Below are 70,080 nucleotides of genomic sequence, written 5' to 3'. Positions count from 1 at the left end.
AAAAAATGTGCACATGTGGGTGTGTTTGTACATACGTTTCAGCCTGTTTACAAGTTACATGTTTAGATATAACTATAGACCACAACAACAGTCAAGAAAAAAAAAAACATATTCTCATGTTAAATCTGAAAAAGATGCCAGAATCAGGCCAATCCCAGCATGAGCTAATGGCTTATTAATGCACAGAGACCTGGTACCCAACATATTCAGATTGTGCATTTAGCTTTTTGCCCCATTACGGGCAATATTAAGCCGAAAAGTGCAGGGCCATTTCCAAAGAGCCAGCCTGTAATGAGAGATCAGAGGCAAGGTTTTATCATAGGCAATAAAACATGAGAACTGCGTGTCTGTTAATAAGACCCCAAGAGGATTGGAGAGAGGGGGTGAAAGGCGTGGGATCCTAGGATCAAAGAAATGTCTGCCTGGAGAGGAGAGGAGAGGAACGAGTGAGAATTTGCAGAGAAGCGAGTGGACAAAAGGTGGAATGAATTGTACTTGGATCCAATAGAAAACCAAAAAGTAATGACAGATTGTAAAAATTAAAATGGTAAATGGGCCTGTATTTGTATAGCGCTTTAAAGATCTTTTTCTAGTCATCCTTACATTTATGTGTTTTATTCCATCAGCTTTTCTTATCTGTTACAGCAGCAGCATTGGTTCAGATTAATAGGAGTGCTGATTCCTTTAGATGATTGCCATTCCTTTGTTATCCCTACAAAGTCCACTGACATGCCTTTTTCATGCAGATGTTTTTCCTGCACATATTTAGCTTCAACTGCAATTAAAATAATTCAGTTAATACGATTTTCTCAAGCTGCCTTTACACCTTGCATTACACTGGACTTGGATATAACAAATTTCCACCTGAACATAATACTAATCTAATGCATACTGGAATACTTAAATTGTTTTTCTTCTCTTTATCATAAACTGTCACTCATTGCTTGTTATAAGATGTTTGAAAGTTTATTTTGAATGCTGGACTACATTTTAAATGCACCTTTTTAAAATAATGTAAAACAAGATGTGAGCTGTAATGTGTGTTTTCGTTATATCATGTTATCGTATAACGTGTTGGGTAGATTAATAGCATATAGGAATGCATTTTTTATATGGTGATAACAGGTTTTTGTATGAAATAACCTTTATAGTAACTATAGCTTTAAAAAGTCTGCCTAAAATATTGCATGGACACATAAATTGCCAAAAAGGTGTAGCACCACTTTAGTGAGCGGAGGCCCTCCATAAAGTCTTTTTTCATAAATCTTCGGGGAGGTCAGAAATGAAAACATGACTTTGGAGCAGCTGCACTTGATGTGACAGGAGCCTTCCCAATTTATTTTGATTGGCCTTGCTTTATGCAAGCCTCGGGTAGATTTCCCATGGGCAACTATATGTTCTCGCTAAGACTGGGAAATTCAAAATGTGTGATGCCTACAAGCCGAAACTACAAATGAAAGCAAAAGTATCATCCAAGCGGATGTGTCTATTAGTTTCAGCCGAAACGTGTTTTGAAACGCTAACTGTGTTGTGTTCGTTTTAAATACTGATAGCAAGAAAGTGACATTGTCTTTACATTTTAATATTTACTGTTTTAGTACTTACTGTGTACATGAACATACAGATGAGGGGGAAAATCACCATGGCAACCATATTTATGCATCTACTCTGAGTGTCAATTAATGCGTTTCTCACCAGCTGATTGATTTTAGTGCTTGTTTTAAAATGGAGGGCAATTAGCCTGGTGAGAACTTAATTAAAGATCTTTAAAAATTATTCAGCAGAAGCTAATTCCAAGTGTAAGACGGGCTAATCAGTCTGACTGGATTTATAATTGACTTCAGCCCACATGCTATATATTGTGCGGAGGTGTGGACCTCAGTTTGATCCTCATTTGCAGCTTCACCGCCACCCTGCTGTCTTTGTCAAGCATCCCAGCTCGTGTTGCGTAGAATCCACATAAAAAGGCACAAAACCATCTGATCAGTATGAACTGTGCATAGATGCAGATGTATAATTAACTGACAGTAAAAACTGTGGTTTCCCTAGAACCGCCAAATCACTTTCAAGCCAAATACACTGCGACAGTTTATGATTTCTCAGCAGTGTCTCTGATCAAATAAAAAACTACAGATATATAAGCAGTTAATGTTGAAAATTCAAAGAGCAGATGGTTCTGTGCTGTTTTTAGATATACTGTTTAGTCTTGATTTCCTTTCTGAGGGAAGCAATTGTTTGAGAGGAAACCTACAGGAATGCCCGTACTGGTCCAATGATTAGAGAAACCATCCTTTTGCAGGGAATGTGTCTTCATTACTAATGCCTAGACCTTTATACCAAACTGGGTCTCAGAGTAATATAATTTCTTTTAAAAAAAAAAAAAAGCAGAAGGAAATCTAGCTCTCTTCCACCCACAGTGACCATGAATCACACAAACAAATCTGAGCACAAATAATCAGCTTGCTTCTTATAAACAAGTTAAGAAGAAGAAAAAAAAAGAATTAAAACAGTACCAGATTCATTACTCTGTGCAGTAACACCTAATTGTGTCAGATCAGGTCTGGCTGTTGTATCGCCCCGAGGCCATAGCTGGCCCTTTGGTTGTTCCTGGCTGGCCCACATGATCAGGCAGTAATGTACTTACTAAAAGAGTCATTTATTCATGGAGGTAACTGCATGCTTGGGCTGAAATAAGATAAACTTGCTGGTGCTGGAACCAATAGCAAAGTGACCAAAGATAAAGTGACTAAAACGAATCCAAAACTAAAATTGGTATTTTTACATTGTATTATATACCAGGCTAAAAGTGCTGTTTTTACAGTACCAAAAATTTTCCTTTTGGTTGATGTTGTAGCTAAAATAGTTAACTTGATTGGGACAAGAGCACTGAGTCACAGGCAGTCTTTTGCACTTATGAGGTGGATGAGATAAACATGGGCTAACACACTGTTGTCAGGTGCTAAAAAAAACACTAGAGGACCTAAAGGGCAGAAATAGAAGAGGGGCTTTTTAGAAGAAAGGCAACGGCATCCGAGTTCTCAGATGCAGAATGGATGGCGGACATTCGTTGCTGATGTGATGGCACTAAATTATGAATCGTTATTTTAAATATTCTTACTCACATGTCAGCACTGAATATGTTGGTTCTGTTTGGATCTGTTTTAATTTGTGATCAAAAAAAAGAGTTCAACAAATCCAGATACAGATTGTCTGACCTGTTCATTGTACTATGCATTTCCATCTCATTGAACCTCACTTTAATGTACTCATTCAAGCCCAAAACCAACTAAAATTCTCTCAAAGTAGAAGAAAAGAACCAAAAACTTGCAGATGAAGCGATAAAACTTCATTAAGTTACTTGTATAAGTTAGTCTTTAAAATTTAGCAAAAACTTGCACATTTTCTTTCACAATTGTTTTTGCAATTATTGATAAAATAGTGATAAAATACTGGCATTTCTACTATGTCTGCTTCACATTTTCATTGCCTAACTATGACATCTACTCTTAAAATTAGCAGTTTATAAAGAGATTAAAAAAATATTGAGCGGGATTTAGTTCAGCTGAAGGTGTGGCACAACTACCCTCCGCTGTTTTAGATAGCGATCGGAATCAAAATCCATGACGCTGGTCTGAATAAAGAACCAGGAATTCTTCAGTAAATAACGTCCCCCCGGCTGTAGCACAGCCTGGATGTCTCAGTTGAGGAGATCCTGTAAATTCATCATGTCTGTGGATTGATGAGCCAAACATCCTTGACTGTATGCTTTTCTTGAATTTTTATTTTTACTTTTTGCTTTAGGCCACACTACCATGCATGTTGGGTTGGTCAAGGTGGCACAAAAAAGTCCATAGCCTTCACTCAGAATACTTAATATATTGAATATATTATTCTATTTTAGAGATATCTAGTCCAGATTTTCCACTCCGGCTAAGTAAATATAGTTGACAGAATTGACAGACTCTGTCGGTATTGAAGTTATTAGATTAAAATGTTTCCCTTTGGAGTAGACTTCACAGTCAGATATAAAAATAAAGTTGAAGTTCGACCATTTCCTTCTGCTGATATTTGCGCATGCACTGACATACACAGAAGCACAGATGCATGATTCATTAACATTTTCATTAGCAAGAATTGTGGTCACTTTATTCGAATCCCCTCCCTTATTTCCTTATTCAGTACCTCAATTTAGTATTTAACTTTAAAAAGCTTTGAATCAGCAGCTAAGTTAAGGTCTTATTTATGATTTGCTTTTCTACATGGACTTTCCTTCAGAGGGAATTGGAAATTCATAAACAGGGCTGATTCGTCTGCCCACATCAGTCTGAAAGGCATATTCTGTGCTGGTTTCACTTCCTATTCTCCATGTCCTTAATGAAGCAGGATTGATAGCATGCCAGTGGAAAGAGATCTCACCTCATCAGCGACCAGCCAGGGGAGGGACGCCCTCCAATAAATAGTGCAGTAAACACACAATTAAGGGCCCACATATCACTGCTCCGTTATTACATCCTACCAATTAAGCGTCGGGGGCAACCTCCTCATTTGTATCGCTTTAAGCCTGTAATCAGTAATTTAGTAATGATGTGCTGAGTCTCAGCTGTAGGCTCAATAACCAGTCAAAGGTTGAAAGTGGGTGGTGGTGGAGATGGTGGAGCATTTGTCTGCATAAAATGCAGCAACATTTAGGTGAACAGTTTAGGTTGTTGTGTATTAGGTCTTACTGTTGGCTTTTTAAAAAAAACAAAAACAAAAAAACAACAATAAAATGAAAGTTTCTATATGCTAAAGTGTATGAAATTTTATCCCTTTTTTCAAAATTATCCACAACCTCATTATTCATTCTGAACAGCCAGGGGGTATTAATACATTTAACTGATGTGCTGCTATATAGGCCAACAAAAGCACACTCACTTTAATATTGATCATGTTTCGAGCTACAGGGCTGATTTTTAATCAAGTCGAGCTCCGGGGCTGAACGCGGTGTGAAAATAAAAGGTAGACTGGAGGGAATGAGCGCATATTCATAATCTGGTTTTTTAGCAACATGTCTGGCACAAAAGAGATGTGGCGTCTTCACAAGAAGCAGTTCCCATCGATGGATCTGGGCAAGCCTAGCGTCAGCTGCTCAGTCCAGTAGCTTTTAAATGTTTATGTTTGTCTGCCACCTAGTGCAGGAGACTGGCATTTGTCATTATCAGATATGTGTATATGTGTCATCTGATGTTGGTTCTATCGCTTTAAAATACTTGAGTTTTTGCATGTAGATCGCTGATGCACCTTATGTCCTTCCCAGTTTATCTTGCTGGTACAAGCTTTCATAATCACTGAATAAACATTTTCCAGTCTGTTACCAGAATAATCCAAGTCAGCAGATATTCCTTGTTTGCAGAGCCTTGACAGAAAACAGTGCAACGTCTTACCTGCACCTCCTCAAACCTATTAAGTGATCTCTTGTGGATAACATGAGAATATACTGGATGTATGCTAATGTGAGTGGGTATGAAGGAAGATTTAAAAAAAACTAAAGCGTAATATTACCATCCACGATAAATTTGAAAAGTATTCAGATAATGTTAATGATTTCTCTTGATCTCAGTCCTGCTTAATGCCACAAGAACGTCCAAAAAACACCCACCCGTACACCCTCAGCCATTACTCTGATAAATGCATGATAAGATTAAACACTGACACAACAGTTTTCCAAGTGAGTAAAGTTTCTTTTTACCAGCGCTGATGGCATTTAATAATCAAATGTGTAGAAGTTTTCACAGACAGCAGGGGGCTTTTATTATGCTTTAGGGATTAGAATTTTTCTCCAAGAGAAATATTATCACCCATGAATATGAGTTATGTAAGATAATGCAACTCCGTATAGACCCCCGTGGGTGTTCTGTGCAAAGTTAGCATATTTAGGTTGTCTTCTACTGTATATGCTCATCCCATTGCTATAATGTTTCCTCTGCTTGTGCTGGTTGAAAGGTGACTGTTAAAGCGTGATTCAGTAGGTCCACAGTACCTTTATGGATGCGGTATATTGGTGTTTGTATTACAGAAAAAGGGTTATTGGCTTTTGGCTGGCAACCTGTCTGGGGTACACTCTGCCCCTCACACTATGACATCACATCAAATTCTGAACCCCGCAGTTAAGAAAATTGAAGGATGGATGGATGGATTTTATCAGCTTCCCAAAATCTAATTCAAAGGAATCAACTTATCTTCTACTTCTTAGTAATTTTAGTTGTACTTGTTATTCTTGGTAATCCTCTGAGTCAGCTCTCTTAGACTGAACCATAAATTGCTGGAGGAAAAAGATTCTAGGGGGCCAATGTCTTTTTGTTTTATTAAAAAATCCAAGGTCGAAATTATTACTGGTCCTCAGTCACAGTTTGATCTCCACACAATAATAAATATCACACAGTCTCTCTATCAAATTTGATTAGTCTGGATGCAGCCACCTTTATTACAGTTGTCTTTGAAGCAATAAAAAATGATTAAAATATCTCAAATCTGTTGCTTTAATTAACTATAACAACTGTATACAGTTACCATATTAGAGCTAGAAGACGTGTACATTACTGTTAGGCAGATTGGGTTGTGTGTCTTGGCTGTAGTTTCATTGTCTCAATCTCAGCTTCCCCCCTGACTCTGTTGTCTACTGTCCCATCTATATGTTAATGTAGGACTTTTAAGATTTAAAGTTCCTTGAGGATTTTCTTTTAGTAAGTTCCTCAAATTAACTAACATTTTCTCACGTGTTCTTGCTATTATTTTATCCCTGAAAAAGGCAGAGCTTCTGTAATATACTTTGGCTTTCCATTGTACATTTTGATTCAAATACAGCCAGTTTCAGAACATCCAGATATCTATGATGGCTTTTTGTCACAGATTTATATAGCAGGGGGGGCGGAGTATACTTTCCATAGGTGATATGAGTTAAATAACCACCTTTCAGTGCAATGTTTACATTATTACTGCCAAAGTTTTGGGGGGGGGGGTTTTAAGTTATAAAACACAGTTTGAGTGGCTAACTTTTTCATCATCCATCCATTCTGTAGCTGATAATGCTCATGGGAATACAAACAAACAGCAGCTGTCATCGGGTTCATGGCTGAATAATCTGACAAGAATGAAACCTCTGCACATCAGTAAAGTGGCAGAATGACAGCTCCGGTTAACAATTAACTGAGCAAATGTAGACCTCAGAGTCATCTGCCCTTAATAACATTTTTTAAATCACAAGTAGTTTAAACAGGTGATGGCATCAGCGATAATTGGATTGATGGATGGATGGTGTCTGATATTTTAGATAATTGAAAAACCTTGCCCACAGATTAAAAGATACATACATAAATACTGTATTTCAGCCTCTCTTTTCATCTCATTTTTAATTTAGCCACAAATGTCACAACAAAATTCTCTTGCTCCATCTAAAGCCCAGCCCAGAGGAGGGATAGAAAACCATTAGAGCAGCCTTGTGGTGGATCTCTGCTTGATAGCAGTGACCCTTCAGATGTGCACGAGTGGTTTTTAGATACACAGCATTACTAATGGACATAATTTTTTTAATAATTCTCTTCTTATCTAGTTGCCCCTTTAACATCCATCATTGCAGGTAAAAAAAAGATGTATATCTCTAAAGAGCAGGTGCCTGTCAAAAGTGGGATGTGCTGTCATGAATGTCAATCTCTTTGGGGCAATGGCACTGGGTGATGTCTGTGTTAAAGGATGTATTTATGCATACTTGTGAATGTGAGTAACAAACTGTAATGAAGGAGAATTTAAACTTAATTTGTGTTACAATTATTACTTTGTTGCTTTTAAAATAAGCATACACCAAACATCAGGTTGATGTTGTAGCAGTGCTTAATGTTACTAGATGCCCTTCTAACCTCTGAGGATGTTCTTCAGGATAAACAGTTTTTCAGACAAATTTATTTCATAATTTCCAATTTTTAGCTTCAGGGCATGGATGATAGAGAGAGGAGGAAATCTACATTGGAGATTGAATGTAGATTTGAGGAAGCGAACTGGAACCAGACATTGATAAAAAGAAAGAAAACACTAAGAGAAATTGCAGGTTGATGGAATCAGATTTGTGGTGATATTGTACCATTTAATAGGATTCCAGGCTGATTTGAAGTTACACCATTGTCTTAAAATGTTTTTAAAAAATATTAAATAACATTAAATTTAAAATGCATGATAGCTGAGATAGGTTCAGGCAGCCAACGGGGCACCTTGGGTTATTTTGGGGCAGCTCCACACTTTCCAATGGACTGGCAGATCCCATACCCTAACTCTGAACATACACTTTTCCTTAATCCTCTCTTTCTTCAGAGTCAAACTTTTGAATGTCATACGAGTACATATAATGTCTAAGGTCAAACTTTTATCTTATACATATATATATATATATACTGTCAGATCAGTGTGCTCTCCTGCAGTGATCACTTTATTCCCTTTGCCGGGGTGAACTACGAGCTGCTTTTGGTGCAAACCCTACGAGAAAAGGGTTTTGCTTATATTATTAAAAATAATCAGCTCCGAAATTTGTGTGATCTTTTGAAGTTTCTCGCATCCTCTCACCTCTTTACTTTGGAGTCATACTTTAAATGACTCACCAGCGCATTCGCTGGCTAATGTTGGCTGATCCACCCACAGTCCTTGAGTTTTCTTATATTCACTCATCCAATAAATGTTCTGATGATGAAAAGAAAGCGCTATCCAGATTTTTAACCATTAATGAGTTTACTTCAGCATGGAATCATTTCTGACAAATAAAAGCACATTATATTCTGTTTTGTATGCAAAGGTAGAGCTCCTCGGCTGACAGAGATTTAAATACAAGTTTTAATCTAAGACAACTGAGTGACACTGGAATCTCAAAGCGTTTGCAGTGTCACTCTGTTGCGTAAAGGTATAATTATTTTTTAATATATTTGTTGTTTGTTTAAGTCTGTCTTATTGGCTTGCAACTTATGCTAGCATCATTAGGCTCTGCAACGACGTAGACAGATGGCTGCTAATGGTCTCCACTGAAATGACAGTGGCTCACATTTAATTAGACAGTGATGAATTATGTGATGACTATGACCTGAAAAGGAGTTTTAAAGGTCACAAGACAGCTTATGCTGTGGTCTTACTATTAGCCCATAACCTGTAACTGGAAGTTGAGTGAATAGACTAATATTGAAAATGTATGTTTTGCAGTCCTTTGCTAACTTTTACAGTTAATAAAGTTAAAGGGAGGTAAAGTCCTCCCACTGATTTTGTGTCCATCCCAGCGGGTGAGATATACAGCAAGTATTGTGTTTGCACAATTCCAGTAATGTCTTCATACACTTTTCACACGACGGCCGTAAATCAAAGCTTTTAGTTCATGGCTAATGCGACCTGCTGAATTTCATTCTGAGCACAAAAATGAAGAGGAGAGGTGATTTAAGTAAAACTGGTTCCAGACGGGTTGGCCTTGATGATGACAGAGGTCAGATAGGAGGGCAACTAACTCATATATACCCAAGGTGTGCAGAAGAAGATCTTTGAACACACATGCTGAAGCTTGAAGTAGATAAGCTACAGGAACAGAAGGACCACATCAGCCGCCCCTCCCCTCCTGTCAGCAAAGAACAGGAAACTAAGGCTACAGTTCACACAGGCTCATCAAAACCTGAACAAAAGCATCGGATCCATCCTGCTTGTCTTGGTAGTTCTGGTGGTATGTCTGCTGGTGGTGACATAATAGTGTGGGCATCATTTAAACATCACAGCCTAAATCAGTTTTGTTGCTGACCATGTCCATCCTGATATTAGAAGTTCAAACGAATTTCTTGAAATTGAGAGTGAGTTCCCTGTACTCACATTTTTTGGGATGTGGTGGAATAAGAGATTTCCAGTACCTTGTTGAATCTGTGCAATGAAGAATTAAGTCAGATCTGAAGGCTAAAGTGGGCACAACTCGCTGCTACCTGGGTGTGCTTAATGAACTGGCCGGTGAGTGTATGTGTGACTCAAAGAGATCAATCAGCTAAATCAGTTTACATATCTTAAAAGAATTAAGGATTAGAATCATAAGTCTTTACGTTTATAACTATGAATTGATTCACTGTGGCTCAAAAAGTTATTTTATTACTTTGCACATGGTTTATGATGTTATTAATGAATTATTAATACAAAAAGGACCCATTAGATGTATTAAGTCAACTGACTTCTGATTGATTACCTTAAACTACTAAGAACACACAAGTTTCACATGTATATTAAATTTAATTAAATTCACATTAAAGTTATCAAAGCATAACATATCAAAGACCACCAGGAATCAAGATCAGGAGTAATTCTATATTTTTAAAAACCTCAACCAAAGAAACATACTTTTATTTTTTTCATACTGTGTGATGCGTTTCTTTGTTGTGTTGAAACACATGGCAGTGTAGTTTATATGGAAGAACCTACATCAGTACATCAGAGGGACGGCTCAGGCTGAGCAGTTTGGAGACAAAATCAGAGAGACGAGGCTGAGATGGTTTGGACGTGCAGAGGAAGGATAGTGGACATATATGTAGCAGTGAGGAGGGAAAGAGAACGACCACAGAGAAGATTCATGGATCGTGAAGGAGGACACACAGACGGTTGGTGTGACAGAGGAGGATATGCAGTTCCCATTACATGCACAACTACAATCATTAACATATACAAAAACAGAAATTTTCTGACTTTTCCAGTATAAAAATACTGACCAATACGCTATCCTTATTATGTAAGTTTCATACTAAAAGAAAGTGTTTCTTTCTTTCTTACTCCTGCTCTGCCGCCCCCCCTAGCCACCGCTATGTATTGCCAGAGGAATCTGGCATGGCTTCTGATTTGTGCCTGAAGCAACCAAATATCAAAGAACCCCTGTCACCAGGATGCCTGCACCACAGGGAAATCATCACACAGGGAGACACTGGCGCTAGCTGTTTATTTTCATTAAATGCTGATAAAGATTTTTTAAGCGGAAGCTGAGAGAAGATGATGCATGCGCATGGAAAATGTTTTAACTGGGAGTGCATGTAAGGGACTTTCTTCAAAGACTCTTCTTCAAGGTGTATGTGTGACTGTGGAGGAGCAGCAGTGGGGAGCACATCTGTCCTTGCACCTGATAAGAAATAACTTTTGGTTACACCACCCATGCTGACCAGCAGTGCTGCAAAGCTAGGATACATTATTCAGACACACAAACATATGCACTTATAGAAAAACCGCACACGCATACAAGCCTTTGTTGACTGGTGAGATCTCATCTCCCTCTGATCTGTGAAGAAAGTGTTGTCCCCACCCACGGACCAGACAGTAAACAAAAAAATCCCAAAATGCTGCAACGTCTGACAACAACAAACAGATGCCAGATCTGAGATGCCAAACAAACATCTACAGATTATCCACGCGTTCTGTTCTTTATCAGATCTCATTATCAGTCACTGCTGATGTAACTATTAACAAGGTGTGCATGGTGGAGGGGGAAGAGGTTGAAAATAATAAAAGACTGAAGGACCTGCTTGCTTTTTAACTAATTTTTAGACTGACCATTTTCAGATACACTTTTTTCAACTATTAACATTGACCGTATAACACCAAACTCAAGGGATGAACCAGTGCTGTGTATATGCATAACAGACAGCTTAGCAAAAAATTGAATTTAAACTGTATCTTTGGGCACTTTCTTACCAGCAAAAATCATTTCTTCCCATTTCTTCAGTGGATGAAGAATGGCAACGATAACACAGTTTGGCAGACAGAAATTAATATTTGTGCACCAATAACGTGATTCTCAAAGAGCTGTTAGACAAAAACCTGGCATATTTCAGGATGGTGTGCAATGTATCCTTAAAACATCCGAAGATAATGGACAAATGGAGGACAAAGGAAGATGTGGGGGGGGGGTTATGTTCTTAAGAAATAAATCACACAAAGTTTGATCTGGCCTTTGAGGTAATCCATCTGCTTAAAACCTAATAAGAAAAAAAACGGAAAGGAAGGAAGGAAAATATGGAGAAAAGGCCAAGGTTTCGTGAATAACCAAAAATCTGTAAGAAAAGGTCTCGTGGAGGGATTAATCTAAATGTTAAAATTTTGGTTCATATTATCATCAGTATGTACAGAGCAGGTCAGGAGAGCGGTACAACAGCGAGTGTCTGCCGCCACCTGTGAAACACAGTGAAGGCTCTGTCTTGGTTTGGAGGTGGATTTCAGCCAGTGCTGTTGGGAATGTTCTCAAAATTAATGGAATTAGAAACTCAGCAAAATACTCTCAGATACTAATCCACAATGAAATATCATGTGGAAAGTTCATCAACAAGAAATTCATTTTTTGTCGTGACATGATCCCAAACACACTGACATCACAGTAAAATCATACCTAGATTATTAGTCATTAGCCAGTTCGGACACATTCAAAGAATAGCTTTAAAGGCCCTCCAATAAGCAGTGAGCAGAAGCTCGTAGACTACATCTCGGACTACGTCTTCATCTTAACTCATTAATTTCACAAATCTAAATATTTCCTTTACAGTGGCACTGGGGGTGCTCCTCTGTGACTTCTGCGCTTCGCAAAACGACCGCTAAGCGACGCTGTTTCCTCTTTTCCGTTTCTCCACGCATCTGTCGGCCAGCTCCTTCGGGATCACGTGACGCATGTGACCGAGAAGTATGGCGGACATGCATGTGGAGCCTCAAAACAAATTGTACCGTTTATTCAGCTAACCCCGCCGCGAGGAAACATCGATACCGCGCGCGAAGTCGGGCCGGCGGTGGCCGAATGGTCAGCAGGATGGACGAGGAGAACAAACTTCAGTTTCCGTCTCTGCCCGATACCAAGGAGGACCTTCTGGTGAGATCCTGTATTAGCCAACATGTCCACTGTGTCTCTGACCAGCTAATTTGAGCTAGCCTCCACTCTAGTTTTACTTTCTGGCAGGGAACAATGTAGAGGGCGATATGTGTGTGTGTATGTCGTTTTTGGGAAAGTGACGTGTCAATGTAATGTGTGATAATGTGAGAGCCTTTCTCAAAATTGTCTTTTAATGAGTCTTTTGCGGCGTTTCGGCACTGAGTAGCCTACTAGCATTAGCAATCAACGTGCATAAAGTAAACTAGCATTCACCTGTCGTTTAATGGTAGGAACACCTGCCACATCTTTTAACCTTGGTTTCAAATTCCCATTTTTTTTCCAGGATTGGGCGTATCCGATGAGACGAGATATGCAGGTGTGTAAGGATGAGTCTGTTGTTTATAGTGGCAAGTTTAATCTTGACAGTTGATAGTATATTCCTATGGTAAATGCGGCTTTAAAGTTATTAAAACATTAATCTGGAGACAGAACAATGCAGCTAATTGTATTTTGAATCATTATAGTTACCGTTTAAACTTTAATACAACTTTGTTTGGCTGTCGTAGTACTACTTTGATGATGTGTGTACATTTTATGACCAGAAGTTTACATACACGCCTCATGGGTGCATACATCTGTAATGACTTGAGTGAACAGGTTCCTTCATCGAGTTCACTTCTTATTTAGGTTCCTTAACGATTCTCATTTGGTGCTCATCAGCACTAATGTCAGCATTAATACCATCAATAAGCAGCATATCAAAAACATTATATTTGTGCAAATCAATTGTATGCTCTGGGTCAAATGTTTGTGCATTTTGGAGGTATTTCCCCTCATCGTTGTGATCGGTGCTGGGGTCGTTTACCAGCGCAAAGAGACTTTAAAGCGATCGCCCAAGTGATTCTCCTGTATGACCTGAGGCTCCAGTCTGACTGCTCATCGCTGCTTTTGCCTGAACGGTCACCCTAAAATGAGAGATAATTGGTTAGGATGTTCAGGATTAACCCAGGAACCATCAAGGCTCAAGCCTGCCATGAACTGGACTGAACAATTTGTCGCTGCCAACATGGACAAGCCAAACGCCCCCTGGAGGAAGGTTTTATTGACAGACAAAGATTTAGCTATCTGGCCACAATAGCAGGAGGTGTGTTTGCAGAAGTAAAGCAGAGGCTTTCAAACCTAAGAAAACTGCACCAGCTGTCAAACACTGTTGTTGTAGCATCATGCTTTGAGGCTGTTTTGCTACCAGTAGTACTGTTAGTGGATGGAGTAATCGAAGAGGAGTACCACCCTCAGAATCATCAACAGCTAGCTGGTTAAAACTTCAACGCCGTTGGGTGTTCCAGCAGGACGGTGATCTCAAACAACATCAGGGCTGTTAAATGTATAAAGATAGCTAACATTAAGCTTCTGGAATTGCGTTTCCAAAGCCTCAAATTCAACCTAATGTAAAATTAAGTGCTTAAAAGTAGAGTTCGTGCCAGGAAATTTAAATGAACTCTATGCATTCTGCCAAGAAGTGCAGCCAAATATCCAGGAAAAAATTTACCAGAAGCTTGATGATGGCTACCAAAAGCATCCAGTCAAGGTATACTTTGATAAGGGACATTTAACCAAAGATTAGTTGGGTGTATGTATATTTTTGACTTTGTGTGGAATAGTGGAAAATCCAAAATTATAATTAATTCTTGTTCACTTAATTCTTTTTGTTTGTTTTTTTTAACCATCCCAAGAACTCATTAAAAGCTCATAATTACCATGATTCATGCCCTTGATGAGTGTGTGTAAACTTCTAGTGATCACAGTAAAATGTTAGTGTCCAGATATAAAATCCTTTGTTAAAGATGAAGAAATGTTGGTGCCTGTGTTGTGTTAATGTTTGCTGTATTTTTCTATTCAGGAGATTTTACCAGGACTGTTTTTAGGTCCCTACTCTTCTGCGATGAAAAGCAAGGTAGTTGCTGGAGGACTGATTTCATTGATTTCTCTTGGATACGGAGACACAAATAAAATGAATTCATTCAACCCTCATTTTACTTATTCCTCTATGTCTAGCTGCCAATTCTCGAAAGACACGGCATAACGCACATTGTGTGCGTCCGCCAAGACATTGAAGCCAATTTTATCAAACCTAATTTCCCTCACATGTTTAGGTAAGTAAGGGCTTCTGTGACCTTTGCGCAACATTGGTACATTTCTGAAACAGGGAGTTTTATTTCATCATGCATTTTCTTGCAGATACCTTGTGTTAGATATTGCTGACAATCCAGTGGAAAATATAATCCGCTTTTTTCCTATGGTGAGTGAAGAGGTGGGGCGTGTTGTCTGGGAAAGCGCTCTTTCGTTGAAAGGTGTGGCGTTTACAATAAAATTTAATTTTCCTTTTTACAGACTAAAGAATTCATTGATGGCTGCTTAGCAACAGAAGGTAAAGACGCATGCCATTCCCGTTTGTATTGCCTAGAGTGTAAGGCATTTTATTAACACTCTTCTGTTTCCTTGCTCTTTCAGGAAAGGTACTGGTTCATGGTAATGCAGGGATATCAAGAAGGTGAGCCTACATTTGTTCTGTATGCTGTAATTTCACCTCGTGCATTAAAGCGCATCATGTACTGTACTGCCAAAGCTGTGAAATTCTAAAATATGATTGGATCATGTACTGTTTTTGTTTAGGCGAGTGTTATTTGTGATATTTTTTCAGTTCACAGAGCAAATTGCATGTAAGATAAAGTTTTGCGAAAGTCTTGAGCAACCCTTCATTTCGTCATATTTTGCTTCCACTGATCTTGACTTCTTTTTTTGTTTGATTTGAGAAATAGTTATCATAGTCTCTGAAACTTCCTCTTTGGCAACTGGCTGCTTTTCTTCACTCCTTTTTAGTCCAGCTCATCAACCTCATCAATTTCAGAGGAATTTCTTTTTGTTTTGTTTTTTGTTTAAGGCAATTTTTAAGAGAGAAAAATTACACAAGAACTGGACTGAAAATCAGTGTCAGCAGGTCCAATTTTGAACAAATTCTGGAGGTGGTCAGATGAGCAATGCAAAAGCGAGTGTCTACAGCCATTTCTGAAACACAGTGAAGGCTCTGTAATGGTTTGGGGTTGTATTTCAGCCAGTGGTCTCGAGGACCCTGGTGGGATTATGAACACAGAAAAATACTGTCAGATTTTGATCTGTCATGCAGTACCATCTAGCAGTGGTTGTATAGTGTAGTGGGTTACACAAAAGGTCAGCAGTTCAATTCCAGCCAGAGACACACATTCCCTTTCGTATTGTGACAGGAAGGAAGGAATATTGTGTAAAACTGTCAAATCCAGTATGTGGTGTTACCCACAGCTGATATTTGCTGTCATGCAATACCATCTGGAAAGCTTCTGATTTGTAGCATCTTCATTTTTTTTAGTATGTCAATGATTCCAAACACATTGTCAGTGCAGTAAAAAATATACCTGGACAGAAAAAAAAAATCGCACAGTGGAAAAATATCAGTCATGGATCGGCCTTCTCCAAAGCCCGGAGCTCAGTTTTATTGAGGCAGTGTAAGATCATCTTGATGGAACCCAACAGAAGGTAGTTAACATCCAACAAAGAGCTTTGGCACGTCCTTCAAGAAGCCCAAAGATTTTTCCATTATTCTGTCAAAATATAAAGAAGGGTGACTCAAGACATTTCACTGTACTATACATCTATGTTGCCTTGACATCATGACATGCCTTTAAAAGTTAAATAATGCTCTTCCTGAGTGTCCATGCAAGTCCTATTATTAATGGACAACCTTAGCATGACTTAGCCTGGATCTTGCCCAAAGTTAACTTATGTGGGCTCCAGTTCTGCCACAATTTCATTAGTCCATTATTTCTTTGTCTAACTCTCTAACGTGGCTTAAAGGAAACACATTACATGAACTGATGCACCTTTTGTACCACTTAAGTAACCAAGTTTATTTTTATTTGTTCTTTCAGTGCTGCCTTAGTGATTGCATATCTTATGGAAACATTCGGTATGAAATACAGGTGAGTGTTTTTTCCTCACAACAATGTATTGCTTACAATTTCTGCACATTGTAAAACTAAGCTGACTTTATTACACAGATGTAAGTGGACTGCAGCATAATTGTTATAATATATAAATATACTGGATAGAAGCACAGAAAGCAGTTGCTGGTAGAGATACAGTTGCTTGCAGAGGTTTCATGTTTTTCCTATTTCACTCTGTAGGGAAGCATTCAGCCATGTTCAGGAGAGGAGGTTTTGCATTAATCCCAATGTGGGCTTTGTGCATCAGCTACAGGTAAGCTCATATTTTAACCTTTTAGAATAGCCCAATACCTAATAATCATACTGTCTGTACATGACTGTAATTGGTCTGTATTAATAATATTGCTACTACAGCAGATTCACTGTGCCCCCTTCATTTTCCTTTTAAAGAAAGGCAAAATTTATATGATGGTATTGGATAAAAAGTTGCTTACACAGAAGAAATACAGAATCACTACAGCCTGTGTTGTTATACTGGTTCATTTTGCTGTTTTTGCTTTCTTGTGTTTTCTCATTCGAGGCTGCAGAAATGATTTTCCCATGTTTACTACCATATATCATCTCTCTTTAGTCTGCCTTGGCTGGCCACACAAGTGGCTTGCTAACTTAGTTGGCATGTGTACTTGTTGTGTTTTCAAATTAAAGTAAATGTGTTATCACACAGTTATTTTTTTATTCCATTAACTCAAAACAGAAATTGTGGCATGGGCTCACGAATACTGCCACTGTAAAGTCTTTGAGCTTCATTAAGTAATTAACTGAGCATGTAAGAAGTCAGCCAAGAGACAAGCAGTCGGAGCTTCAGGCACGACTGTGTAGCTGTCGTCATTCCTGTGATTTTTACAGCTGTATTTAAATTTGATTTGCTTTTAAAGGAATATGAAGCAATCTACCTAGCCAAACTGACCATTAAAAGGATGTCGGTGCAGTTGGACAGGCCGTTCTCACTACAAGCTGGGATGCCAGGTTTGTATTTAACATACCCAGTTTTGGAAAGAGAGACACGTCCCATTATTTCTTGTTATTACTGAACCAATGCAGGTAAAGCATTTGGTTACAGCTTTAGCGCAGCGGAAATAATAAAAAAATATTTCATGTTAAAGAGAATTCAAAGCAGTGTCGATGGGAACATTGTGCCATTTTGGCATCCATTATCAGACTTTCTCAGGATCATTAACTTGTAATGTGGCAATGGTGGGTTACTCATTTGTAAAACGCTGCTTGATATGATGTTTGACTTTAAAGAAGGCTTTCATTAGGGGAAAAAAAAGCTAGCTCCATTGTGACTGATTCTCAACTCATAGCATTCATATTTTCTTTGGGACTTTATTACTATTAAACAGATAACATTCAGGCATGTGTAGCTCTAGGACTGACTCATAATTTCCCTCAGTTATAAGGTATTGGTCTGAATCCCAGCGATTTCACTTTCCACAGGCGACAGTGTTCACGTTTGGAGATTATGGGCGACGGACTTTGAGTTGCTGTTTTGTGATCGTTCATTTTCTTTTCTGTAATAGGAAGCCGCAAACGCAGCCTGGAGGAAGATGAAGATTTTGGAGGGATGCAGGTCACAGCTGCACAGAACGGATGAGCTTTCCTGATAATGTTTGCTGTGTGGCAGAGTGCACTCGATTCTTCTTTTTGTTTTTTTCCATTTTTAATGGGATTAAAAATGTAAATATTTGAACTTTTTCTAAGGGGAAGGGATCGGGCCAGGACAGGAACTACTCATGTCTGAGACATGGAGTGCTAAAGGGGACTGGGAACAATTTGATAACTCATTTCTTTCTTTCTTATTTCTTGAGCTGTATGCACTGATGGGGGACTTTTTTTTTTCTTTTTTGCAGTTTTATAGTATTTAAAGCATTTTGCATTTGCAGCGGGACAGTATTGCAATAATGCACTTTCGATACTTGAATTTGTGTAGACAAACAGGTGGGGAAAGTTGGCAAAAGGGAAAGTAGCCAAGATATTTCCCAGTTAAGGACATAAGAGAAATAGCTACGCCTTTATTTCGGGAGTAATAGGGTTATGGACTAATATCAGACTTAATATGGGATAGTAAGGAATAGAAAACTCACTGCTTAATAAAGTCCTGAGTCCTGTTCAGCTGTGTCCTCATTTCTGCTATCCTTCACTGCGTTTATTAGATTGCCAATAAGTCACATTTAAGATTCTGCAACAATAGTTACTGTAGGTCACTCTATAGTGATGCTCAATAATTAAACATCAGTAATGTTGAAACAATATTGCGTTAAGAGCATGATGGAAGCATTTTAGTATCATTTCCTCTGATTGACTAGACCTGATACTCTTCTCACTTGAGATTAATGTATGGGCTGTTTCTTCATGATACAAAATCAGTTTTAACTGAGGATATAAACTGATTTCATTTATCCCAGCTGACTGGGTGAGAAATGCACCTTTGGACAGGTTGCCACTCCAACACTGGACTAACAGTGGGACAGTACCACACCTGCAACCAATTTCAGCATCTTGCCCAAAGTCACTTCACTTCAAGACACTGGGGAATTGGACACCACCTCAACCACAGCATACCAACGTTTTTGAATTCCACCACCATCCTGACCTCCAAAAAAAACACTCAAAATATCTCAAATCAAGTCTTAAGTTAAAACATTTTTGTAGAAATTAAAAAAAAAAAAGACCTCAGGCCAAAGATGATTTTATTTGACTACATGTTTTGAAATAAATTACATTAAATATGTGCCCCCTCTCTCCAGGATAAAAGAATAATTATAAAACTTAACTATAAAAGCTTAAATAAGAGTTAATTTAGAAAAATCATCTTTACCCGCTTCCCATTACAAAAACCGTTAAATGCTAATCCCATTTGGCAACTTAAGTCAAAACTTAACAGCATGTTAACAACTTACCAGTACCTCACAAAATATTTTTCCTCACTTAATGTGAAACTTTATAACAGTCTTCATCGTAGTTCTTGTAATTTAAATTTGATTAGTTACCCAGCTACACATAATCTATATGACACTGCATCTTGTACCAAGTAGGATTAAACAAAAAAAAAAAAGTAAAACAAATCTTTTGTTCTAAACAAGTTTAGTTTTCTGGCAGCCGTCTGTCAGTTCAATCACAATCTACAATTAATTCTTAAAGCATATTTGGTTTTGAAGTTACCTTGTAGAGTTGTCTGTTACCTGTAGATTGTTTTACTTACATAATAAGTAATATAACTTCATTTGGTATCATCCTGATCTCCCACATAGCTTCAATTACTTACAGTTGCATGGAAGTCACATATATAAACTGTTCATTCACTGGTACATGGAAAAGAAAAACTTTAAGCAATTTAAAGAAAGAAAATAGTATTTTTTCTTTCTTTTCTAGATGATGAGATGTCAGGTCCACCCTGGTGAGGTAGCCACGGTTACCAAAAGGACAAGGGATTGTGTTGCACTGTCTTGAACATTTGTAAATGTTTACTCGAGTGTGCTGAAATCATGATGAGTGTTCATGGATGACTCAGCTGTGACACAACAGCAACCTCATCCACGGGAAGCTCCAGTTCTTAAGACATTCTGCAAGTTCTGATTATCACTGGGCGTGCAAAGATACAGTCCGTTTTTCCCAAAACAGATTTTTGTTGTTGTTGTTTTTTTTAAACTTCCATTCTCAGTCAAAAAATCGACACTGCATGTAGGTCTCGTCTGACGCAGAGTAGCCAAACTTCTGGTAAAAAGCCACGTTTTTGGGTGCACATTCAAGAGTGATTTTATAGCAATTCAGTTTTTTGCTGAGAAGAGTAAGAGTCGAGACTAATCTGTTGGGATAAAGAAGAGAAGTGAAAAGTTTTAAAAGCAGAAATCACAAGATATAAACTATTCAAAATATAGAACTGTCTTTTGCTATGTTGGGCAATATGTGAAATATTAAAGACAAGCCAAAGCCGTGTCTTGACTCACAATTTGCCCAGCTGCTTCCCTCGGCACACATCGCTGACGACGACCTCCTCCACCCGGCCTCTCTACAAATAAATACGATTTTAATTTACAAATTGTCAAGATTAATAAACATATATAACCAGTTTATGACCATATACTGGGTTAATAATTAAATAGTCTTGTAATTACTACATTACTACATTAATCAGTAACTTTTTTATGTAACTGGTGATAAGGAAAACACAGGGAGAAAAAAAAAAAAACAGCTGTGTACTTAAATATACACAAATTTGTGTAGTGTATACTGTACTTTGGCACAAGAGTGGATGAATTTGTGTTCAGTGATCAGTGTTGCCGTGGCCACAATCTGACTCAGATTTGTGTCCTCCACCACGATGACATAGTAATCTCCAGTCTTCTTCATGTGCTCAAAATTCTCTGTCAAAAAATAAACAAAATGTGTGTTTATAAATCATCACTCATACTTTAATTAGTTTTTCTAGGATATTTCTTTAAATATATATGACCTGCTGTCTAAGACACAACAATAGTTGTGTTAAATTGAAAATTAGTGATTCAAAATGACACTCAGTTAACAGTTTATGTTCCAAACTAAATTATCTCACTTTTAGAATATTTATAAGGCAGGTATGACTTACTAGCGAAATGCTCTGGTGTGACATCGCCTGTCTTGGTGAGCTGAGATAAAACCTTGAAAAATCCTGGAATGAAAAAGAATAAAGAGTTAGTGAAAATTTCTGAATTTTAACCCATCTCCTGGGAATTTCTGAGATGTTTCATATTATACCCCAAGAAAAAAAAACATACTGGTGTGGTTTATGCTGTACAGACTCACCTCTGTTGAAATCTGCCGTACAGAGTGGCCTCAGCACCAGGCCTTCCCCTGGATTGCATGGTGAGATTGGGGGAGAGAATGGGGCAGTGTTGCTGCTCCAGTCTAGCTCCCGAAGCAGAGAGGGCTCAAAAAGTGGAGTCTCGTCCAGCAGCATACCAAAATCTCTGAATGGAAAACACGTACAAAGAGATGAGTTCAGGGACACAAACCCAAAAAAGTGTTGGGCAGTAAGCCTAGTTGGGCAGTACCCAACTTATTTGGCTAATGAATTGATACAAATCATAAAAATCAGCCTGGACTGAAAGAGCGTGTGCTCTGGTCATACAGAACTTTGACCTGACAGTTTCACTTGTTAAAACGTTTCCTCGGGGTTCACAGGTATGCTTCGGAGGTTGACAAACCAGCTGACACACCCGCGTACAGATAATGATACGTTTCCTTTAGTGTTCATTCATGATCTGTTCTCCAGGACAGGACCCGGGGCCTGACCAGGATATATAATATGAAAGGGCTTTACAGAGCAAGGGAAGAAGGTAACACTGTCGCTGTTGCTGATGGGAGTCACTTTCTGCGACAGAGTTTCCTACTTCTACCACAAGCGTCCTAAATCTTGTTTCCATGGCGGCACCATAAAACATTACACTTTTACAAGCGTAATCGTTTCCCGGTTGAGCACGGCAAAGAAATGAGGGCAAACTGCCCACGTTCACTAAGACAAATTACAGTACAGCGACCACAATGCTTTAGCTAACTAATGTGACGTTAGCTAGCCAAACAAAACTTGGGTTATTGAAACCTACTTTGCCAACTAAGCCGGCAAAATACAGGCGTATGTAAACAGTGTTTCCCCTATACTGTCAAACGTCTACACGAGGCTACCTTCATGTAAGCAAACTTATACAGCCGAGTTAGCGTCGGAGCTGTATCCTCACATTTCATACCAAATGATAAATTTAGCGTTAGCTAAGCAGTTAGCCACCTGGCAGCTACTTACCAAGTAAAAGCCAACACAGCTAGAGATGGTCCCTCGGAATACCCACAGTGAAATAACCTGCAATGGGCTTCTCTACTATAGTTTTGAATGAGGCTGAGCTACATCATTGAGCTGAACACTGTGGCTGCCTTCAGCATTCATTTCCGCTTGGCACTAGCCCTTGTGTATGACGTGGCAAAGATTCAGAGGTAATTGGCGCAACCCACTGACGTCAATTGATTAAAAGAAATCCAGATGCCAATAGTTTTCCACAATACATCATGCATCCATGCTTTGTGATGGGCTTGTATACTCTCATGAGAGTTTTGTACAGAAATACAGTTGTTTTCTGTCAAAAGGAGCACAAAAAACATACTGATGTGGTTAATGCTGTACATGTACTGCCCACTGGCAATAGGTTTACCAGCTGTAGTTCAGATCCATGTGACTGCATCGCTGCACTCTAAGAACAATAATGTTAGTTGAACAAAAATGGATGAAACAAGCTCTTGATGGCAGAAGTACTTTTTAACTCTTCCCTATACTACCAGTATGTGTTGTTTAATACAACTGAAGCACTGTTACTCATAATTATACATAAATATTATCCAGTAAGCTACAGTTGTGATCAGAAGTTAACATGTAATCATTATAGATATCTGACCACTCTTTCTGGCAGAATTTGTAAAGTTTATTTAAATGGGTTGATCACCTGGCACAGACCTGGCTTTTAAGTGTGGTCCACAAGTTTTCAGTAGGATTGGGGTCAGTGCTTTGGGAAGGCCATTCCAGAAAGTTGGTGTTAGCCTGCTTTATCTGTTCCAAAACCAGTTTTGATGTGTGCTTGTCATTATTGTCCAAGTTTCAACCATCTTGCTGTTGATTTGAGGTGAAGCTGATCATTCTGGAGGTAGTCCTTATTATTCCATCCACTTTTTACAACCACTGTACCACTTCCACTGATAGCAAAACAGACCAATTAAGGAAAACGTTTCTCTATTTAACAATCTCAACCTCACTTGTTGAACTTGGGAATTGAAAGGACTGGAGGTTTACATCTGCAAAGTAAAGCCAGAAATCCATGTTGTCTCAATAAACAGAAGAAAAAGAAAACCCAGTAAACAAAGGATACAAACCATCATTTGTTAAAAAGCTGTAGAAGCTGTTTATTGAGTCTTTTATATTAACATATTTTACAAAAACTAGATTTACAGAAATTATCCATAACTGAACCATCTTGATTCAGGCACAAAAATACCAGAAAGCTCAGTCCAAAAAAATATTTAAATTCTGATTCCATAGTTAATGATTATGAAAGGTAATCCATGCATAGGAAAATATATCATGGATTTTAAAGGTTGCTAAGTAACTGAATGAAAAAAAATGAAAACCAAACTGTCCAGTTTTAGGTTGTTTTTTTTGTTGTTGTTGTTTTGTTTTTTAACATGTTGACTAATTAAAATCTTTAAACTAAAATCCTATGCTGTATCTTCTTACAACACTCAAAAAAAAAAAAAAAAAGTCTGAGCAATAAAATGAGCACACAAAGATAACAACACTTCAGCTTTAGTGGAAGTTTGTGGGCTGTTCTTTGGGATAAAGTTGAAGAAAACATAATCACTTTTATAGATTCATGCATATCTCACCCCAAACTGCCTTTTTGCACTGTAATGATAGAATTCAAACACACTTCATCATTATATCTGTCGATATGCATCAACCAGCTACAGATTCAGTGAAATATACCAATACTCAAAACGCTTCTAGGGCTACATTCAGTTTGCACAGTTGTACATTTTCAATTTTTTTTATTTTTTTATTTTTTATTTTTAAACCAGCAGGTGATTATGTTCCCCCGCTGGTGTAATTTCTTAACTAGTATTCAATGTAAGTAGACAAAGGCCAATCAAATAAAAAACCCAAAAAGTTTATTCATGAAGATTCTCAGTCAATCGGGTCGCAGAATATTTAAACAAGGAGAAAACCAGTTATTTGCTAAGAATTTCATTGGTTTTGCTACATATGCAAGAGGCACCACTATTTCTAGCAAAAGAAGAAAGGGTTCACCGATAAAACTGACGAAGCCTCTTGAATTGGTGGCAAAACAAGCAAGTTAAAATGCACCACAGAAACTCCATCTGTTGCAGACTTGACAATTTCTGCCTTTCTCAACAGATAAAGATGACCGACACACCCATTAATCAACAGAATAAGAGATATTTTCACCACGCAGAGGTTCCTTTAGGAAAGACACCACATGTAACACTCATTGATCATAATGTAATACATCCCTATTTTCTGCATATGCATCGCAAAGGGACCGGTTTTGAAAAAAAGATTTACAGGCCCATTTCCCCATCTTGTTAAATAACAAAATGCAAACTGTTTGCAACAGGTGATATTACACACTAAATAGAAAACAACCCATGAGGGTTGAAAAAGAAGAAAAAAAAATAAACAACTTTGTTTGCAGCATTTCTTTCTGATAGAAACATTCATATTTGACAGAAAGGCTGAACAATACTAAAGTGACATTCTCTTGCGCCTATGTAAGAAATAAGAATGTGTTATTTTGCCTACACTTAATTCACAGTTGAAACTCATAAAATAACACACAGACACATCAGATGAGTTCCTCCATCCGGAATACAGAATTTTCTGCCATGGGCTTAATATGTGAAAGGAAAACCAAGACCCATATAACAGCTTTATCTACCAATGACACCTTCAAACCCTTCTCATAAACATCTTCTTGTAATAGTCTTCTGAACGCAAAGCATGCTCGTTTTTTGACAGCCAGTCTGAATCATGACAGCTGCTGGCTGTCTATTGAAGCTGGTGGTTGCATTGTGTGGCACATGTATAGAGGGCAATGCAACCTTGCACCAATCAATATATAGATCATATTCCAAATACTAGGCTGAATTCAGTGATACAGAGGCTATTTACAATAGTCTCACCCTTTTAGGCAGCCTCAAAACCGCTCCAAGGCCATGTCTGCAATGGTTTTTTATTTTTTTGTGTTTTTTGTTTTATAGGTGATGACCATTGACTACACCAAATGGGGGAAAGTTGAAATAGCTCTTGTCAGTGCCTCTTAGGGTAACAATGTACTACACCCTTCTGCTGAAGCTAGAATCAGGGCGCAGGGTCCTGTAGGTTTTGTAGACGTCTCTCTGCAGCTGCTGCCATGGTTCTACGTCTCAGCACAGTTGAGTCCAATTCTGGGCCATCATCCTCCTCCAGTCCAGGCAAATCTTCATCCTGATCCTCCGAATTTTTGTTCAGATATTTCCTACAGGGATGCAGAAACCATGTAAGGCTATAATAACAACAAGAACTGAAAACCCAAAAGAACAGGGAGGAAACAGAACCAGTAATCCTTACTATTAGTTATCACAATGTTTCTCCTAGAATTAGATACTTTAAAAAAAATAAATAATAATTTACCACAAATGGTAAGGTCCACAACTGCAAATATATGAGATCTTAGGGGGTTTTTTTGTTTGTTTTTTTAAAAACACAGAAATAAGTCAATACTACATTTCCAGTGCCAGAAAGTCAATTCTGTTTATCTGGATATAGTGTTTTCAGTGACTTTATTGCCCCACGACTTGACTTGGACTGCAGCTTGTAATTGTAGCCCTTGGTCTGCTTTGTAGGATGACAGTGTGCAACAGTGAGCTGAAGCTCCATTTCCATAAGAACTAGCACCACACTTGCTACACTAAGTCAACTAACACAACAGAGGAGATTAAAGACTAGGGCTGCCAGGATTAGTCGACTAGTCACGATTACGTCGACGACTAATTTAATAGTCGACGCGTTGTTTGAAGCTTTGGAGGATCCCAAAAGACGCAGGAATAAGTAGTAGGATTTAAGAGTGTAATAACGGACTGAAACAGAAGATGGCAGCACTGCATGTACAAGGATGCCAGCTGCCATTAAACTTCGAAGAAGAAGAAGCAGTCTCCGATACCCGTGTCCAAATTCAGGAACCGCATCCTCCTGTGCCCGCATTTGTAGGCCGATTACGTTACAGCGACACGACAAAGATTGTCCAAATTCGAAGACTCCGACAAATGCGGCCGACAAACGCGCCCTTCATTTCCCCAGATTTGAAGGATGGGTCTGGTGTATACTTCATGGCCCAACCTATCCCAGAATTCATAGCGCAGCCCTACTCAGTTTCCAACAATGGCGGCAGCTAGTTAGTTTTAATATTACTCTTATTATTCTTTCTGGGTCACAAAATAAAAGTTTAACATATTTTCAGGTGAGAATGTAGCTGTGTAAATTTCAAATATCTGCTCGGTTTATCAAGACACCACATATTTTCAAAAGCGCGCTGATGTTTTCGGAGACGTCTGTTACCCACTAGCTCGATAGCTAGCCGGGGTTCAAGGCTCACTAGAGCCGGTGAGAACACCGGACTCCCGGCAAATCGTTTTCAAACCCACCGCCTTCTTTCGCTACTCAGGTTAAACATGATATATAAGTCACTTAGATAACTTAAAAATGTTATTGTTTGGCTTTTTTCAGTATTTTATTTGTTCCTGAGTAAATCTGTTTGGCTGAGATTAAAGTTATAGTTTTTACACAGCTGAATAAACGTCAAGCAGGCAACTGATGTATGACGTGTGAGATGCTCTTGAATATACTCCAGTGTCCTGTTATATTTTAGAGAGCAAGGAGCAGACGGCTGAGTTTATTAAACTCCACCGAAACAATCTGCAAATTTCATTAAAATTTAATAAACTATCATCTTGTTTTTATTTTTAGTTAGCACATACCTTAAACACTTAAAGCTGTAAGCTAATGATAGTTATATAAGAGCAGATGCTGCTGTTGCAATAAGCTGTACGTTTTACGTCCAACGGATGCATGATCTGATTAGTTGACTAATCGCAAAAATAATCGGTGACTAGTCGACTATCAAAATAATCGTTTGTGGCAGCCCTATTAAAGACACCATAAAAATACACCTGTGATTAGACGGCCAGCAAACAATCGACAGCTGCAGCACAAAACAGTGGTTTAAGAGCCTGTCTGGGGAAGCAGTTGAATGAACTGACTGTCACCACAACGGCAAAGCAGCCAAGCTGTAGGAAAGGAAACTTAAATTTTTCTAAATTTAGACTTAGAAAGTGACATTTTAACATCCAATTTATTCCATCTTGGTTGAAAGAGAGATATAAACTCATCTCAAAACCCAGTATTGAACAGGCACAGAAGTAAAATGACATAGACAGCAGTATAGATAAGCTCTGAAATAATCGGTTATACACTTGATACTGCAGAAGAGATCCTTTATACCCATCCAGAAGAGAGATTGAGAGGCTGTTCTAATAAATGGTGGAGAAAACTGATCAAAATGTAAAACAAGTGTTTTGTATGTGAGGGAAGAAACATGAGCAGTCTGTTTAAACATGTGCATCTATGTGTATTCAAGCTGGGTGTGACAGCTTGAATGTGTTACATACAAGTGTAAAGATGAACAGTCTGACTGCTTAACCTGGAACACAGTTAATTAAATTATAAGAACTTGAGTTAAAGACTAAATATAGTCAACCACATTCACAAAAACATTTTGAATATAAAATGTGGAAATCTCCAATTTGTAGAGGAACAACCTGCGTGCTTGCTGAAGCATCTCTTCTTTCCTCTGCTTTAACATCTTCTGCCTCTCCTCTGCAGACTTAGAGAAGCGGCCTCCTCTAACCTCCAAGTTGTCAGATTCACCCTGCTCAGCTGCTCCACTGGGCCCAGGCTGCTCATCTGGTGCAGGATTAACCTGTAAAGGGGCTCGCTCTATGGCCTAAGAGAGGGCGACAAACATAATTTTGAGTTATTAATTTTAAGAAACACACAAAACAAAATAAGAAGGAAAACTAAGAGCAAGGCATGTCTGCAGAAATCAAATGATAAATAAAAACTGCACTTAACATTTAACCCCAAGTTGACTGACCTGTGTAGGGAAAGGCACCTGGATACGTCCCTCCAGGATGTTGTCAGTAGTAACTTCCACAGAGCGGGTTAACTGTAAGTCTTGCAGTACCAGGTAGGAGGGCACCTGAGGAAACATCTCTTGAATCTGATGGGCCTGATGAGCACAAGTACATAAAAAGCAGAGTGAGATGGAGAACACTGGTATAAGTTACAGTATATGTTACATTAAATTTAGTTGTTTTTAAGCCCAAGCAATATTTGAAGTCATAGACACTGACTAAGACATGGAGTGAAGGCTACAATAATAAGAAGGCAGCAGTGATTTTATGTAAATAAAGTTGTTATAGCCCTAGCAGGGCTAGGGCTATAACAACAATTGACCTCGTGTGGGTGTGTCCTGGCATCTCTCCTGCCTTAGGTGCCACCCTTTTTGTGCAGCTCACTCTAGTCAGCATTAAGAGTACAATGAGGTGAGAGAAAGGTGAGCTCTCGTGCCGGAGATCCTTTTTCTTTTTTAACGTCTCAGTTTGGTGATCAACTCTTGGGTTTTGTTGTTTTCCTTCTTTAAAAGACTATTTCAGCATCTGTCCCTCTCTGTTAGTTTAATTACTAATAGAAACATTAATGAAACCCTTTAATTTAACAATGCTGCTTTCCCGTCTCCTTTTTTCAACCCAGAAACCTTTTGTTACTTTGCCCACATCCCCTGGACCTTTTAGGAGAACGTAACAAAAGTGTTAAGGTCATCAACTGTCTACAAAGATCTTACAAGTTTAAATATTAGCCTCAACTTGCAGTCTGTGTATCCTTTCTCTTAAAGACAACAAATTTCATTAGACGGTAAACTCGAACTCACCATAGCCATAAGCTGGGAGTTATTTGCTTGAGCAATGCCCAAGATGTTAGTAGTATGCATTACTTCTACTGAGAAACTGGGCAGCCAGCTGGCAATACGAGATCCTGTAAGACAAATGCATGGATTTTTAATTTTAGCTGTGAAACAGAGCCCATCAGTTTTAGGTCACGTGTCCAGCACCCTTACCATCAAAGTGGAAGAAGTGATTGTGTTGGTTGATATGTGGTCTGGCATCTGGGGGGGCTCCAACTGGGCCAATGTTGTCCTCCAAACCCCCACCCTGCTGCGGGCTTCTTGCTTGGCCCCCATCCCCATTAATATTAAGGGATTTCCGACATGTGGGACACGACGTGTCCTGCTCAAGCCATGAGCGCAAACAAGAGCTGAAGAAACACATATACATACCCTAAGTAAGTCGCCAGTCTGAAAACTTGACATGTATCTTAGGGGTCAGGACAAATTTTCTACAGCTAGGCTCTATGCAGGGCATCTTACTTTAGCTAAGAATGTATATCATAGAGCTCACAGCAATAAGCATTCAAACAAGCAAACTCTACTACAAAAGCTAAGAACTGCTGTGCAGTCTAGTTTACACTTCTCTATGTAAATCTTTTAATGATTTTGGGAACTACCCTAACGGAAGCTTCAGCCTTTAAATCCTGCTAAATCCAGGATGCCGATATTCTCCTTGGCTCTCTTTTAGCCATTGTTATTTAGGTACATAACACAAATGTTTTCTCAGGACAAGGATGTCAAATTCAATTTTACTTTATGTGCTGGACAACAAAAAGCATTGCATAACTTCATGTTTGATAAAATAACACCTCCAAAAATGCCCCTTTCAGTAAGTATAAAAAGTATATTCTGTAGACGTTTGCCTGACCAATGGCATAGTTGTTGTTGTTTTTTTATTGGGTTTTTTTTTAAATCCAAAACCATAACAATATCCCTAACAATTTTCCAGACATTAGAAAGTAAAGCAACTTAAGCCTCAAATCTCTCAAGTGGAATTTCAACTCAACTGTGTCAGTACAGGCCACATACTGACAAGTACTATTTCTAGGGTATAGTGCCTCAAAGCAGAGGCAGATAATCCCAACTATAAGCAGTAAAATTATTTACTTGTGGAAGAGATGACCGCAGGGCAGTTTGCGTGCTGTAAGCATGGCATCCCAGCAGATGGCACAATCATCATCATTGGCTGCCAGCTCCTCAGCAGTAGCAACAGCAAATCTGCACAGAGTTCATAGTATATGCAACTATTAAGTAAACAAGTAATGATTAGCAAAAGACTGAAAAAACAAACAAACACACACACACAAGAATCAAGTATAAGGAGGCAAGACAACCTTGTCTCCATGTTATTAATGACACGCAGGTAGTTCTTATGTCGGCGGACACGGCGCTGCACCTCATGGAAGAGATATCGCAGCTGCATGAAGATAACCAAGCTTGCCATGGACAGCCAGATATTCCCGAAAAGCTAATAAGTGAAATGTGCACACAAAGGTGAAAGATTAGTGGATGAGAAAGTCACACTGGGACAGGAAGTGTTCAGAACATGACAGCCATACACTCAGTCATACTGCATCTTACCAGCATATGGATATGGTGCATTAGGTCAAGAAACAGCATGGCCAGTTCCATTATGAAGTCTGTGTAGTAGACATATGTCCCCTTACTCTCCCAAGTCCCTGGATGGTTCAAATCCCAGAGATGAATTGAGTATCTGGAAGAGTAGGACAAGTAAGCTCTTTCAGTTCATGAAATGCTGGTGACTTTTAGAAGATCGGTGGAGGCAAAATACTGCAATAAATTAAATGTGCAACAATAGACTGTATGTGGTACAATAATACCAAAAAGACTGAAATTCAAGGTTGAGACAGAACTGTTTTGAGTAACAAAGAAAGAAGAGTTATGATACGGTTCTGATTTCATCATAAGATGTATTTAGTTAAGTGAGTGAAAGTAATCAAAAGCTCAAAAACAAAACTTCCAAAGGTATAAAGGAACATCTTTAAAGGGAAGTCACCATAAACATTATTTTTCCATGCACCAAACAACTGTACTGCAACAGACAGCTATTACCAGCCAAGGGAGTCAGTACTGTATCCAGTACTGATCCAGGACCTTGGCCCATCAGAGTTGGTGGTAGTTCAATATTAGGAACCCTCTCAAAGACAAAGAAGCCTTTCATAATAGAGCTAATGGAACCAGAGGAAAACAAACAGTTTTATGTGCTAAGATTATCCCCGATTCCAAATTTGCACAGGCTGTCATCCATGCTGCAGTGTGTCTATGAGGCTGCACAGAGACTTACCGCATGATGACATGTCCAGTGCGCACAGTCACCAGCAGACACTGAGGAAAAAAGTAAATGTGAAAATGATGCAACTGTTGTGCTCTGCTTTCTACACAGACATTACAGTCTAAAAGAGATAGTTTAAACTCTCATTTACACTAAACTTGTTGGTTTTGTTTACCCACAGACAAACTCCTATTTATTCAACATTGTTGACAGCTTTTACAACAAATAAGATTTTTTTTTTTCCATTCACAAAAGTGCAGCTGCAAACTGAAAACACTGATTATGCTTCTGCTTCTATTTTACTAAGTAATTACATGAAAATTAAGGTATTTTTCACTTTAACTGCTCCAATTATTCTCAAACGATCCTGGGTTGAACAAGAATACAAAGCAAATGCATGCTGAGAAGTGTAGTTAGCAAATGTGTATAAATAAATACCTGCACCTAAACAAAAGCTTAAATGACATTTAAAAAAAATCCATAATCATATGTGCAAAGTGTGGCCAAAACTTTCCAACAAAGTTGGCTCCAAGTTCTCACCTCTGCTGCCATGAAGGAGAGCGTGTGCATGCCATGAGAAGCTCCCAAGAGGCCGCAGACCACAGCCAGGCCACAACAGTCCAGAAGCAGGGAGACCAGCAGACAGAGCACACGCACATGGCTGTTCATAGGTGTGGATGGGGAGAAAGACAGCTGTGTGGGGGAACAAAGCTAAATGAGTATGCTGTGCTTCTTAATTTTTTCTTCTTATGTCCTAAGATTTCTTTTCAGTGTTTATGCAGGTTAAAGATCATTTCCTCAGGATGGCCTTTGAATCCCACCGCAATACTTTTTTGTGAAACTTTGTTACCAAAAAGACCCAGCTATAAATTAATTTAGTGGACATCAGTAGACAAAGGAAGTATAACAATGATTTGTCAAACAGTGGAAAATTTCCCTTAGATGCTCATGAAACATGCTGTTGAAAGAGAGTTCATGTTTTTCGCCACTGACTACAGACAAGAGTTTTAAGAGGCTCAGTAAGACACTCAATTTTTACTGTGACATACTGAGAGAAAATCCTGCATGTACTCTTCTAAATATTACACAACCCTTTTCTATCAATAAAAACGCCTCTCACACAACCACTAAATATCTAAGCACTAGCACAACTAAACTTCTAGCAAAGTGTAAATAACAAAAAAATTGCAGATTATTAGAGATTACAACTAAGGTGAAAAATATAAAAACCAGCTGCTCGGTACCACAAAGACCACAAGGTTTCCAAGCTAAACCTTCAGCACTACAACCTGCATTTCTTATCTTCACCCCAAAGCAAGAAACCACAGAGACAGGAAGACAGAAAGGGGAAACAGCTGGGCAAATAATGGACTACCTCCAACTAAATTTACAGTTAAAGTTGAAAGACGGAAACAAAAACAACAAGAGGAACACAATCACATCAAAACGAAATGTTTACAATATGGCAGGTTGAAATAACCTTCTAGTATACTAAGGCAGCCAGCATTACATTACGTCTAACTCTGAATGTCTAACTGACATTCAAAACAACTTAAACCTTGTTTTAAATGTCAGCACTTATAAGAAGGTATTTAAATGTGACATTTTGTTTTCCCCACCATACAGAACACAGTCTGATAGAGAGATGTTAGCGTAGTAACTGAAACAGTAGTCACAGTCAACATCCCAGTATATAAAGCTATTAATAGATCCCAAGCTGAAAAGAGTACAGTTACACTGTGTCTACTGAGGGAAAGCACACTTTTTAAATAAGTATTTATAGAAAGTGTACAGAAGTATTGCTCAGGTGGATAAATCTGGCTTAGTGTTTAATACTCAGAAACAGTTAGGTAGGAAGAGAATTAGATTTGCCAAGCATTGCTGTGGCAAATCTAAGCTGTGGTAGATTTCTATTTATTACATACATACTAACTGAATTACACAATACAGAAAGCATACCCCTGTAACACATAAAATAACAGACTGGCACCAGTACCCATGTTCAAGTGCAGAATTAATATCTAATATAGAAAATCTAAATCTTTAAAAAAAAAAAAAAAAACCCACACACAAAACAAAATGAGGGTAGATGGCAAAAAAAACTGTGTTCCTTTAAAGCACAGAAATAAAAAATCTCCTGTATATGTACACTTTTGCAATTAAGCTCATGATCCACGAGCTTGCCTAACGCCACACTGACCATTTCCTATGATCCAAATAGGAGGGTATTATGGTAAGGACATTGATATACTGTTTCTAACTGATATTTCTTAAGTAACATGTGACTCCTTTCGTAACAAGCAAGAGTTCAAAGAGCTGTGCAGATATCTGGTAAAGAACAAGTAAGGTATATCACCCATAATTACTCTGAGTGATGCACTACTCTCTGATAAGCCACTGAAATGACACGTGTACTTCAGAGGCTTTTAGGCCGCATATACATAATGGGAAAAAATTCTTAAATCCTATATTTAATCCTATATCCAATAAACATATTGCTCATTTCTTTTCGCTATGAAATCTACACAACTACAACATTGTTAGGTAATGTAGTTTACTCTAACTGTGATCAGATAATCACTGACTTTCTCAGTGGCTTAAGTACATTTGCTTTATTTTTCAGCCCTTGATTCTCACAAATCTAGCTGTTCTCAAGTCTGGCTTCCAACAAATATGAAAAAGGAACACCACAATTAAGATAATACTATTATTATGCTGCACCCCATATAAAGAGGAAACTTGCATTTTTAATGATCCAGGGCACCCTTTTCTTTTACACTGGTTTAAGTCTCCTCAAGTGCCCAAAATCGATCCCCGCTAGGTTACAGAAGGTTTAGTTATAATCCATTGAAAAAACAAACAAACTTTTGGAAACAGTTTGGCTCAAGGAGTCAAATGGCATAAAACAGAAAGAACCACAGACAATAAATGCAACGTGAGTCTAGTCATATTTGTCTAAAGTGATGCTTAGATTTTATTTATTTTAAATATACTTTTATATACTTACATATTCAAAGCGATCCTTACAGAGCTGAACCATTAGGTGGAGAAAAACGAGTGCAGAGAACCACAGACACCACATGACCACCTCCTCCACTGTCTGGACGTTCAGTACACCAAAAATGAAGATGAACTTGTAGAAAATGAAGTTCCAGAATTTATCTTTAAGGTGCTGATGAACCATAAAAAAACAAAAGAGGAGACATGAAATGAGATGAGTGACCATTTGCTTCTTGTTTGAAAGAAGTAAAAACAGCTGTAACAACATAGACTTACCTGCTTCTCACTGACTCTGAGTGGGCCGAACACCACGTACTGAATCATTTTAGCAATTAACATCAAAGAGCAGCAGAATGTGTTCACTAACACCTGTAGGTGTGCAGATAATAAGGTCACCATTAGTTTTTGTATGAACTTCATAATCACCATCACGTCACACATTGCACTAAAATGACTCACCCACACAAAGAGACTGTCTGTGACAAGATACCACAGGACAGTTGTTGCCAGTTCTGTGTTACTAATATCATTCTTTAGAAGTTCACGCTCCACCTCGGTGGAAGGCTGTGCCTCATCCGTTTCCAAGGCCCCAAATCCCGGGTCAGTTACTGTGGTGTAGGCACTGAAGATGCTACCAGCAAGCAAAGCCACACTCAGTGCTGTGTAGGTCTGCAGGCTGGGCCAAGGAAACCTCTCCAAAAACAGCAGAGGCATTGCAATCGCAAGCTACGAGTCAACCTCTCAGCTTGTTAAAATGGTGTCAGTCCAACAACCTGTGAAGGCAGTAGGGACGTTAAGCCAACTTTACGGGACAAAGAGTAAATATTACGCAAATAGAGCAAAGACAGGATGCGATGGCAGCCATTTCGGCAACGCACGAATTTTGTGTTTTAACAACTTGGACACACAAAGTGCAAATGTCTCTTTCTAATTTTTAAAACATTAGTTCCCCCCCCCAAAAAAAAAAATAATATACGTTTACTAAACATTTTGGCTTTTTGGCTAACCCACACTCAGCCGCCAAGCAGTGCTAACTTCCTTTTAGCAATAATTACTACCGTGTTTATGTAAGTGGAATATTAATTAAATTAGTCAAAGTAAGTAAAAATGGCTTATCGTCATCAACGAGCAACACCTTTACGGAACAAACGGGAGTTCACTCACATAACATTAGTTACTTATCTGGCTAATGTTACCTAACACTTAGCCTAGGGGTTAGCTAATGCTAGCCACCGTTAACAACCATCAAACGCTAGACTTGTATTAAATGGTCACTTACAGTTTGTCACAGATTTAAATAGACACAATATCCGGCTTTCCCTGTTGCAGTCAGTGTTGAACTTTTAGTCTTGTGGCACTGGGAACACGATACTTGACAACATCGTCATGTTTATTTCACCGAGCAGACAGCTGGCTGAAAGCTGAAGGAAAGGCTTCCCATCTGCGCAGCGTAATAGCGTCATCACGACAACTTTAAAGTCACGGTCATTACAAAAAATATTTTCATTGAGCGGCTTAATTTAACTAATAACTCGTTCCCCGTGATTACGAAAAAATGTTTTTATATATATTTTTGTTTTAATCTTTTGATTATATTCTGGAAAAATAAAGCAGTGTGTAAGCTGTGGGAGTTTCCAGAACACGCAAGAATAGACGTTATTTCTTGGGATTGGGTGTATTTTTGGTGCAAACAACAAAAATAGAAACGACTCCACCTCTAGGCTAGTGTTTATAGTACAATTATTTTTACATTTTAAACCATTTTGTTGTACTTTCAAACTGCTTTTAGTGTGTACACACTAAAGACACTTTATTGCACTGCATTGTTTATATATTTCACAATGTTATACTTAGCCCCTTAATATCCAGTAATATTTTTTAATTGTTTTTCTTCTTTATTTTCTTTCTTAAAAATATATTTAGTATGAATTTTTTAAATATTTTAGTTGTTATTTGAAAGTTAAATGTATGCTTATTGTTAGTTATTGGACTTCAGATTCGTCTTACCGCATTAAGACATTTGTTTTATCATATTTTATTCACATACTTAACTGTATACCTTTCTACATATTTAATCTATTTGTTGTATACTTGTTTTGTTTAATGCTTTTTAGTTGCTGCAATAAAAAAAATCAAAATTGAAGATAAATCAAGCATTTATCTTACCTTTGTTTTCTGCGTTGTGTATATCAAAACACTAACCTCACATTAACCTTGCATTTTTCAAAGTGTTTTGTGCAATATCGGTAATGTCCACAAAGAAAAAATATTCAACTATATTTATTATAGTTTTCCTTGAAATTGCGGCACTAAAGCTATATGCTTAGATCTGTTTTGTTGTTGTTTGAAGGTAATATAAGATGATAACGTTTTCAGGAATTTCATTTGGCATATGTAAAGTAAATTCGTTAAAAATAGATTTATAATAAAAAAAAGAGATTTCTTTTAGTTGTACAATTAAAGGGAAATATTTATACCTAAAGTGTTTGAATTTATTTGTTACGATAAAAGAAAATAGTTTCTCTGACTTTGGGTGATACTTACAATACCACCCAAAGTCCACTGGAGGTCACTGTTTCTCCACTGAATTATATTAAGACAGATAAATACGCTTAGATAATGTCATCGTTCAGAAATTTACCATAGATGTTCTTTTACATAAATTGTGTAACTAGTTAAAGGTTCCTCAAATAAATCTGATAAAAGAAGTGGGGTTACTGATTATTGATTATGTAACCAAATAAGTCCCTGCAACGAGGGCATGTGGTTAGTTTGCCGGAACAACAGAATCTAAAAAGGCAATTTATCATATGTCACCCCAGGAAAGACAGGTTTAACATGATATTATTGCCTAATCAGTTGTAGAACTAATACAGCACAGTACAAGTGCTGTAACACTGTTATTATGATCCGCTTGAGGAATTAGCTTCACTATGACTGTCAAAAAAAACGTTTCAGTTGTGTAATGGCCTGACTTTAAACCCTGTTTCCGTTTACAGTGAACCTGTTATGAGAAATGATTTGACCTCACACGTGTGATTAGTTTCAGTTCATGAGTTTAACATTTCCTGCTAAACTAACTACAGTTTGATAGTAATTTATTCATCAAATTTGCTCAGTTTTTGTCATTACAAATTTAGCAATAAGTGACATCTTCGGGTATATTTTTCTAATTATGTATCCACAGGTTTTAATTATTGCCTTCGGAAGACATACATACAGAAAGAGAGATGTGTAACATTTCCATTGTTTAAAGGCAGTTTAAACGCAGTTTATGAGGGCACAGCATTGGGGATCAAGTAATCTAGTTAATCTAATAGATTAGTGCAATTCACTTGTATTTTATTTTTATTTTTATTCCTATTTATTCTATTTATCCCCTTTGTATATTTTATCTATATATGTCTTTGTATTTATATATGTGTGTATATATATATAATATTCTTAACTCTGTAACTTCTGTCGGTGCTGTGCTTTTTGGAAAACAAATTTCCCAGAGGAACCCACCCGAGGGATTAATAAAGTTTTATCTTATCTTATCTTATCTCTCTTAATATATCCCACCCACTAACAGATGCTATGATGAAGCTATAATCAGTTGTCATACTCTTATCCCAGATTGTTGTATGGTTCACTTTATGTGTATTCATCACTCGCCATCATTTCTTAGAAGGCTGACAAATCTTTTCTGATTTACTAAAGTTAAAGTTGACAGTCTCCCCTCATTTTTTACACATTAGGCCACTCTTTTTTTAATAATCGTCTATCACATGGCAGACTTGTAATGCTTGTGTAAAAGTGTAATACAAATATAATCATCTAAAAGAGGATAAGAATTTCATTTATTCACATCTGCTTTGACATCCATATTTTAGCTATAGCCAATGATTGAACAAAAATCTAAAAAGCAAACAAACTGCAACAATCAGTGTTAATTTTCTGTGAAACTCACTTTGAAATTACACTTAAAGTGTGTCAGATAAAAATGATGTTCACACATCCAGCATTAACTTAAAAGAAGTGCCATAACAAAATGATAAATCTGCTGCCTATGTTAAGGTGGAACTGACACTTTTCTAAAAGTAAACTTAAAACTAAAAAACCACGGGGTAAGAAAACAGGACTGGTTTTTGTTGTCGTAGATGACTGTGTGATAAGATTCTTAAGTACTCAATAATATCCCTTTCCTGTAAGGTGTGCCTCCTGTTAGGGAAGGAATTATGGAAATTATGACAAGTACAACATGTTGTCACATGTCCTGTAAAGGGTTGTGCAAGAATTATAGTTTCTGTTCAATGTAACTATAAGAGGAAATGAATCCTGCTTTTACAGCACTTATTTTGCTCTTGATGCCGAAATCACTTCGAGCACATCAAATTGCAGCATGAACCACTCAGTTGAGTTGTCTCCTTCAAAGGAGTTTGATGGCAGCATAGCAGTGGCGTGTGTGATCCTCGGTTTGTCCTTCCTGGTTGGAGCTCCCGGGAACGTGCTGGTGATCTGGACCATCCTGAGACACGTCAAGCAGCGCTCCCATACTGTGGTGATCATTCTGCACTTGGCTGTTGCAGACCTGCTGGTTCTCATCACCCTGCCTCTATGGATCTACTCTCTGGCTCACACTTGGGTGTTTGGAGCGGTATTGTGCAAAACCATAGTGTACACTGTGACTGTGTGCATGTTCGGCAGCATCTTCTTGATCACTTTTATGAGCGTGGAGCGCTTTCTTGCCATTTGTCATCCATTTCTGATGATGCGCTGGAAGACAAAAAGCAATTTAAAAATATATCTTGTACTTTTGTGGCTGCTTGCTTTCCTTCTAGGAGTGCCTGCCTTAACACAGAATCTGGAAAACACTGATGGAAATGTGCAATGTTTCACCAGGGAATTAAACTCTGACACCAACACAATTATCATCCTTTGCCTAGAAACCTTGTTGGGCTTTATAGTTCCTTTCATTGTTCTATGTATCTGCTACTGTCTAGTAGCTGCACAGATCAAGAAGATGAGTTTCAATTCAAAAGAGAAATCCATGGTTCTCATCCATTCTGTAGTGATTGCTTTCACAGTGTGCTGGTTGCCTTACCACGTTATCAACATTATTGATCTGATTTGTATCTTAAGCTGGCCAGACACTGATGACAACTGTGTATCAAAGCCTATCATCTTCATAGCTGGTGCCCTGGTTTTCATCAGTAGTTCGGTAAATCCTGTGTTATATGCCTTCTTTGCAAAGAACTTACAAGGGACTCTTCCAGACTCCCGACTGGTGAGGCTATTTAAGGAAATAGCCACTAACACAAACAAAGTGAGGGAGCTGGCAGTGCAACAGCAGACAGACCAGAGGGCAGCAAGTACACAGGAAGAGGTGCTATCTGACTCTGTGTGTGAAAGACTGTGATGATGGTAAAATGTGACACTTGTCATTTACTATTAATCACGAAGGATTAAATGAAAATTAACTCATATTATTGCCATGTGTTGCACTCCTCCATTGTTTTTTATGTATTTTTTTAATTCACGTAATGCAGTCAAAATACATAACTTTGAACTTGTGTTTTGAGAAATGTCTGTGATAAATATTTTTTTTTATTCTTAAACATTTGATATTGTCCATTATTGTGTAAGGTGTTCTGTTTGTCATCCTACCTGAAAAAATAAAAAGTGCTACTGAAAACTGCTCCAAATGTCATTTTAACTGCTGTGACTACTGTATCGTTCTATCAAACTTAAATGTAATGCACAATTTCTTCACTATTTCTGCCAAATACTGAAACAAAGCCATTAATTCCTGTCAACCATATGTATAGTCTTTTGAAAAAGTCTAGTGTCTGAACATGTTTGTAAGTCAATTATATTTCCACATATATGTGCCATCATCCGTCATCATATTTTCCTAGCAAGCTGATGAATATTTCTTGGTTCACTGACATGAAAGATGAGAATCTCTATGTTGTTTAGATATTACGTAACACCTTTTCCAGTAATGCTGCATGCCATGTAAAGACCTGCAAATGAAACAAAACAAAAACAAAAATACACAGCAGAGAATCCATTTTAATTTTACTTTTACAATTCCTTAGTGACAAAGGTAGAATGTTTTTGGAAATAATTCATAATCTGCTAGTTTTTGTATGTGCTAGTGGTTCTCTAAGTCTAAGACGGTGGTTCTCAAACTGTGGGTAAGACAGCTAGGTTTAAAAAAATGAAGTGAAAGTAACATTAAAAAAAACAAAAGTCAGGGAAAATAAACAGAAGAAGAGCTTTTTGTTGCTTTGTGTGACTTTTAATCGAGTCATTTTCTATTTTAATCTTCTTTTCATCGTTGAGGTTTTAACAAAAAAAAAGTGAGGTGTGGAGTGTGAACTTTTTTCGGTTTCTGAATGTGAACTTTTGTTTTGGCCTATGATGCAGCAACAAAGCAGAACCAAAATCTAAGAACCACGGGGGTGGTGAAACAGAAAAGTTTCACAAGCTAAAATAATTTTTGTGTGCAGAGTTGTTCCCTTGATACAGCAAAGTCAATCATTTATTAATTATTCATCCATTTACAAATTAATATCATATCGGTTTGTTTAAAAGTATTTGATAAACACATTTCTACATTTTTTTTTAAAAACTAAACTGCAACCTGAAGTGATGCACTTCTGGCACATGCATGAGTCATCTCTGCTTAAAAAGCCCTGTTAGGAAACTCTTTTCCTGAGCTTTCCACACAGCTTTAAAGGGGAAGTGATGACTTAGAGTAATCTGTTTTTCTTTTCATGCAGACACCACAGTCAGCACATCGACTTGCACCATGAACAACACATACCAGCTGTCTTCTCAAGAGGAAATGGCCCCTTCAGAGTTTGATGGTGGGACAGTGGTGGCGTGTGTGATCCTTGGTTTGTCCTTCCTGGCTGGAGCTCCTGGGAACCTGCTGGTGATCTGGACCATCCTGAGACATGTTAAAAAGCGCTCTCACACAGTGGTGATTATTCTACACCTGGCTGTTGCGGACCTGCTTGTCCTCATCACCCTGCCTCTGTGGATCTACTCTCTGGCCCACTCCTGGATATTTGGGGTGGTATCTTGCAAAGCCATGGTGTTCATGATCAACACTTGTATGTACAGCAGCGTTTTCCTCATCACCCTCATGAGTGTGGAGCGTTTTGTGGCTGTGCGATATCCCTTTGCTTCAGCTCACTGGAAGAGGAAACAAGCTCTGAATAAAGTACTGCTGGTTCTGTGGACTGCAGCACTCTTGTTCAGCATACCTGTCATCCCAACTCAGATTGTCGACAAAGATTCTGGTGAGGATAGCTGCCTGTACCGTAAATATACTTCTGTGACCCAGGAGCTGGTGTGTGTCTTGTTAGAGACACTGGTTGGCTACATAATACCCTTCTCCATCCTTGTGGTCTGCTATGGCTGCCTCTGCAGCCGGATTACTCGGATGACTCTCAAATCCAAACGCAAGTCCACCATCCTGATCGCCAGTGTCGTGGTTGCATTTAGCATTTGCTGGACACCTCATCACATAGGAAATATCCTCTCGCTGATCATCCTGGGAACTGAAAACTCCTACAAGGATGTAGCAGAACATTTGGAAAACGTGAGGGCCACTATGGTTTTTGTCACTGGAGCCATGGTCTTTATCAGCAGCACAGTTAACCCCATCCTCTACATGTTTGCAGCTCGCTCCTTCAGGAGCTCCCTCCGTGACACGGGCATCCAGAAGCTCTTCCGCCACATCTCGAGCACCTCCCCAGGTGAGGGAAACAGGGAGGTGTCCTATGTGTCCAAGAGACCCAGCAATCAGACCAGCACTTCTCATGTGCTATCTGAGTCAAAAGATCAAATAGGTGTGTTGATGACAATGTGTGAAAACAATCCATCTGGGCAGTGAAATTGAACAATGTCTGTTTGGTCTGTGTAGATACTCCTGTGTACTCAGTATTCTTTTTCTGAATAAAATAAATGTTGAAACACTGATGTTTATTTGTATGAAATTGCGACAAAAAATAACAAGTATATCTGTGCTACACTTGCCTAACTTAATAAATTACCAATTTTGCATGTTTGTATTGTGAATATATTTATAGAAATGCTATAAGTTATGTACTAAATGTCCATAATGACATGGGCCAAATAACCAATAAAAAATTCTATATGTAAATAATGTCTCAGTTTTGTAAAATACAGTTTGTTTCAATTACTTTGTTGATTCCATCAAAGAGAAAATTAATAAATAAATTCAAACCGCCTGCAAGTGTGGGATTATGATTAGACAAAGCACAGTGGTTGTTATTTCCTGTTATTGCATCTTTCATTTATTTATTTATATGACCACAAGGAGAACTTCATCAGAGATCTGTCTGCCTGCTTTAATATAAGGATTTGAGCATTTGTAATCTTTTTGCCTCATTCTGTAACATTTCTGATAAACTTTTTAATCTGATAATATTTTATAAAAGTGTTCTTTTTTCAGCCATGACAGATTAAAATTGACCTGATAGTCTACTTCAGACAATAGTCATGCTTTCAACTTCCTCTCGATGAGTAGATTGCCAAATGAAGACTAGCGTGTTTCCTTTGCTAAGCAGCAAAAAAGCGGAATCGTGCCCTGATGTTTGTCACATTTGCACATGTTGGGAGTGACAGAGTTCAACGTCCAGTTATTCACAGACATTTTTAAAGGCACACATATTAACAAATTAGTCGTGTTAGTTGTAGTATTTTACGTTTATCTGTCCCCACAGCTACACAGCAATAGTTTTGATTAATTTATCGGCCAGAAGATGGCAGTGGTTGCTCTGTACATTTGTACTTAAGGGGTGGCTGTTGTTCAAGAAGTAGGGCAGGTCACCTGCTAATCAGAAGGTTGGTGGTTTGAGCCCCGTCTGCCCCTGTTTGCATGCCAAATATCATTGGGCAAGATACTAACCCCAAGATGCTCTCCAGATGGATGCTTTCTGATGTATCCATAAGTGTGTGAATGTTAGATATAGAGGACTTACATAGGCAAAAGCAAAGGAATGAGGTGCTTGTATGATTGGGTGAATGAGGCAAGTTGTATAAAAGCACGTTGAGTGCTCAGTTACAGTGTTCATGATATGAATCTGTTGTGGGAACAGGAACCAAGCTTTTCCACTCTTTCTCCACTTTAGAAATACACATCTACAGAGTTTGTTCATGATTTAGCCCCCACAAGTCTTAATCTCAGGCATATACAGTGAATTCTGTGAATTAAGTCACTTAGCTTGTAAAAACATCATATTTTGGCAAAGTCATTGTACAAATGCAGCACAAAAACCTTCAATTATAGATGTGATTTCATTGTTTTAAGCCACACAGCTGGAAGAACTGCCATTCCAGTCTAATAATTTTCCTGTCTGTTTAAATATGAGATGAACAAGATCTGATGTGAGAGCATTCACATTTCACTTAATTGTTTGGGCATGAGTAAGTCAGAATTATTTTGAACATGACAGCGGAAAATTACAGCGCTCAAAGGGTGTGACAAAACTGAGCTCACACTGGTAAGCATAGTTGACTTGCTTGACACTTTCTCACAGAATGAGGAAGCAACTTGTATATCATCATCAACAGTGTGGTATGTGCTTGCTGTTCCCATTGCCTTTCATAAGGCATATTACTGCATGCTTACCACATTTAAGTTAGGTTTCAGTCTCTGCTATATAATAATATTGTGTAGTGTGAAGGTTTTTCCAAGAAAACCTGGCTTATACTAATAAAGCCGCATGAATAAGCAGGTTTTTTTTTTTGCTATTCTTTTAAGTCATACTTACCTTACAGGACAAGACTTGCCACCTGGTACATCAGAGCTGCCAATCTCTTCCAAAAAATGTACACAGAAGTGTCAAAGGTTTTAGCGCTGGCTTTCTGGAAGGTCATCCACTTTACAGCCTATGATAAAAGTTATGCCAAAGCACATTATTTAGGAGGATATTTGGAGTGTGAATGTGACATGTTGTCTTTCTCAACTTTTTCACCAGTTACACCTGCTGAAGGGAGTTAGCTTGTGACTTTACTGTCCGAGTCAGTCTACATGCATAAGCATGCCCTCAGTATGATGCAATGAGGATAAATGTTCTTTGCTGTTGTGTTGAAATATCATTATATGTCTCAGATTTCAGCGTTTTCCAGAGTGTCCCTTAAGTAATCGGACTGGTTTGGCTGGAAATAGTGATTCGACATGAGAAAGGAGACACAAGGAATTACTCTTGAGATAGGGGAGATTTATTTTGAGTTAATGGACATGAAAAGGCAAAAAGCCTTGCATTCACTGCAGTTTGTTGGCCCATAGCAGGCAGAACAGGGAGTGTCAGTAGCAACAAAACTTTGGATTTCTGGGAACTGGGCCAAAGACTGGTGAAAACTTCACTGCTATTTTGAAGTACCATATTTTCTGGCGAAAAATACTTTCTATTGACAGGTACATGCAGCGTATAACAATACAGTGGGATTTTAGAGGGAAGAACAAAGATCACAAGCTGAAAATGTAAAGTACAGTGCTAATTCCACTGTTCTTTCTTGTGGTAGAAGTTCCAGGATGTGTCCTGTTGTTTTGTTCTTAATTTTTCCATTTGCCCTTTATTCATCCCTGCATTTACTACTACCGTTTACCTAAAACTACATTACAATTAAGATGCCTACAGAAGCAATAAATCTTTATTTTGCCTGAGGCAAATGCATGTTGTTCTGTACATAGATTTTTTTTTTCTGTTTACAGGTTTTCATTCTGGAAGTGAAATAACATTATCTGAAGACAAGGAAGCAAACAGTGAAATGATAAGTGTGAATTTGTGTGCAGAAACACTTTCATCGTATCAAAGTTCCACATTGGCATAAACATGTAGTGTCTGAACACCTTTTTAGAGAATAAACATGCTGGAGTATTTTCTGTCACCGTGCCCACTGAATTACGGCTGGAGCAAAAGTCCCCAACTAACTGTTCTTACCCTAGTTACTTTTGAGATCAAGTTTGACATGGGTTAAAGCAAATGTCTGGACAAGATGTGATCCAAATGGCACATCAGGCTCAACACCTGGCACATAAAGGGGTTGTTTTTAGATTATATTTTTTGCAAATTCAGGTAGCACAAAACTAATTTTAATGGAAATGCACAGAGTTTGTCCCGCAGTTCAGTTTCTCTTTAATGTACCTTTATGTGCGTGTATGATTCCGTTCACTTGTTTTCCACTATCACCGAGAGTCATCTGCAGGTTGCCCGGCGTGGACTGCACAGCGTACGTATAAACCTCATGGAGGTATATCGTCGCCCTGTTTTGTCTTCCACATACTTCCGGATTTAACAGCACCAATAAGCCAATGAGATCACAACACTCACCTCAGCGTCCCGCCCTCACCTTTGCGAACCAGCCAATAGACGACGCCCCCGGGGCTCTGCTCGAGCAAAGGCCCAGCCATACAGGTAACTCGGTGAAAAAAATAGTAAGGCGAGGAAGAAAAAAAACCTCCGGGCTTGCTATGGAGTTCGTGTGAAGGAAACACGGATTTCCACCCTTCTTTACCAGTTAAACCAGTATCTCTGGATAGAACACACTCAAGTACTGCAACAGGTAGAGTCTCTGACCGCAAAGTCTTCCGTGGCTCCTCTGAAAATAATCTCCCCCTTTTTTCTTTCTCTCTCCGTTTATCTCAATTGAGTTTCCAGCTCTTTTGTTCGCTCTTCTTATCACTTGGAAAAGGTGAACCCTCGTGTTATTTTTTTTATTTTAATCTTTGCTTTAATTGTAGTTTTTACCCTTGTGGTCCCTGATGGCTTCGCACAGTGATACTCTGGTGGTGTTCTTTGGGGCAACAGCTGGTGAAAATGGGGGTAAACTGGGTTCGGATGAGAGGGAAATAATTCTCTTGGTGTGGCAAATTGTGGATCTACATGAGAAAAAGGTACGGACCTTTCTGACCCCCTTCGTTCGTTGTACGGTTTCTTATGTATTCAGAGTGTTTGTGGCATAGTGTCTACCTGTAGAGTCTGACATTTAAATCAACATGGTGTGCTCTCTGAAACCGTGTGGAGCCCGCTTGTCTTGTTATGCTAGCTAACGCTACAACTGCCCGTCGTTAGCGCACCTTTTTAACAGGTGTGCGACCAAATTTGAAAAAAAAAAAAAGCAGACGAAAATGGGGGGCAAACACACCTTTTTGGTTTAATATGTCAGCTTCTCGATGTAAACGACGCTTTATTGACAATTGAGTGCTTTTTTTTTTGCGACTGCATTGTCAATTCTGTTTTGTTTGTTTTTAAACAATTCATTTCCTGTATGTGGGGGACCTTTAATTTGCTATAAGTTGCATATTTTTTGTCATCAAACTGTATTCCTACGCCATGAAACGCTAAATGCTTTCACAGGTCGGGAAGCTTCATAAATGTTTTGTCAAGCCGGACACCTTGGAGCTGACAGACCAGTGTAAAGAGGAGACTGGGCTGACTGTGGACGACATCGTCAAAGCTGAGCCACTGGACAAAGTTCTGCAACAGGTTAGTCTCACTGGTCTTTTCGGGCACATTGGGAAACTTGAAGTGATGCATACGGGTATGAAAACCACAGCAGCTGCTCATTTTGTGGGAAACCCAGAAGCTTATTAAACCCACAAAACTTTCTTCTGGCAGGTTTTTGCCTAGAGCGTGATGCGATATGACAAGCCTGACTGGGTATTAAGCTGTAAGCTAGAGTAAGGAGTGTCAAATTTCCCACATGATCTTTTTGTTTTTTAAAAGTGGTGTTCCACCTGGTTGAGATGTGTCATTGGTTTAGCCCTGACAGTGAAACTCTGCTGATGGCTTGCAGGAGCTCAAGAGCTATGATGGCAGAGCCTCAGGCGTCTGGAGATAAGGAGGAGTCGCAGGTCTAGTCTTGCCCTGGCCTCATGTATGCTGTAGACATCTGGAAAGCAGAGTGTTTACCTGGGACCGCACCTCTGTTTTAGGCAGCAGCACAGACAGGAGGGTGGAAGCTTTCAGGTTGTGGGCTTCATCTTTAGCACCTGGTTACAACACTTCTTTATAACCAAGATGTAATATTTCCTCCCTTGGTCCCCACTGTCTGGAGGTATATGTTGGCAAAAGTGCTCATGTTGCCAAACATGTTTTTTCCAACCACCCTTGAAAGGAGTGTGTATTTACACTGCATGCAGTATTCCTGCCCCTCCAGTAGTAGTACTTTAAAAACCTCTCATTATCACGGTGAAGCAATATGTTGGTGTTAATGTTTGTGCTGTTGTGGTCTGATTGCAGGTCTGTTTGGGTTTTACCGTTCTTGTTTTTATTGCTTATTTAATTCCTTCTGAAATTTTGAAGCAGTGATGCTCCTGGGATTATTATACCCAGCGTGTAACATTCCACAGTTTTCATTTGCATGCTGATGTACATTCAGGTCGCCCAAGACCTCAGCTTCAGCTACTCCAGCTTAGATTGTGTGCTGAACCTTCAAATATTAACCCAAGCAATCAGTTTGGTCTTTTCATACCTTTGTCTCACTGGTTGCGTTCTCTCTCTGCTCGTCACTCAGAGATAAGTGTTACCCTTGTTGATAGGGGGAAGAGAAGAAAACTGACATTTTTCCAGATATACAGTCTAGAAGCTGTTTGGCTCACGTTTAAAATTTAGAAGTGATGTCCTACTCCAACTTATAAGAATTGAGGGAAACGAGCAGTTGCCTTTTGTTTTCTTTTCCTTTTTTAAAGTGGTGGGCTTATGGTATTGACCTGTGTGGTCAGAGCACCCAAGGACATGTGCTGCATTTCTTTTGTGAAAGATTGATCAAGCTAGAGAAGCCTGGAGAGATTAGCAGGACTGTTTAAAACTTTGCTCCCATACATTTTGGTGCAATCTGCAAAACACTGTCAAAACTTCTATTTCTATCAGTCACTGTGTGTTAATTTTCCTACACAGAACAAACTGACATGTTTTGCATGATGCTTTACCATTGCATACCAAAAGCAGCACAGTAAAAAAAAAACACAGGATATACCGTACATCGTTCTATTTCAAGGTGTAGAATAGATATAAGCATATGTGGGCATTTTTCAACCCTATGTTTGCAGCTCAGCAAAATTATTTTAACCTCTATGTGGTTGGTGAGCTTTCAGTTTCCAGCAGTGCAGGTGCACTGGGTATAGAAACTTGTCACACTTGTCTTTTTTTCCTTCTTTTTTTTTTTTTTTTTTTTTTTTTGATACCAAACAAATGTACCAGGCTGCTGTCAGAACAGGTTTGTGTGGAACACGATAGTCCAAAAATATGTGTAGGTCACTGTAGCTGTAACACTTTTTACAGTATAGTTTGCATATCACACCTGCAGGCCACTCATGTTTTTCAGAATAAATTTGTATTTAGCTGTAACGAAGCTATTTCTGACTGTGAGGGTGTGGGTTTGTTCAGCTTGCAACACAACGTGTAGCGTGTTTATGAAAAATGTCATGTGATGTCAGACTGTATCTACATTACCGTGAAGCTGAAATATCACATTCGTATGCAGTCACGGCATATAGAAATGTTTCAACTGTTTCAGAAATGTATCCAGTAATCCAAGTTAATAACATTTGGTTCTCACTTACAAAGGCAGCCAAGTTGTGACATGCTTCTTATGATGAATCACACGAAAGAGTCTCGCACACAACCAGGATTTGAATATTTCAGCAAAAAGCCTTGTAAAGATGACAGATTTGTGTTAACACAAATAGTTATGCCAATCCATCATCACAGCTCTGTTACTTCTGCTGGGTGTGTCTAAATCAAACATGCCGTTAATTAGTATGTGAAAGGAAAATGTTTATTACAACAACTGCAGAAGGAAGATATTGAATATATTTGGATCCACTGCAGATCTTACAGTGAGTTTTCAGTCTTCACAGTGCAAGAACAAATAGAATTTATGCTTCTTATTATGTTATGCGCCCTCACGGCGTGCACTGATTTGGGAAGCCTGGTTTTGAACCCTTAAATTTTTGTTGGTGGCCATATTTGAACAAGACAATATAAAGCTAAGTTCAGCCAATACAAGCAAATTTGATTAGCAAGGCATTACATGTTGCAAATATAGGTACTATATTTGTGTGAAGTAACAGATTTTTATTATAATATTAACATTTCAGCCACCTATACTAGAGGCAAACTTCTACGACGGGCTTTACCGCACACAAAGCCTACTTGACATCTTAACTTCAGCAAAAATTGCATTAAAATGTTCCAAAAGGCAACAACACACAGAGTCAAGAAGTCAAGTTTTGTGACTCGATTTAGCTGAGGTGAGGCCGGTCACTGACAGTATTCACCTTTCAGACCAAGTGGTCATGCTGTTAATAATTAATGTTTTAACCATTTTACAAATTAAACAGGTGAGGTATATAAAAATTCAAGGGAAAGAGAAAACTGGCTGTAAAGTTTAAAATCAAATGTTTAAAGTTGGGCTTTATCTGTTTATTTATTCATTTCAAGTATTATTTCAGTTTTTCTATTTTATGTGTAATATGACAAAGTCTAAGCTGACAGGGGGAAGAAAATATAATAAAACGATGCAGCACAAATAGAAAAGCACAATGTGTTTCCAGCTGCTGCACCTGTAAGAAACAACAAAAGGAGGAAAAAAAACATACCTAGGACATAGAACACAAAAAATGGAAAGTTGGACATTTTAACAGAAGTTAAAGACACTGATTTGCCTTCAGTGCAAGCCTTAAGTGGCCATTTAGGGGAATTACACAAATTCGTGTGACGCTACTGGCTTGGCTTCATTTTCCAGCGAGCTGCCAAACAAATTGGGCTCTTGTAGCTAGTAGAGCTCATAGTAGGGTGATCACTTGTGAAGGAGGGCAAACTAGCTTTATAGTAACACATAAATTCTGATTACTGTTGTAAAACATTTCCCCTGTGATTTTTGGCCTATAGTTGCAAACAGTGTGAAGACCATGTCACGTGTTGAAAGTTTCCCAAAGATATCACTCTGACACTCCCAGCCGCTCTTATCAGGGGTTGTTTCAGTCACCACCACCTTACCTCACCTCTACATACAAACAGTCCAGCTACAGTAGAGCGCAAACTCTGATAGGACTATGTTCAAAGGCCACTTCCTCCCACTTATCCATGAAAAGTGCTTTCAGAGGAGAGTGAGACGCAAAGTTGCACCATTAATGTGCAAAATGATTATAGTTTACTAAAAGTAAACTTAAAAACTATTTGTTTTTTCACAAATAGTTTTTAAGCTTACTTTTAGCTGAAAAATTTAAAAAGTTGTTCAGAGCCTGAGAAGGTCTTTGAAGGTCATTCATTGAGACTTTGTATGTTCAGAAGTCTGAGTCACCAAAAGCAAACTCTAAAATTAAAAACTAAATTAAAAGCAAGCATTTGACTGAGCAAATGAAAACTCAAGAGAAATGAACAAAGCCATTCTGGAAACAAAAACTGAGCTCAAATTAAAAACAAAAAGTCAAAACAAAATAAAAATAAAAGCAATTAGAAATCGCAAAACGCGTGCAACTTTAAAAAATTTCATCAAACAAATATTTTGGTTCATTCAAACAAAGATAAATCTGCAGATTATAAAGGGACATCACCAAACAGCAACTGTGATATGGGTGATCACATCAGGACGGTAATGAACAGCCATTTTTGACAGGTTTGCTAGTGAGGAATAATGATCACCGAACTGGAGCGTGCTGCAGGCAGAATAAACACCAACAGTCCTGAGAAGAAAAAGACTTTAGCTAAATATTAAAATTAAAACCAGATTAATCTAGAAGCACTGGCCCTTTTTCAGTGGCCACTGAAAAAGGGCCTCTTGTCTGTGATATCGCTGTTTGATTAATTTTCTGTTCTTCGTGTTTGCTCTTTTGAAACGTGGATTTTGACACTGTGGAGAAAGAGAGGGTGTGTCTCTACATCCTCTATAGCTTTTCTCTCAGTAATCCTGCTTTAGACAAAAGCAAAGGTGGAGCTGCATGAATGGCTGTGAGCAAATATTAGTGCTGTTATCGCTGTACACATGAAATAGAAACTAATTTTAAGTCCATACATGTTGCACTAAGTTGATCTCTATAACGTTTTGTCTTTATCTTTTTTTAAAATAAGTATACATAAACTGAATCACTCACACACACCTGACTAGTAAGTAACTTGCAAAAATGATGCTTTGCATCTTTGAGGGAGTTCAGCGGTCGTGGATTTAAGTTGCATAACCGTCTTTTGCATTTGCAGCCTATTTTGAGTGTAATGATTAATGCATTGACTGAAGAGGGTTTTCATCTTGATGAACAATGAATAGTAGAGTTACTTTTCATGTGGTTTGCATATTACCTGTTAACCACTATCTTCAAAACAACTCTGGGAATGGTTACGTAAATTGTTTGTGTATTTTTTTGCTAATTAGGTTGTGTATTTGTTTCATTCATAGCTGAGCATGTGGTTTCATGTTGCAATGATTTGTTTATTAAAAACTCTTACATGTTTCTGTCCATCCATCCTAAAACCCCTCTAGTCTAACCCCGAAGCATTTCTTTCCTTGTTAGTAGATGCTGCCAAATAGCCCCCATATTTCTCCTTGACTTTTAAGGAGCAGGTCCCAACATGCTCTTGACTGTCTAAAGGTTTGTCATACAAACCCAGTGGCCACCAGAAACTAGTCAGTCAATGAGATCCAGGTGGTCTAACTGGTATGATTCAAAGATGATTTTGAGTGTTCTGGGTTTTCTTGACTGAGAAGATAAGAAATTACTTGTTTATTTGTTAATGCTATTCTCCAATATGTGTTCTGTTTTGCTTATGGTGATATTATCTGGAGCTACAGGTCCCTGAAAGTTGGTTGGAGTCTGTTTCAAGTTTGTCAAGTTTGCACATGAGTTAAAGCAGGGGTCCTGAGAAAACTTGACATTACGTTGACATTGTACCTATTTTGCAAGCTGCAAAGCGACAAACTGCTTTTAGAAAGGAGCCAAGCACTGCCTCTTTTTTCAGCTCTGACCTTTTATTTTTCCTCTAATTCACCAGCCAGCCTCTAGTCCCCAGTATATTCCAAAAACAGTATAAGAGTAAATGGATTTTCTCCTGTATTGAAACAAGATAAAGATGATCTTAAATCTTGGTCATGAAGGACAAATTAGTAAGGAAGAAGTTTATTTTTTCTTTCAGTTCTTTAAGTTTTCTTTCCAAATTATTTTCCACAAGTATCCTAACTTTAAGAAGCCTAATGCTACCAACAGCAGCTTGCTATAAATCAAATGCTGTGTCAACAATAAGTGAACGCCCAGCTTTATGAAGCAGCATGAAATGGTGGGAAGCCAAACAAAGTTTGTGAAACATTTAAATGGCTTTCTCATAATATGGTGGCCAAAACAGTATGAAAATGTGATGGAAAATTTGATTGCAAGTGATTTGTTTTTCTGTACAAGAGGTGTCCTTCATTGGCAGTTAACTGCTGCCAATACAGGTTGACAAAATACAAGGAAGGGGGCTCAATAAATGTTGTAGTTACAAATAAGCATGGCTATGTGGGAGGTGATGGTATTTGGGTGGCGAGGCCATCAGTGTTTATGCAAAGTGGAGACCAGCAGGTTTGACTTGTATGGGTTGGGATTTTAACTCGTCTGGCTGCTACTGTACAAAGAGAAAACTGTGGTGCTGGTGATCAGTGCTGTAATAATTCCTCCCCTTTGTCTGCTCCCTCCCTCACTGGGCAAACACTGAAACCTGTTAGACGAGCGTCGCTTGTAATGAGAAGGAGACAAATGTCAAACACAACACCACCTTCACTTTTCTGTCTTTACATCTCAAGTACACTAACAGATTCTCATTTGTACACCGTAGGTGACGCAAGCGGAATGATTTTAAGTCCCACTTTATTTTGGATTACTTCCCATTAGCTTTTCTTCTCTCTTGCTCTTTAAAATATACTTTTAGGCAATTTAAATATGGTGCCATTTCAATCACAGTTCTGCTTTTTTTTTTTTTTTTTTTTTTGTGAAGGATAAAAATACTCCAGTCAGTCTTAAAGTGTCCTTTCTCCTTCCTCTCTCTGTATCTGTGCAGTTCCAGCAGTCAGTGTCATCAGAAGTAAAATGCCTTGGCAGGACCACGTACACACTTTGTGTGGACAGTCCCCTTGTCATTCGTCAGGCCCTCCACCCAGAAGCTTCCAAAAAGGTGATTATTTCCCTCCATTGTTTTCATAAACTGGAGACGCATAGAGAATAACATATTTAAAAAAATATTATTATTATTATTATTATTATTTTTTTTTTTTTTTTTTTTTTTTTTTTTTTTTTTTTTTTTTTTTTTTTTTTTTTTTTAATATTTGAAACAAATCTTATGAATCATGACTCAATAGTAGAAAATACTGGCTTTGTAGAATCAATGTTTCATATGTTTGTTTTATATATATATTGTTGCTCTACCCATATTTCCACAACAATAAACAAACTAGATTTTTCCCTTTGATTACTTCAGTTCAGTTTTATTATAGTTTGTAATAAACTGGTATGCACTGATTTCGTATTACTAACTAATTATAGCCATTTGACTTACATTTACCTCCTATTCAGTAGCACAGTGTGATGCTAGTGTGCACATACCCTCTCCATCCAAATTCTCTCCTCTTCAGCTGCTTGTTTATTAGCATCCTGCTGTATCCAGTTTCCATATCAGATTTCCGAACCGTCATTTTGCTGCACTAAGTAACTTTCTTTTTGTTTGTTCCTATCCAGAATCTGGTCCTACCTGAATGTTTCTTTTCATTTGTGGATGTGAGAAAGGAGTTTCACAAATGCTGCCCAAATGCTGGCCCTGCGCAGAAGCTCGCACTCACCTCGATGTTGGAATGTATCCTTTGCTAGCCTGTCGTGGCTCAAGAGTTGGCGTCTTGTAATCGGAAGGTTGCCGGTTCGAGCCCTGGCTCGGACAGTCTCGGTCGCAAGACACTTCACCCGTTGCCTACTGGTGGTGGTCAGAGGGCCCGGTGGCGCCAGTGTCCGGCAGCCTCGCCTCTATCAGTGCACCCCAGGGCAGCTGTGGCTACAATGTAGCTTGCCATCACCAAGAATGTTTGTGTGTGTGAATGGGTTAATGAATGTAGTGTAAAGCGCTTTGGGCTCCTTAGGGACTAAGTAAAGCGCTATACAAATACAGGCCATTTATCATTTACCATGTCCACTGAAATAGGACATTTTATAATCCTAAACAATCCTGACAAATAACAGAGTCGTAATAACAGAGTGTTTATACTTTTCTGAAATACTATATAATAGTTTAGCAAGTAAAAGGTAGTAAAATATCAACATGTAGTCAGAATAAAAACTGGGATGCGGCCTTAACTCTGTGTGTAGATGTTGGTCTCCCTGCTGTGTCAGAGGAGTCGATAGGGGTGAGGGAGGTGAGGAGCATGGTGCAGCTGACGCTCTGCATACTGGCTGAGCCCCACAGTAAGTAATGACAGGCCTTCTATCTCAAGTAACCTCACACTGAACAAGATGCTTAATACCTAGTAGCTGACACTAAATTAGGCACAGAAAGAAGACAAACTGACCTATAGGAAGAGCAGTGAAGTGATCAAGGAGATCGTACTTTGTGTTAACACACTATGACTACCTTTGATATAATCAGAACTGTGTCTTTGCATTAGCCCACAACAGGAAGAATATGGAAACTGGAAGCCCTCATGTTTAAACAACAAACATTTAACCATGTTAATGTACATAGTGGAATTTTGTCATTTAATTTCTAACACTGAAATTACACACTAGCTAAATAGTCAAAGGAGAATGCTGCAGTTCATCCTTTTTTTCTTCACATGGTTACTGATTTTATCCACGTGAACATACAGGTTCATATTCATACGATCACATGTTCAAAAAATACAAATGGCCATACTGACTGAAGAAAAATAACTTTAAATGCAGAAATAATCGCGTCATCTGAGCTAAAGATGTTATGACGAGTGAGCCTCTGTTCTTTTCTTTGAATTATCCCAACTACTAAACATACACCACACACGGGGAAGAAAGTAAAAGAGTGACTGTGATAGTTGGTTAATGATTAAACCGTGCCTTGATTATATTATTTCTATTTAAGGAACAAGTACTACTATTTTTTTTTTTATTGTAACCCACTGTCAAAATGCGTGTTACAAAGTAGCACTTGTTTGTAAAAAGTTTTGTACATACAAGTAAAGTGAGGCAACATATGTAACAATGAAAACATGTCAAACTGAGCCAGAGCGCTCCGACTCTATCACTGTAATCACAGCCAAGTGTGTTTCTGGGTATTACAAGTTTGTGTTGTGCTCCTCTCTACATGAGAGGGAGCATTGGACGTGCGTAAGCCAAAAACACATCCCATAATATAATGCTGTTTTGCTTTTGCTTTTTTTAGATCACAAATTCTCCTGTGTTGAAACAGTGAACTACAAGTTTGACTCAGGCACATGGTATGTATCGACCTTCAACACAAATATTATCTCAGTCCATCTCTGTGTAGTTTCTTGCCACACCTGTTAGGCAGCAGTGCTGTTTAGTCTGACAACCCCCCTCGACCACATTCGGGTCTCAGACCTCTCCGGCTCTTAGCATTGATTACAGCAACAAGGAAACCACAAGTGTGTTATTAAAGCTGTCCAACTTTGCCATCAAGTGCTTACCAGGATATCTTATAGCAGAGCACCAAATCCTGCTGTTCTCAGAAAACCAAAAGCCTCTCACCTCGACAACCTTCTGACATTTAATCATGGGAGTGTGTTACTGTGTTTAGCACTTACTCTGAGTGGCCTCTTGTCTACTCGATCTGTTTAAACGCAACAAGAATCAAGGTTTTTCTGTTTGTTTTCCCTAAATCCCAGTCATTTCCAACAAGGCTTTGAATATTCTGCCTGGATTATTTTATATATATATAAATAAATTATTAATAGTTTTATTTGTTTATTTAAAATTTCCCCACATGGTGTTTGGTGCAGCAGTAAGACTGAGCCAGTGGACAGTGAGACTGTGATCAGAGCACGAGGGCTTCCATGGCAGTCCTCAGACCAAGACATTGCTCGCTTCTTTAAAGGCCTCAACATCGCCAAGTACGTTGGATTTTGTGCTCATCTATCAAAATGTCTTTTGAGCTTTTAACATGTTAGTCACAGAATTTGTCAACGTTTGCAGTTAGGGTATCTTTATTCTGTTACTCTTTCCTTTAACGTACTTTTCAGATTATGAAATGCTTTTAAAGCCCAATGGAAACCTGACCTTGTTGAAACAATTGCTGTGTCCAAGTACAGCCTAATCTTTGCTAGTCATCTTTTTAACATCCACTGCTACACTGTTAAAAATGATTTCTAGAAAAATTTCTGTTATTATGCTTTTTCTGTCTGAGAGTCTGACATGCTATGCCTTCACAATATACTGGCAGCAGCCAATCTGTTCACACAGAGATAAAAGACTGGAGGCATAACAGATGTTATATTAACTGCCAGATTACAAAATGCTAGTTTTGCTGAATTAATGACTTAGTCAGGCTTTGTTAGAGTTTTTGATGGCGATGACATGACAGTCACGGTGGTAGAAATTTAAGATGGAGAAGATTTTGTTTGAGAACCCAGCAGATATAGGTAATTGTCCCTTGCATTCATTTATCGGTGCCCTTGTGTTTCAGGGGTGGTGTGGCGCTGTGTCTTAATGCTCAGGGCAGGAGGAATGGCGAGGCCTTAGTTCGCTTCATCAACTCTGAACACCGAGACCTGGCATTGGAGCGCCACAAACACCACATGGGCAGCCGCTACATTGAGGTGAGGTTCTCTCAGTTTAGTTGTGGCTCCATGGCGTAGTTTTTTTTTTGGGGGGGGGGATTTAAAAAAAAATCTGCTTTTGATGTCATTAAGAAGTCGAGCTGAATGTGAGATTTAATCAAATTAATACCATCAGTTTTATGAAGGAGTTTTGTGACGTGATTTTTCTTCTTTCCTTGCGTAAAAGTTGGGTGTTTGACGTGCCTATTGAATTTTTGCCTGAAATCGTAGTCACATATTCATATTAAGTTTTCATCTTGTGTTTTTCAGGTCTACAAGGCCACAGGGGAGGAATTCCTCAAGATTGCTGGAGGTCAGATTTCAGGGGGTTTTTTTCTTTCTTTTTCTCCTCTCACCTGACCATGATTACATGGTCATACTGAAAGACTTTCTCAGTGTGAGGTAGCATTTTGTTTCATGGCTTTCCTGCACTTTTGAAAAAAGAAAAAAAAACCCTCTCGCATCTGTAAAAGTTCACCACTTTGCTCTCTTAAAAGAAGGGATCTCCTCTGTGCTCTAACTCTCCTGTTACCTGTGTGTTTGCCTCATCCCAGTGGCTCCCTTATCTCAGACTAATGAAAGGCGCTTTGTGAGGTGTATCCCCCACAGCCCCCATCCCTTGCTAATCTCCCCTTTCCTAGGCCAACCCCTCTGAGGCTACTTGGAAAGAAATTTTATTCTGGGCTAACAGCAGTTCACCTGTTCTGTTCAGTTTAGCCTCCGGCTCCATTCCCCCTGAGGGAAAGAGGGCTGTCGCCCAGTAAAAGGACCAACTCGGTGCTAACACAAAAGGGGTGTGAAGAGACAAAGGCATGGCCTGGGGCCTGAGAGGAAGCCAGTAGTAACACAAGGGTAGAGATAGCAGTCAAAAGAAGCACAGCCGCTTGCAGCAGAGAACTTACACTGGCTGCTTGTTAGACCCTGGACTTTAGTCAGTGGGTTAAGAATCAATACATATCGATAGCACAGTGAACTTTAAGCAAACAGTGGAGAAGCAGACACAATGCATGATAAATTAAAGCAGTAAACATGTAAACAGATGTGTAGATTAGATTGTTTCATTGTTTTGGATGTAAAGCTTGAAATTGAAAGATCTAACATGTTTCCATCCTCTGCAAAAATACCTTTAGGCTGTCAATCTGAGTTTACTGAGTGAAGGTAGAAGAAACAGGGTCAATAAAGAAGAAATATTAAAGCCATTGAACCAAAAATTATATTAACCTGATCACATATCATATAAAATTAATATCTGGAGATGAGTCATGTAAATTCTTGATCTGATTAGTTGTGAAGTTTCTTTTTTTTCTATGTACTTTTGTACTTTGTGCATTTGTTACTGCACATTTTATAAATCTTATTGTTATAATGTAATGCATAATGCAATTAAACATACATTCTGCATTATGCCAGAGGAAATTATTTGCAAATTTTATAATTGACTTTGTGGTGGAACAAGACCATTTGTGTCTGTAAACCTTCTCTTTAAAGGCTGATCCAAGTAAATATAGCCTCTTTTTGCTATTTTTGTCTCACACCCAAACTGATCTTGCCCTGAAGCTCACTATATGAGGGACACAATTTACAGAAACTGTAAACCAAAGAGAAAAATTTAACTTGGTTAAGTTACATGTGCCTGTGGTCAACGCTGGTCAAAAGTGTCAGGCTGAGCAGCCTCCTTAACAATTAACTTCATTTAATAAGATGTATGTAATTGTAACCTCATCTGTTTATCTTGAACAATCTTTTATTAACCAGTATCACAGTTTCAAGCAGCTTACGAGTTGTTCCTTAATATTTGCTGTTTTCTCCACTTTAAAATTAGATTTAAATTCTCAACACTAAATGGGTGACCATAAAATTTAAGACACACATTCATATCCCACTTACAATAAAATGTGACAGCTTAAGTCTCTTTAGAAGTCACTTTACAAATTATACATTACACATTAAATGGCTGCAAAATACAGGCATTTCTAGCATTTCTTTCAGCTTCATTTCTCTTAGCCAAGCTTGCCCCAAAGGTTTACATGTCAAACCCTGATTCCATACTAATTTATTGTGCATTAAATTGCACAGTCTGTCTTTGAGCACAGCACTGATCTGTGCTTTGTCTGTACACCACACATGCAGAAACGAACTGCGTGCTGCATTACTTGTGTGCCTTTTCTACCGCAGCTTGTATTTTTGTTTATAGTTTAGAATTTAATGGATTGCAGGAAATGATACATTTCATTTCATCTAGAAATGTTGAAATTTTATAATTTGTGGGTGATAACATAAAATACCTTGATTTTTCAGATATTTAATATTGTAGACTAGCTGACATAATGGCATCTATAGGTCACTTAGTTAGTTGATCCACCACTTTGTTTTAGGCTGAGCTGAAATATGATGGCTTGCATTTCATGCTTCATGTTTGTTAAATCCTCAGTTTTCAGCTTTTCTTTGTGTCACTGGAATTGAATGATTGTCCCGACAGCAATTCAAAAACTTCATTAAATATATGGATCTATACAACCAGAGGAATCACAGTCACACTTCCTGTCCCTTGGTTGCATTGTTACTGAGTCAAAAGTCTGATTTATGACTCAGCTTTGTTGTTCCTAACTTGTGGACTGATAAACTATGACAAATGCAAATACTCCATATAACAAGATTTACTTTCAGGGTGGCTGTTAAAAGTAACTTAGTCAGCAGAGAGTGAATAGGACTTTTTGAGAATTAAAAAGTGATTTTTGGAGGTCCTATGGTGCAGCGAGCTTGATCCTTTCTGTCCTCTGTGACTCTAGGTACATCTAATGAGGTGGCCCAGTTCCTGTCCAAGGAGAATCAAGTGATTATCCGTATGCGGGGATTACCATTCACTGCCACACCACAGGACGTGTTGGCTTTCCTTGGTCCTGAGAGCCCAGTTACAGATGGCACCGAGGGTCTCCTGTTTGTTAAGTACCCAGATGGGCGACCCACTGGTGACGCCTTTGTGCTCTTTTCCTGTGAAGAGTATGCCCAGAATGCGCTGAAGAAACACAAACAGATCCTCGGGAAGCGTTATATTGAGCTGTTTCGGAGCACTGCAGCAGAGGTGCAACAGGTACATTCTTCCAGTTGTGTGGCCTGAAAGTTTTTCTAGCTGTAGTTTTTGATGTAACAAAAAGACAACATATAACTGTTTGCACTTAGATACTCGTTGTAATGCAAGAAAAACAACATGTGCTATTCAAAAAAAGAAGAAGAAAGTTTCCCGTGCAAGATACTTATTAGATGGGTTTGTGTTGTGTAATACACTTTCAATTGATTCTTTAGTGCTCTCAGAATAGCCTAAGAAAGTCGTTTTTGTGCAAGTGTGAGAGAGAGTGATGACAGTCACCATGGCCTGAGGTCCACAGCAGCTGTTTCCTCGGGTTTCCAAATAAATAGTGTTATGGCAACATAGAGAAGTGAGAAAACATAGTATCCAGAGTGCGAGGTATTAATAAATCAGACAATACTGGAGTTTGTGCAATACTATAGATGACAAAATCATTTGTGCAAAGTGTGTGTATTTTTTTTTTTTTTTAGTCACCATGACACTCTGTTATTTTATATGTATTTGTTGTACATTTTTTATTGCTTTTTTTATTGCTTCTTGCATATGCAGTCAAGATTCATTTATTTATTTTGTATGTGTCTGTGCTTTCCAGGTTCTGAACCGCTACATGTCCACACCTCTGATCTCCACATTGCCCCCTTCGCCAATCATGCCTGTCCCAGTCCTCACAACACCTCAGTTCCTTCCAGCAGCCAGCAGCACTCGCGACTGCGTACGCCTCCGTGGTCTGCCCTACACTGCTGGCATTGAAGATATCCTGGAGTTCATGGGAGAGCACACTGTTGACATCAAACCCCACGGAGTCCACATGGTCCTCAACCAACAGGTCAGCCTATTGGAAAGTCATGGGCCCAGGCATACTTGAAATATTAAAGCTCAATATCTTAATACTATCTTTAAAAATAACAGCCATACAGCATTTTCACTTACATCTTCATCGCAAATCTCTAAAAATGAGAAAAAGTTTTTTAAGTCTCTTAGGAAAATGTTACCAAAATAAAACTAAGTTAAAAAAAAAAAAAAAAAGCTTGGGGGGGGCAATATTTGCAAGTCCAGAACAGCTCGATGTACTGTTAAAATTATTTTCCCCACAGATTTACTTCACACAAACACAAACACACATTCATTCAGTCATTTGTTAATTGGATTTCTACCCCTGTCTGTGCAGGGACGGCCCTCTGGTGATGCCTTCATCCAGATGAAGTCACCTGACAAGGCATTTATGGTAGCCCAAAAGTGCCATAAAAAGACAATGAAGGACCGGTATGTGGAGGTCTTCCAGTGCTCCACAGAGGAAATGAGCATTGTCCTGATGGGAGGAACTCTGAACCGCAGCGGGCTCTCCCCACCCCCCTGCAAGCTTCCCTGTAAGTCAAAAACACCAAATAAGGTCCACATAAGCAAGAGTTGCAGTAACATTTGAATGATGATGATGATAACAATAATAATAACAATATCTGAAAACCATGCTACCATGTTGGAAATTCTGCTTAATCTTTTCTGGTTCCAGCACTTCTCCACCAGATTAAAACATGCCAACACTGAATAGAAAGGCCAGTCTTGTACAAGGGTAAAAGCCTCCCTAAGAATGAGCTGTAATAACACTGAATCCCCCCCACAATAACACTGAATTTCATCATCTTTAAGTCACACTTTATCAACATCTTAGCTTCAGCTGTACTTTGTGTTTAGTGGTGAGCATGTTAAATAGTGGTTAGTGAAAAGGTGCCTGTATTTGTGTTCAATCAGACTCTTGACCTCTGTAAACAAAACAAAGCCATAGGTCATATTCAAATGAAAGGTGAGGCCAGTGTGCAAGTGCCTTAAATCTGCATTCTTTTTAATGGGCAGCATAGGCGGAGTCCTCCAACTGCAAAAAGGTGCCCGGTTGTATAGAAGTCTATGGATAAACAGAGCTCATTTCCTTTGCTACACACTTTCCTGATTCCTTTATAGACTCTGTTGCTAGTTTCAGGTCATAAACCACAAGGTTCATTTTGAAAATTATAGACATTATTAGTCATAAATGAGGACTTTCAGAGTATGGCTAACAACTTGTCAATCACAGGTCATTCATGCGAAGTCTTCGACAGTGTTGGTTGTAGTTCGTTCGTTCGTTCCAAAGCAAGTCTTCATTGTAGTCACCTTACATTTTTCAGTAAGGTACTGCACTAAATTCAACACTCACATTACAGTTACAGTTATGCTGCTACTTGCATTACAAAGGTTCTTAAGTTATCGGGACACAAGCTTATATACAGCAACAACAGTTCTTTGCAAGCATCTGCACAGACAACACCAGAACCCAGTGCTTTACAACACTGCATCTGACACTTTACATTGTGTTTGGTAATGTAAGGATGGATGTAGCTCCTTGTCTTTGGAAACCCATTCCACGAAGCTCTCTACACACTACACTTCTGCTGGCCACATGACGATTGGAGGTAGCGACTGACACTGCAGAAAGTTGGTGACCTCTGCTCACTATGAGCCTCACCATCCGCTGACCCGTCTTTGATTTTACATGGCCTACCGCTTCTTGGCTCAGCGGCTGTCGTTCCCAGTCACTTCCACTTTAACAGTTGACTTTGGAATATTTAGTAGTGTTGAAATTTCCCAGCTGGACTTGTTGCACAGGTAGCATCCCATCACGGTACCATGCTGGAATTCACTGATATAATGTAGCTGCTACTAGAGGGTTAATTTAAGAGGAAGACAGCAACATTTTTTTATTTATTTTTTTTAAATTATCAAATGTTGACACTTTGTGTTAAATTTGCTAAATACCTACTTAATAAAGGTAGTTTTTCTTTTTCACCTATATCCTAACTAGAATTAAGAATTGGGGTAATCTCTTTTTGAACATAATTTTACTCAAAACTGACCCCAAAAATGCTAAATCTGCCAGAAGATCAGCAGCGCTGGTACCATGTTGCCTGACTAACACTGGAACTGCCCACAGCTTCGCACACGTAGTGGCTGTTTGTCTGTAAATAGATCTGTGCCGTCATTTGTGCGTGTTTACACTGCACCATGAAGGACACTGCGAGCTACGTAAATAAATTCTGATGGGTCTTTAGGGGGCTTTCAAGTCTTTTTTTCTGGCCTAGATCTTATTTTTATAGTTATAGTTTTAGTTTTTAGTTTTATAGTTGGGTTATAATCAGTGCATCCCTACATGTTTGACTACCTTAAAGGTGCAGTGTGTGAAATGCTCTACTCAAAAAGGCCATTGTTGTTTCCTTTTTGTGTGCAGCAGCTGCTCTACATTTGTTTCTTAGTCTGATTTATTTTACCTTTCAGAGCCGTTTGAACGCTGACATCTAACACAATTTTGCAGTCCTAAGTTTGTCAACCGTAGGAATGTGTTGTGACATGTTTATGACAGCTTCTGCAGTTTATCCAGAGACAGTCATGCAGCGTGCTCAGTTGATTCATATACTTCACAGCACTTTACTTGTGGCAGGACTGTACACACACCTTACACATGCATACCTCTGTCTCGTTCTGTAGGCCTGTCTCCCCCCACTGCCTATGCTGCATTCCCCACTCCACCTGCCATTCTCTCTGAAGCTGCCCTCTACCAGCCTCCCCTGCTTGCCGCTCCCAGACCTCCTCAGACCACCGCACACAGCCCTGCTCACACTCTGGCGTACTACCCCCCTCAGCCACATCTCTATATGAACATGAACATGAACTACACTGCTTATTACCCCAGGTAAGTACATTGTGATCTAAAGCACATGTCGAATGTGACAAACTGATAAAGGTCAAAGGTTAAACTGCAGCATCACAGGCTGGCAGAAGAATACAACTGTGAGGTGGCAATTTTAGTATTCATCGTAACTTTGCTTTTCCACTTATTCCCATTTGCTCTCCAGCCCTCCAGTGTCTCCCTCCACAGTTGGCTACTTTGCAGCTTCACCCGCAGTGGCAGCAGCAGTTGCAGCTCAGCCCCACCATGCTGCAGCTGCCGCCTCTCCTGTACTACCCCAGCATGGTGCCCTGGTCAGGATGCAGGGTCTGCCCTACAATACTGGAGTCAAGGACATCCTCAGCTTTTTCCAGGGATACCAGGTCAGTACATGGAACTCTGAAATGAATGTTTTAATTCACAGGAAATGTGGAGCCAGATACTTGAAAAGCTTTCTGTCTTGTATTTGGATGTATCAGATGTATAAATGAATTTTAGCTGTAGCCAAGCTTTTGAGATGACGCCTTGAATAGTGACAGGATAATTGTTGTCAGTTTCTTGCAATGATTTGGTAGTTACTCTTCCCACAGTGGGGGAGTGCCACATGAAAGTTTCTAACTGTTGAACCACTCGGCACATTTACTTTGTTTTTATTGCAAAATTACACTATAGTACTACTCAATTAAAGGGACATGTATGCACTTGTGCTCTTCCCCCTCCTGTTTGCTTCCCGTGTCTAATGCTGCCAGTCCAAGTTAGGTGGAGTCCCCTGAAGCAGGTATGAACACTGATAGGTGTGGCATCAGACATTTCCCAAGATGGGGAGGGAGAGGGGTGGGGCCTGAGGTGTCATAGGGTGGTGGTTGTTGCTGCTGTTGTTATTGGCGCAAAGATCTGCCGTCTGCTTTTGGTCTTCACGGTTCATCTGTTTTATAAATCTGTGCAAATATCAGGTTCAGAAAAATAAACTGTTTTGAGTTGCACACTCAAGATTGTTGGAAGTAGCAGAGGTGTGTGTGTGTCTGACTGTTGGCTGAACCATTGCAATTGTATCCCTGTTGGAGTGTGTTTTTCTGGCTACAATAGCTAGTCTCACACTGGTCCTGGGTGAGAAAACTATTCCCATACCAACACTGGTATCCTTTACCACACACTCCCCTCACTAAACACTCTGTAGTGTAAAATGACACCTACTCAGAGGTGTGTGTGTGTGTGTGTGTGTGTGTGTGTGTGTGTGTGTGTGTGTGTGTGTGTGTGTGTGTGTGTGTGTGTGTGTGTGTGTGTGTGTGTGTGGTTTTTCCTCCTTCAAATAACATGTAACATATTTTCCCCAAAACTGTGTACTGCCATGTGGAGGGCTCCCACCCTGACTGTGTGTCCGTCATTATGCTGTATCTGTAGTACGCCCCTGACGAGTACAGCGGCGTGGTTCAGATGAGCGAACAGGCCAGGAGTCTGATTCAGCCCAAAGAATGGCTCTGTCTTTAGGGACTCGCCCCAAGGTAAGAAGAGCCTCCGGACTAGAGAAGCGGAGTGGAGGGAGAGTGCATGTCCTAGACTTGACTAACATCTTACTGTTTTGGCCGTCGCACGACATCAGATAGAAATCCCTACTAGCTTTAAAATTGTCAGCAAGTACTTCTAAGACAGTATTTAGACTTTGAATCACTGATGTATAAATTGCAGTAGGAACTGATCATGATTCTGCACTGTCAAGTGATCCAGCCTATTTCATGATGTCAATCATTACTTTTGGCTGTATTCACAAAAGAAAATGTTATGACTGTCTCCCTTTGTAATGCTGTGACATGTGATTGATAAAAGGCTTCATGGATTGTTGCTGCTGTCACTGCTGTTGTGATCAGTGGATTGATACATACCTGCATGCCTGAAGGAATGCAAGCTCTTTTGTTGCATTGAGCGGATTTTGGTGCAGGATCCGAATGCATGCAAACTAACCAATGATTGTGTTGCATCTAAACATGCCTTGTGGGTTTCAGGTCTCTGAGAACAGCATGTGCTCTGCTTCTCTCTTCAAACTTTTTGTTGCTTTCTGACTGGACCGGTTTGATGAGATGGTCTTTTCCCAGTGCATTATTCCTCCTCTGCTTTGTGGGCTCCCCCTGGTGTTTTCATGCTCCAGTTACATTAAAAATACACTTACTGACTTCATCACTTTTTTTTTTTTTCCTGCAGCTTCAGCCAGACGCCGTTCTCATCTTGTATAACTTCAGTGGGCAATGCAGCGGCGAGGCCTTGATCACATTCCCCAGTGAGGAGATCGCCAGGCGGGCTGTAGCCGAGCGCTCCAACCACCCCTTCTATGGGCAGCAGGTCCACTTGGCCTTCTGTAACTGACCACTAGCCCTCCATCTCCTTCCACCTCGCTCAATTTAGCATCCCACCGAAGAGCACTCTCCTGCAAACACCTCTTCAACCTCCGGTTATTCCGATACTCTGTCAAACAGCTATTGCTCCTCTCATTTTTCCACGATCTGCTTTTCACACCTGACACTACTGGTCCTGGCACTCCTGAAGCTGCTGTTGGAATTTGAGCATCTACTTACGCTCAGATTTTCAGGTTCATGTCACTTTGTGGATGTCATGTATAGCATTTCTATGTGTTTGCACCAACTGTAATAGCTGGTTGTGGAGAAGAGAGAGTAAGGAGTGTGGACAGATCATATCAGTGTCTCTACAAACCTAAATGTGGATGATTATTTAAATACACACTGCATGTGTTCCCCATAAAACTGTACAGATGTTCATCCTGGAATGCTTGAGGCTGTAAAAAAACAAAATACAAAAACAACCAACTTCTACACACAGTCATTTATGTATATTTCTAAATTTTCACTTTGCAGCAGTGTGGGATTTCCTGTGTGTTCGCCCTGTGCAAGCACAGCTGCGTGCATGTGTAGGCTTTTGTTTATTATCTGGTGGCCTGCAGCAGTGTATTTGTAACACTGAAAAGAGAAAAAGCCATAAAGTGTGACTTAGACTACTGAAAGAGAGTATAACTGTACACTTGTACTTGTAAACTGTCATGAATTAATTTGACATAACTTTGAGCTTCAGGGACTACTAGTTTATACACAGCTGTGCAAGAGGAGCAACTAATGCACAACTTCTGTTTTCTATAAAAAAAAAAAACATTTATGTACAACATACTGTCATCCTATTTAGACTTTTTCCAAGCACTACAGATTTCTTTTTGCTTCAGTCAGAGACTTGAAGAACTGAGTGTCTTTAACAGAGTAGCACAAGAAAATAATTATATTTTTATTAATGTCATTTCTTTACAAAAACTAAGATTTTGTTATCAAATGAACATGTGTTTCCTAAAGTTGTTTATAATTAGCTACTGTATGTCTTTTGTTCTTGTCTCCAGAATATTTATGTCTGTCTGTAGCATGCTTTAATTCCTACCAGAGTACTGTGTAAAGCTGCATGAGTTTTTCCTGTGGCAGGCCCTCTGACAGCTCACTTAGTTTTTCACCTTTACTGCGCCTACATCACCCAGAGTGCAATACTGGCCCAAAAGAGGCTAGGTCAACCTCTGGTGGCAGAGGAGATATTTCTTTTTGTAGCAAGTTTGAGACTTGCCTGAATTTAGATCTATGTATAGACTGTAAAGAATAAAAAGTGTTGACAATGATCTGTGTTAGTTGTTCTTATTTAGAGACAAATGCAAAAAACTGATTTCTAGTAACTTCTACTCCTGGTGTTTGTTTTGGGGTTTTTTTCTTTGTTTGTTTTTCTCGAAATGCTGATGTGTGATGTATTTCAACCTCAACATCTTTTAGGCTACTATCAACCCACCTAGAGGCATTTGGATTATCACTTAAAGTAAGAGGCCATCTTGTTAGGGCCACTTGTTTACCTGCCTATAAATGTTATTATCTAATTAGCCAATCAAATCGTAGCATCAAGGTCAAGATGACTTTCTGTGTTGGTGTTATGAAGCTCCACAATCCTAATCCCCATATTTCAATCCAATAGAGCACCTTTGTGATGGTGGAACACCACAAAGATGGTGGAAGATTCTCATTGCGGATGTGTAGGCGACGAACCTGCGGCCACTGTGTAACGCTGTCATGTCATGGGATTGAATCTAGTCTGTGGCCTTTCTGTGTGCAGTTTGCATGTTCTCCCCGTGTCTAAGTGGGTTCCTCCACAGTCCAAAAATAGGTGTGAATGTGGGCATGAATCTCTGCCTTACCTCTGTGATAGACTGGTTACCTGTCCAGGGTATAGATAACTAGATAAGCAGAAGAAAATTGAATGGATCTATTCTTTGAAAATGTGCCATTAAAACACAGTAAAACAAGCCCAACCCTACCCTTAAGACTAGATGGGTTGATTACCTGTTACAGCTGAAGCGGTTAAAAGAATGTCTGTAAATAAGCAACAAAGTCCTGTTGAATTGTAGAGCAACCCAAGCGTGGACATCAGAGATTCTCAAAAGAAACAACCCAACAGGCGACCTGTTGGATCTAGACTTATTTCAAATTAAGAGCAGATTAAAAAGAACTAATTCTAGATGTGAGCTCTACCGCCAGCTGCAGCACGTTAAAGTTTCAGTAGATGGCGCCAAAGAACGGTTTCAATGTTTCACGTAGTTCTGGGAACCGAAATTCAGAGGTTCAAAAGTGTCAGAGCAAAAGGAAACGCGTACGTAGACGGACACATAACCACAACTGAAATGCGTTTCCTTCAGTTTAATTTCGGGACATCTTTGGCACAGCGTGAGTGGAACAACTGTAGAGACAGAGACGACACAAAGAATCAGTCTCTGCAGCAGCAGCAAAAGTGGCAAAGTTTAATTTCGGGGAAAGTGGGGACATTTGCGGCTGAACCTGCACTCTTTCTGGTGATCACTGAAATTAAAAGTGATTCGAAAAATGCTAAAATAAATAAGTACGCAAATAAATGCACATCTGCTCAGTGCAGAGACCAGACTCCAGAAGGTCTTTTATAATATTAAAAAAAATAAACTGGAAAAAAGCAAAACAAAAACTATAATGGTTTCAGAGAAAGTCCGGGACCCGAGACTTCGGCTTTGCAACCATATCAGTGTCCGTCCAATCCAACTGGTACCGCTACAAGTCACAGTCCCGGATCAGTTTTGCATCCGGGAAACAAAACCCTCCACGTGCTACAAAAGTACACATGTTTTAATAGATCCCAGGAAAACTGAGTAATTGCTTTGATGCTTCCACGACCTTTGCAGAGTGAACGTGCAGATCCTCAAAGACGGGAAATCAGTTTATTACCGAATATAAAACCCAGTCTGCGATTTCAAATACGGACATTAACGCTTTATGATTACAGCTCAAGACATCGACTAAAGTTTACAAGATGAGACTCAAAAAGAGACGAGCTGATCCTGCTGAAAATCGATGCTGATCACCAGACAACTGAGTAATCAGCAGCTGGTCTGGGTAAAAAAGTAAGATGAGATGTTCATATGTGTTTCCTTTTATTTATCAAGTACAGTAGGCTGCTGTGTAAAAGTCTTGAGCCACCCCTTATTTCTTTATAGTTTGTCAGACAATCATTTCTTAAAATAGTCTTTAGTAGTTCTTCTGGCTTTCAAAGTTTCTGCTTTTTTCACGTATTTTCAGTCTGGTACTTGTACCTGACCATTTTCACGTGAATATTTTCTTTGTTAAGATGCTTAACACTCACCTATGAATCATTCAAGACAACAAAAGCAACCTATAACCCAGATGAACCA

The 70,080-nt window shown here is 38.9% G+C and overlaps 6 protein-coding genes across 8 annotated transcripts; 4 read left to right on the top strand and 2 right to left on the bottom strand.

The window, feature by feature from the left end:
* Positions 1-12,674: 12,674 nt before the first annotated feature.
* Positions 12,675-19,080, top strand: styx (serine/threonine/tyrosine interacting protein). The gene is made up of 11 exons (XM_006779889.3): positions 12,675-12,871; positions 13,215-13,247; positions 14,772-14,825; positions 14,927-15,024; positions 15,110-15,170; positions 15,263-15,299; positions 15,383-15,422; positions 16,834-16,884; positions 17,089-17,161; positions 17,784-17,874; positions 18,429-19,080. Exons 1-11 carry the CDS (start codon positions 12,704-12,706, stop codon positions 18,500-18,502), a joined length of 780 nt encoding a protein of 259 aa, XP_006779952.2. The 5' UTR covers positions 12,675-12,703; the 3' UTR covers positions 18,503-19,080.
* Positions 18,544-22,836, bottom strand: gnpnat1 (glucosamine-phosphate N-acetyltransferase 1). The gene is made up of 6 exons (XM_006779887.3): positions 22,685-22,836; positions 21,691-21,854; positions 21,494-21,556; positions 21,145-21,272; positions 20,856-20,917; positions 18,544-20,713 (listed from the first exon to the last, which is right to left on the bottom strand). Exons 2-6 carry the CDS (start codon positions 21,842-21,844, stop codon positions 20,566-20,568), a joined length of 555 nt encoding a protein of 184 aa, XP_006779950.1. The 5' UTR covers positions 21,845-21,854; positions 22,685-22,836; the 3' UTR covers positions 18,544-20,565.
* Positions 22,837-24,574: 1,738 nt separating this feature from the next.
* Positions 24,575-36,232, bottom strand: LOC102783722 (E3 ubiquitin-protein ligase AMFR-like). Its single transcript, XM_006779885.3, has 14 exons — positions 36,056-36,232; positions 35,236-35,549; positions 35,053-35,145; positions 34,784-34,948; positions 32,317-32,469; positions 31,789-31,829; positions 31,065-31,197; positions 30,818-30,951; positions 30,591-30,701; positions 29,655-29,851; positions 29,469-29,572; positions 28,632-28,766; positions 28,297-28,481; positions 24,575-25,958 (listed from the first exon to the last, which is right to left on the bottom strand). Exons 2-14 carry the CDS (start codon positions 35,488-35,490, stop codon positions 25,802-25,804), a joined length of 1,863 nt encoding a protein of 620 aa, XP_006779948.1. The 5' UTR covers positions 35,491-35,549; positions 36,056-36,232; the 3' UTR covers positions 24,575-25,801.
* Positions 36,233-39,133: 2,901 nt separating this feature from the next.
* Positions 39,134-40,187, top strand: LOC102795696 (leukotriene B4 receptor 1-like). The gene has a single exon (XM_006780487.3). It carries the CDS (start codon positions 39,161-39,163, stop codon positions 40,175-40,177), a length of 1,017 nt encoding a protein of 338 aa, XP_006780550.1. The 5' UTR covers positions 39,134-39,160; the 3' UTR covers positions 40,178-40,187.
* Positions 40,188-41,555: 1,368 nt separating this feature from the next.
* On the top strand, positions 41,556-43,044 carry si:dkey-148a17.6 (leukotriene B4 receptor 1). The gene has a single exon (XM_006779884.3). The coding sequence runs from the start codon at positions 41,576-41,578 to the stop codon at positions 42,665-42,667; it is 1,092 nt and encodes a 363-aa protein (XP_006779947.1). The 5' UTR covers positions 41,556-41,575; the 3' UTR covers positions 42,668-43,044.
* Positions 43,045-46,236: 3,192 nt separating this feature from the next.
* esrp2 (epithelial splicing regulatory protein 2) lies at positions 46,237-67,985 on the top strand. 3 transcript variants are annotated; one of them, XM_006779883.3, is made up of 17 exons: positions 46,237-46,365; positions 46,544-46,696; positions 47,160-47,288; positions 53,829-53,942; positions 54,503-54,617; positions 55,121-55,216; positions 56,166-56,220; positions 56,743-56,853; positions 57,426-57,558; positions 57,829-57,871; positions 60,348-60,649; positions 61,239-61,472; positions 61,815-62,013; positions 64,160-64,364; positions 64,528-64,723; positions 65,742-65,842; positions 66,537-66,677. In XM_006779883.3, the coding sequence occupies exons 2-16, from the start codon at positions 46,565-46,567 to the stop codon at positions 65,826-65,828; spliced, it is 2,151 nt and encodes a 716-aa protein (XP_006779946.1). In that variant the 5' UTR covers positions 46,237-46,365; positions 46,544-46,564; the 3' UTR covers positions 65,829-65,842; positions 66,537-66,677. The 3 variants fall into 3 exon arrangements, with proteins under 3 accessions (XP_006779946.1, XP_035761843.1, XP_006779945.1); XM_035905950.2 differs by lacking the exon at positions 65,742-65,842 and having other exon boundaries at positions 56,746-56,853; positions 66,537-67,985; XM_006779882.3 differs by lacking the exon at positions 65,742-65,842 and having other exon boundaries at positions 66,537-67,985.
* Positions 67,986-70,080: the final 2,095 nt, after the last annotated feature.

Source organism: Neolamprologus brichardi, chromosome 1 (assembly GCF_056152115.1).
Source record: "Neolamprologus brichardi isolate AB-2024 chromosome 1, ASM5615211v1, whole genome shotgun sequence".
Taxonomy (NCBI): domain Eukaryota; kingdom Metazoa; phylum Chordata; class Actinopteri; order Cichliformes; family Cichlidae; genus Neolamprologus; species Neolamprologus brichardi.
The sequence above is the reverse complement of the archived record's forward strand: the minus strand, read 5'-3'. Positions and strand labels throughout refer to the sequence as shown.

What these genes read in the sequence shown, in the direction of transcription:
- styx (XM_006779889.3), top strand. Translation starts at nt 12,704, where the DNA reads ATGTGGAGCCTCAAAACAAATTGTACCGTTTATTCAGCTAACCCCGCC. An exon ending in TGGCTGCTTAGCAACAGAAG is followed by an intron (nt 15,300 to 15,382) that starts GTAAAGACGCAT and finishes TTGCTCTTTCAG; the next exon opens with GAAAGGTACTGGTTCATGGT. An exon ending in GCTTTGTGCATCAGCTACAG is followed by an intron (nt 17,162 to 17,783) that starts GTAAGCTCATAT and finishes TTGCTTTTAAAG; the next exon opens with GAATATGAAGCAATCTACCT.
- esrp2 (XM_006779882.3), top strand. Translation starts at nt 46,565, where the DNA reads ATGGCTTCGCACAGTGATACTCTGGTGGTGTTCTTTGGGGCAACAGCT. An exon ending in ACATGGTCCTCAACCAACAG is followed by an intron (nt 61,473 to 61,814) that starts GTCAGCCTATTG and finishes CTGTCTGTGCAG; the next exon opens with GGACGGCCCTCTGGTGATGC. An exon ending in ACCCCCCTGCAAGCTTCCCT is followed by an intron (nt 62,014 to 64,159) that starts GTAAGTCAAAAA and finishes CTCGTTCTGTAG; the next exon opens with GCCTGTCTCCCCCCACTGCC.
- gnpnat1 (XM_006779887.3), bottom strand. Translation starts at nt 21,844, where the DNA reads ATGCTGCTGGACGAGACTCCACTTTTTGAGCCCTCTCTGCTTCGGGAG. An exon ending in TACGGCAGATTTCAACAGAG is followed by an intron (nt 21,557 to 21,690) that starts GTGAGTCTGTAC and finishes TTTTCATTCCAG; the next exon opens with GATTTTTCAAGGTTTTATCT. An exon ending in GGGAAGCAGCTGGGCAAATT is followed by an intron (nt 20,714 to 20,855) that starts GTGAGTCAAGAC and finishes TTATCCCAACAG; the next exon opens with ATTAGTCTCGACTCTTACTC.
- LOC102795696 (XM_006780487.3), top strand. Translation starts at nt 39,161, where the DNA reads ATGAACCACTCAGTTGAGTTGTCTCCTTCAAAGGAGTTTGATGGCAGC.
- LOC102783722 (XM_006779885.3), bottom strand. Translation starts at nt 35,490, where the DNA reads ATGCCTCTGCTGTTTTTGGAGAGGTTTCCTTGGCCCAGCCTGCAGACC. An exon ending in ACTCCCAGCTTATGGCTATG is followed by an intron (nt 28,767 to 29,468) that starts GTGAGTTCGAGT and finishes TGTGCTCATCAG; the next exon opens with GCCCATCAGATTCAAGAGAT. An exon ending in AGGTGCCTTTCCCTACACAG is followed by an intron (nt 28,482 to 28,631) that starts GTCAGTCAACTT and finishes GCCCTCTCTTAG; the next exon opens with GCCATAGAGCGAGCCCCTTT.
- si:dkey-148a17.6 (XM_006779884.3), top strand. Translation starts at nt 41,576, where the DNA reads ATGAACAACACATACCAGCTGTCTTCTCAAGAGGAAATGGCCCCTTCA.